Source organism: Strix aluco, chromosome 3, assembly GCF_031877795.1.
Source record: "Strix aluco isolate bStrAlu1 chromosome 3, bStrAlu1.hap1, whole genome shotgun sequence".
NCBI classification, from domain to species: domain Eukaryota; kingdom Metazoa; phylum Chordata; class Aves; order Strigiformes; family Strigidae; genus Strix; species Strix aluco.
Window position 1 is genome coordinate 14187512 of NC_133933.1, and position 69814 is coordinate 14257325.

The window sequence follows — 69814 nt, forward strand, 5'->3', positions numbered from 1 at the left end:
TGCTTCGCAGAATCGCTTTTGTGCAGAAAACAGTAACACTTGTTCAGAACGAAAGAAAGCACAGAGCCCCAGATTTGCTGTTGTCCTGGAGAGCTTGCAGAGCACTGGGGAAAGGCAGGCAGAGAATTCCCTGCTAGCACCTTCTCTGTGCCTGGGAAACAGAACTGTTCCCATTGCTTCGCAGAATCGCTTTTGTGCAGAAAACAGTAACACTTGTTCAGAACGAAAGAAAGCACAGAGCCCCACATTTTATGTTGTCCTGGAGAACTTGCAGAGCACTGGGGAAATGCAGGTAGAGAATTCCCTGCTAGCACCTTCTCTGTGCCTGGGAAACAGAAGTGTTCTCATTGCTTCGCAGAATCGCTTTTGTGCAGAAAACAGTAACACTTGTTCAGAACGAAAGAAAGCACAGAGCCCCACATTTTATGTTGTCCTGGAGAGCTTGCAGAGCACTGGGGAAAGGCAGGTAGAGAATTCCCTGCTAGCACCTTCTCTGTGCCTGGGAAACAGAAGTGTTCCCATTGCTTCGCAGAATCGGTTTTGTGCAGAAAACAGTAACACCTGTTCAGAACGAAAGAAAGCACAGAGCCCCACATTTTATGTTGTCCTGGAGAGCTTGCAGAGCACTGGCGAAATGCAGGTAGAGAATTCCCTGCTAGCACCTTCTCTGTGCCTGGGAAACAGAAGTGTTCTCATTGCTTCGCAAGAATCGCTTTTGTGCAGAAAACAGTAACACTTGTTCAGAACGAAAGAAAGCACAGAGCCCCACATTTTATGTTGTCCTGGAGAGCTTGCAGAGCACTGGGGAAAGGCAGGCAGAGAATTCCCTGCTAGCACCTTCTCTGTGCCTGGGAAGCAGAAGTGTTCCCATTGCTTCGCAGAATCGCTTTTGTGCAGAAAACAGTAACACTTGTTCAGAACGAAAGAAAGCACAGAGCCCCAGATTTACTGTTGTCCTGGAGAGCTTGCAGAGCACTGGGGAAATGCAGGTAGAGAATTCCCTGCTAGCACCTTCTCTGTGCCTGGGAAGCAGAAGTGTTCCCATTGCTTCGCAGAATCGCTTTTGTGCAGAAAACAGTAACACTTGTTCAGAACGAAAGAAAGCACAGAGCCCCACATTTTATGTTGTCCTGGAGAGCTTGCGGAGCACTTGGGAAAGGCAGGCAGAGAATTCCCTGCTAGCACCTTCTCTGTGCCTGGGAAACAGAAGTGTTCCCATTGCTTCGCAGAATCGCTTTTGTGCAGAAAACAGTAACACTTGTTCAGAACGAAAGAAAGCACAGAGCCCCAGATTTGCTGTTGTCCTGGACAGCTTGCAGAGCACTGGGGAAAGGCAGGTAGAGAATTCCCTGCTAGCACCTTCTCTGTGCCTGGGAAACAGAAGTGTTCCCATTGCTTCGCAGAATCGCTTTTGTGCAGAAAACAGTAACACTTGTTCAGAACGAAAGAAAGCACAGAGCCCCACATTTTATGTTGTCCTGGAGAGCTTGCAGAGCACTGGCGAAATGCAGGTAGAGAATTCCCTGCTAGCACCTTCTCTGTGCCTGGGAAACAGAAGTGTTCTCATTGCTTCGCAAGAATCGCTTTTGTGCAGAAAACAGTAACACTTGTTCAGAACGAAAGAAAGCACAGAGCCCCAGCTTTTATGTTGTCCTGGAGAGCTTGCAGAGCACTGGGGAAAGGCAGGCAGAGAATTCCCTGCTAGCACCTTCTCTGTGCCTGGGAAGCAGAAGTGTTCCCATTGCTTCGCAGAATCGCTTTTGTGCAGAAAACAGTAACACTTGTTCAGAACGAAAGAAAGCACAGAGCCCCAGATTTACTGTTGTCCTGGAGAGCTTGCAGAGCACTGGGGAAATGCAGGTAGAGAATTCCCTGCTAGCACCTTCTCTGTGCCTGGGAAACAGAAGTGTTCCCATTGCTTCGCAGAATCGCTTTTGTGCAGAAAACAGTAACACTTGTTCAGAACGAAAGAAAGCACAGAGCCCCACATTTTATGTTGTCCTGCAGAGCTTGCAGAGCACTGGGGAAATGCAGGTAGAGAATTCCCTGCTAGCACCTTCTCTGTGCCTGGGAAGCAGAAGTGTTCCCATTGCTTCGCAGAATCGCTTTTGTGCAGAAAACAGTAACACTTGTTCAGAACGAAAGAAAGCACAGAGCCCCACATTTTATGTTGTCCTGGAGAGCTTGCAGAGCACTGGGGAAATGCAGGTAGAGAATTCCCTGCTAGCACCTTCTCTGTGCCTGGGAAACAGAAGTGTTCCCATTGCTTCGCAGAATCGCTTTTGTGCAGAAAACAGTAATATTTGTCAGAACGAAAGAAAGCACAGAGCCCCACATTTTATGTTGTCCTGGAGAGCTTGCAGAGCACTGGGGAAAGGCAGGCAGAGAGTTCCCTGCTAGCACCTTCTCTGTGCCTGGGAAGCAGAAGTGTTCTCATTGCTTCACAGAATCGCTTTTGTGCAGAAAACAGTAACACTTGTTCAGAACGAAAGAAAGCACAGAGCCCCAGATTTGCTGTTGTCCTGGAGAGCTTGCAGAGCACTGGGGAAAGGCAGGTAGAGAATTCCCTGCTAGCACCTTCTCTGTGCCTGGGAAACAGAACTGTTCCCATTGCTTCGCAGAATCGCTTTTGTGCAGAAAACAGTAACACTTGTTCAGAACGAAAGAAAGCACAGAGCCCCACATTTTATGTTGTCCTGGAGAGCTTGCAGAGCACTGGCGAAAGGCAGGTAGAGAATTCCCTGCTAGCACCTTCTCTGTGCCTGGGAAACTGAAGTGTTCTCATTGCTTCGCAGAATCGCTTTTGTGCAGAAAACAGTAACACTTGTTCAGAACGAAAGAAAGCACAGAGCCCCAGATTTTATGTTGTCCTGGAGAGCTTGCAGAGCACTGGGGAAAGGCAGGCAGAGATTTCCTCCTAGCACCTTCTCTGTGCCTGGGAAGCAGAAGTGTTCCCATTGCTTCGCAGAATCGGTTTTGTGCAGAAAACAGTAACACTTGTTCAGAACGAAAGAAAGCACAGAGCCCCACATTTTATGTTGTCCTGGAGAGCTTGCAGACCACTGGGGAAAGGCAGGCAGAGAATTCCCTGCTAGCACCTTCTCTGTGCCTGGGAAGCAGAAGTGTTCCCATTGCTTCGCAGAATCGGTTTTGTGCAGAAAACAGTAACACTTGTTCAGAACGAAAGAAAGCACAGAGCCCCACATTTTATGTTGTCCTGGAGAGCTTGCAGAGCACTGCGGAAATGCAGGTAGAGAATTCCCTGCTAGCACCTTCTCTGTGCCTGGGAAGCAGAAGTGTTCCCATTGCTTCGCAGAATCGCTTTTGTGCAGAAAACAGTAACACTTGTTCAGAACGAAAGAAAGCACAGAGCCCCACATTTTATGTTGTCCTGGAGAGCTTGCAGACCACTGGGGAAAGGCAGGCAGAGAATTCCCTGCTAGCACCTTCTCTGTGCCTGGGAAGCAGAAGTGTTCCCATTGCTTCGCAGAACCGCTTTTGTGCAGAAAACTGTAACACTTGTTCAGAACAAAAGAAAGCACAGAGCCCCAGATTTTATGTTGTCCTGGAGAGCTTGCAGAGCACTGGGGAAATGCAGGTAGAGAATTCCCTGCTAGCACCTTCTCTGTGCCTGGGAAGCAGAAGTGTTCCCATTGCTTCGCAGAATCGCTTTTGTGCAGAAAACAGTAACACTTGTTCAGAACGAAAGAAAGCACAGAGCCCCACATTTTATGTTGTCCTGGAGAGCTTGCGGAGCACTTGGGAAAGGCAGGCAGAGAATTCCCTGCTAGCACCTTCTCTGTGCCTGGGAAACAGAAGTGTTCCCATTGCTTCGCAGAATCGCTTTTGTGCAGAAAACAGTAACACTTGTTCAGAACGAAAGAAAGCACAGAGCCCCAGATTTGCTGTTGTCCTGGAGAGCTTGCAGAGCACTGGGGAAAGGCAGGCAGAGAATTCCCTGCTAGCACCTTCTCTGTGCCTGGGAAACAGAAGTGTTCCCATTGCTTCGCAGAATCGCTTTTGTGCAGAAAACAGTAACACTTGTTCAGAACGAAAGAAAGCACAGAGCCCCACATTTTATGTTGTCCTGGAGAGCTTGCAGAGCACTGGCGAAATGCAGGTAGAGAATTCCCTGCTAGCACCTTCTCTGTGCCTGGGAAACAGAAGTGTTCTCATTGCTTCGCAAGAATCGCTTTTGTGCAGAAAACAGTAACACTTGTTCAGAACGAAAGAAAGCACAGAGCCCCAGCTTTTATGTTGTCCTGGAGAGCTTGCAGAGCACTGGGGAAAGGCAGGCAGAGAATTCCCTGCTAGCACCTTCTCTGTGCCTGGGAAGCAGAAGTGTTCCCATTGCTTCGCAGAATCGCTTTTGTGCAGAAAACAGTAACACTTGTTCAGAACGAAAGAAAGCACAGAGTCCCAGATTTGCTGTTGTTCTGGAGAGCTTGCAGAGCACTGGGGAAAGGCAGGCAGAGATTTCCTCCTAGCACCTTCTCTGTGCCTGGGAAGCAGAAGTGTTCCCATTGCTTCGCAGAATCGGTTTTGTGCAGAAAACAGTAACACTTGTTCAGAACGAAAGAAAGCACAGAGCCCCAGATTTTATGTTGTCCTGGAGAGCTTGCAGAGTACTGGGGAAATGCAGGTAGAGAATTCCCTGCTAGCACCTTCTCTGTGCCTGGGAAGCAGAAGTGTTCCCATTGCTTCGCAGAATCGCTTTTGTGCAGAAAACAGTAACACTTGTTCAGAACGAAAGAAAGCACAGAGCCCCAGATTTTATGTTGTCCTGGAGAGCTTGCAGAGCACTGGCGAAAGGCAGGCAGAGAATTCCCTGCTAGCACCTTCTCTGTGCCTGGGAAACAGAAGTGTTCCCATTGCTTCGCAGAATCGCTTTTGTGCAGAAAGCAGTAACACTTGTTCAGAACGAAAGAAAGCACAGTGCCCCAGATTTGCTGTTGTCCTGGAGAGCTTGCAGAGCACTGGGGAAAGGCAGGCAGAGAATTCCCTGCTAGCACCTTCTCTGTGCCTGGGAAACAGAAGTGTTCCCATTGCTTCGCAGAATCGCTTTTGTGCAGAAAACAGTAACACTTGTTCAGAACGAAAGAAAGCACAGAGCCCCACATTTTATGTTGTCCTGGAGAGCTTGCAGAGCACTGGGGAAATGCAGGTAGAGAATTCCCTGCTAGTACCTTCTCTGTGCCTGGGAAACAGAAGTGTTCTCATTGCTTCGCAGAATCGCTTTTGTGCAGAAAACAGTAACACTTGTTCAGAACGAAAGAAAGCACAGAGCCCCACATTTTATGTTGTCCTGGAGAGCTTGCAGAGCACTGGGGAAAGGCAGGCAGAGAATTCCCTGCTAGCACCTTCTCTGTGCCTGGGAAGCAGAAGTGTTCCCATTGCTTCGCAGAATCGCTTTTGTGCAGAAAACAGTAACACTTGTTCAGAACGAAAGAAAGCACAGAGCCCCAGATTTACTGTTGTCCTGGAGAGCTTGCAGAGCACTGGGGAAATGCAGGTAGAGAATTCCCTGCTAGCACCTTCTCTGTGCCTGGGAAGCAGAAGTGTTCCCATTGCTTCGCAGAATCGCTTTTGTGCAGAAAACAGTAACACTTGTTCAGAACGAAAGAAAGCACAGAGCCCCACATTTTATGTTGTCCTGCAGAGCTTGCAGAGCACTGGCGAAATGCAGGTAGAGAATTCCCTGCTAGCACCTTCTCTGTGCCTGGGAAGCAGAAGTGTTCCCATTGCTTCGCAGAATCGCTTTTGTGCAGAAAACAGTAACACTTGTTCAGAACGAAAGAAAGCACAGAGCCCCACATTTTATGTTGTCCTGGAGAGCTTGCAGAGCACTGGGGAAATGCAGGTAGAGAATTCCCTGCTAGCACCTTCTCTGTGCCTGGGAAACAGAAGTGTTCCCATTGCTTCGCAGAATCGCTTTTGTGCAGAAAACAGTAATATTTGTCAGAACGAAAGAAAGCACAGAGCCCCACATTTTATGTTGTCCTGGAGAGCTTGCAGAGCACTTGGGAAAGGCAGGCAGAGAATTCCCTGCTAGCACCTTCTCTGTGCCTGGGAAACAGAAGTGTTCCCATTGCTTCGCAGAATCGCTTTTGTGCAGAAAACAGTAATATTTGTCAGAACGAAAGAAAGCACAGAGCCCCAGATTTGCTGTTGTCCTGGAGAGCTTGCAGAGCACTGGGGAAAGGCAGGCAGAGAGTTCCCTGCTAGCACCTTCTCTGTGCCTGGGAAGCAGAAGTGTTCTCATTGCTTCGCAGAATCGCTTTTGTGCAGAAAACTGTAACACTTGTTCAGAACGAAAGAAAGCACAGAGCCCCACATTTTATGTTGTCCTGGAGAGCTTGCAGAGCACTGGGGAAAGGCAGGCAGAGAATTCCCTGCTAGCACCTTCTCTGTGCCTGGGAAACAGAAGTGTTCCCATTGCTTCGCAGAATCGCTTTTGTGCAGAAAACAGTAACACTTGTTCAGAACGAAAGAAAGCACAGAGCCCCACATTTTATGTTGTCCTGGAGAGCTTGCAGAGCACTGGGGAAAGGCAGGCAGAGAGTTCCCTGCTAGCACCTTCTCTGTGCCTGGGAAGCAGAAGTGTTCCCATTGCTTCGCAGAACCGCTTTTGTGCAGAAAACTGTAACACTTGTTCAGAACAAAAGAAAGCACAGAGCCCCAGATTTTATGTTGTCCTGGAGAGCTTGCAGAGCACTGGGGAAATGCAGGTAGAGAATTCCCTGCTAGCACCTTCTCTGTGCCTGGGAAGCAGAAGTGTTCCCATTGCTTCGCAGAATCGCTTTTGTGCAGAAAACAGTAACACTTGTTCAGAACGAAAGAAAGCACAGAGCCCCAGATTTGCTGTTGTCCTGGAGAGCTTGCAGAGCACTGGGGAAAGGCAGGTAGAGAATTCCCTGCTAGCACCTTCTCTGTGCCTGGGAAGCAGAAGTGTTCCCATTGCTTCGCAGAATCGCTTTTGTGCAGAAAACAGTAACACTTGTTCAGAACGAAAGAAAGCACAGAGCCCCACATTTTATGTTGTCCTGGAGAGCTTGCAGAGCACTGGCGAAATGCAGGTAGAGAATTCCCTGCTAGCACCTTCTCTGTGCCTGGGAAACAGAAGTGTTCTCATTGCTTCGCAAGAATCGCTTTTGTGCAGAAAACAGTAACACTTGTTCAGAACGAAAGAAAGCACAGAGCCCCACATTTTATGTTGTCCTGGAGAGCTTGCAGAGCACTGGGGAAAGGCAGGCAGAGAATTCCCTGCTAGCACCTTCTCTGTGCCTGGGAAACAGAAGTGTTCCCATTGCTTCGCAGAATCGCTTTTGTGCAGAAAACAGTAACACTTGTTCAGAACGAAAGAAAGCACAGAGCCCCAGATTTACTGTTGTCCTGGAGAGCTTGCAGAGCACTGGGGAAATGCAGGTAGAGAATTCCCTGCTAGCACCTTCTCTGTGCCTGGGAAGCAGAAGTGTTCCCATTGCTTCGCAGAATCGCTTTTGTGCAGAAAACAGTAACACTTGTTCAGAACGAAAGAAAGCACAGAGCCCCACATTTTATGTTGTCCTGGAGAGCTTGCAGAGCACTGGGGAAAGGCAGGCAGAGAGTTCCCTGCTAGCACCTTCTCTGTGCCTGGGAAGCAGAAGTGTTCCCATTGCTTCGCAGAACCGCTTTTGTGCAGAAAACTGTAACACTTGTTCAGAACAAAAGAAAGCACAGAGCCCCAGATTTTATGTTGTCCTGGAGAGCTTGCAGAGCACTGGGGAAATGCAGGTAGAGAATTCCCTGCTAGCACCTTCTCTGTGCCTGGGAAGCAGAAGTGTTCCCATTGCTTCGCAGAATCGCTTTTGTGCAGAAAACAGTAACACTTGTTCAGAACGAAAGAAAGCACAGAGCCCCACATTTTATGTTGTCCTGGAGAGCTTGCGGAGCACTTGGGAAAGGCAGGCAGAGAATTCCCTGCTAGCACCTTCTCTGTGCCTGGGAAACAGAAGTGTTCCCATTGCTTCGCAGAATCGCTTTTGTGCAGAAAACAGTAACACTTGTTCAGAACGAAAGAAAGCACAGAGCCCCAGATTTGCTGTTGTCCTGGAGAGCTTGCAGAGCACTGGGGAAAGGCAGGTAGAGAATTCCCTGCTAGCACCTTCTCTGTGCCTGGGAAACAGAAGTGTTCCCATTGCTTCGCAGAATCGCTTTTGTGCAGAAAACAGTAACACTTGTTCAGAACGAAAGAAAGCACAGAGCCCCACATTTTATGTTGTCCTGGAGAGCTTGCAGAGCACTGGCGAAATGCAGGTAGAGAATTCCCTGCTAGCACCTTCTCTGTGCCTGGGAAACAGAAGTGTTCTCATTGCTTCGCAAGAATCGCTTTTGTGCAGAAAACAGTAACACTTGTTCAGAACGAAAGAAAGCACAGAGCCCCACATTTTATGTTGTCCTGGAGAGCTTGCAGAGCACTGGGGAAAGGCAGGCAGAGAATTCCCTGCTAGCACCTTCTCTGTGCCTGGGAAGCAGAAGTGTTCCCATTGCTTCGCAGAATCGCTTTTGTGCAGAAAACAGTAACACTTGTTCAGAACGAAAGAAAGCACAGAGCCCCACATTTTATGCTGTCCTGGAGAGCTTGCAGAGCACTGGGGAAATGCAGGTAGAGAATTCCCTGCTAGCACCTTCTCTGTGCCTGGGAAACAGAAGTGTTCCCATTGCTTCGCAGAATCGCTTTTGTGCAGAAAACAGTAACACTTGTTCAGAACGAAAGAAAGCACAGAGCCCCACATTTTATGTTGTCCTGCAGAGCTTGCAGAGCACTGGGGAAATGCAGGTAGAGAATTCCCTGCTAGCACCTTCTCTGTGCCTGGGAAGCAGAAGTGTTCCCATTGCTTCGCAGAATCGCTTTTGTGCAGAAAACAGTAACACTTGTTCAGAACGAAAGAAAGCACAGAGCCCCACATTTTATGTTGTCCTGGAGAGCTTGCAGAGCACTGGGGAAATGCAGGTAGAGAATTCCCTGCTAGCACCTTCTCTGTGCCTGGGAAACAGAAGTGTTCCCATTGCTTCGCAGAATCGCTTTTGTGCAGAAAACAGTAATATTTGTCAGAACGAAAGAAAGCACAGAGCCCCACATTTTATGTTGTCCTGGAGAGCTTGCAGAGCACTGGGGAAAGGCAGGCAGAGAGTTCCCTGCTAGCACCTTCTCTGTGCCTGGGAAGCAGAAGTGTTCTCATTGCTTCACAGAATCGCTTTTGTGCAGAAAACAGTAACACTTGTTCAGAACGAAAGAAAGCACAGAGCCCCAGATTTGCTGTTGTCCTGGAGAGCTTGCAGAGCACTGGGGAAAGGCAGGTAGAGAATTCCCTGCTAGCACCTTCTCTGTGCCTGGGAAACAGAACTGTTCCCATTGCTTCGCAGAATCGCTTTTGTGCAGAAAACAGTAACACTTGTTCAGAACGAAAGAAAGCACAGAGCCCCACATTTTATGTTGTCCTGGAGAGCTTGCAGAGCACTGGCGAAAGGCAGGTAGAGAATTCCCTGCTAGCACCTTCTCTGTGCCTGGGAAACTGAAGTGTTCTCATTGCTTCGCAGAATCGCTTTTGTGCAGAAAACAGTAACACTTGTTCAGAACGAAAGAAAGCACAGAGCCCCAGATTTTATGTTGTCCTGGAGAGCTTGCAGAGCACTGGGGAAAGGCAGGCAGAGATTTCCTCCTAGCACCTTCTCTGTGCCTGGGAAGCAGAAGTGTTCCCATTGCTTCGCAGAATCGGTTTTGTGCAGAAAACAGTAACACTTGTTCAGAACGAAAGAAAGCACAGAGCCCCACATTTTATGTTGTCCTGGAGAGCTTGCAGACCACTGGGGAAAGGCAGGCAGAGAATTCCCTGCTAGCACCTTCTCTGTGCCTGGGAAGCAGAAGTGTTCCCATTGCTTCGCAGAATCGGTTTTGTGCAGAAAACAGTAACACTTGTTCAGAACGAAAGAAAGCACAGAGCCCCACATTTTATGTTGTCCTGGAGAGCTTGCAGAGCACTGCGGAAATGCAGGTAGAGAATTCCCTGCTAGCACCTTCTCTGTGCCTGGGAAGCAGAAGTGTTCCCATTGCTTCGCAGAATCGGTTTTGTGCAGAAAACAGTAACACTTGTTCAGAACGAAAGAAAGCACAGAGCCCCACATTTTATGTTGTCCTGGAGAGCTTGCAGAGCACTGGCGAAAGGCAGGTAGAGAATTCCCTGCTAGCACCTTCTCTGTGCCTGGGAAACTGAAGTGTTCTCATTGCTTCGCAGAATCGCTTTTGTGCAGAAAACAGTAACACTTGTTCAGAACGAAAGAAAGCACAGAGCCCCAGATTTTATGTTGTCCTGGAGAGCTTGCAGAGCACTGGGGAAAGGCAGGCAGAGATTTCCTCCTAGCACCTTCTCTGTGCCTGGGAAGCAGAAGTGTTCCCATTGCTTCGCAGAATCGGTTTTGTGCAGAAAACAGTAACACTTGTTCAGAACGAAAGAAAGCACAGAGCCCCAGATTTTATGTTGTCCTGGAGAGCTTGCAGACCACTGGGGAAAGGCAGGCAGAGAATTCCCTGCTAGCACCTTCTCTGTGCCTGGGAAGCAGAAGTGTTCCCATTGCTTCGCAGAATCGCTTTTGTGCAGAAAACAGTAACACTTGTTCAGAACGAAAGAAAGCACAGAGCCCCACATTTTATGTTGTCCTGGAGAGCTTGCAGAGCACTGCGGAAATGCAGGTAGAGAATTCCCTGCTAGCACCTTCTCTGTGCCTGGGAAACAGAAGTGTTCACATTGCTTCGCAGAATCGCTTTTGTGCAAAAAACACTAAAACTTGTTCAGAACGAAAGAAAGCACAGAGCCCCACATTTTATGTTGTCCTGGAGAGCTTGCAGATCACTGCGGAAATGCAGGTAGACAATTCCCTGCTAGCACCTTCTCTGTGCCTGGGAAACAGAAGTGTTCCCATTGCTTCGCAGAATCGCTTTTGTGCAGAAAACAGTAACACTTGTTTAGAACGAAAGAAAGCACAGAGTCCCAGATTTGCTGTTGTTCTGGAGAGCTTGCAGAGCACTGGGGAAAGGCAGGCAGAGATTTCCTCCTAGCACCTTCTCTGTGCCTGGGAAGCAGAAGTGTTCCCATTGCTTCGCAGAATCGGTTTTGTGCAGAAAACAGTAACACTTGTTCAGAACGAAAGAAAGCACAGAGCCCCAGATTTTATGTTGTCCTGGAGAGCTTGCAGAGTACTGGGGAAATGCAGGTAGAGAATTCCCTGCTAGCACCTTCTCTGTGCCTGGGAAGCAGAAGTGTTCCCATTGCTTCGCAGAATCGCTTTTGTGCAGAAAACAGTAACACTTGTTCAGAACGAAAGAAAGCACAGAGCCCCACATTTTATGTTGTCCTGGAGAGCTTGCAGAGCACTGGCGAAAGGCAGGCAGAGAATTCCCTGCTAGCACCTTCTCTGTGCCTGGGAAACAGAAGTGTTCCCATTGCTTCGCAGAATCGCTTTTGTGCAGAAAACAGTAACACTTGTTCAGAACGAAAGAAAGCACAGAGCCCCAGATTTGCTGTTGTCCTGGAGAGCTTGCAGAGCACTGGGGAAAGGCAGGCAGAGAATTCCCTGCTAGCACCTTCTCTGTGCCTGGGAAACAGAAGTGTTCCCATTGCTTCGCAGAATCGCTTTTGTGCAGAAAACAGTAACACTTGTTCAGAACGAAAGAAAGCACAGAGCCCCACATTTTATGTTGTCCTGGAGAGCTTGCAGAGCACTGGGGAAATGCAGGTAGAGAATTCCCTGCTAGCACCTTCTCTGTGCCTGGGAAACAGAAGTGTTCTCATTGCTTCGCAGAATCGCTTTTGTGCAGAAAACAGTAACACTTGTTCAGAACGAAAGAAAGCACAGAGCCCCAGATTTGCTGTTGTCCTGGAGAGCTTGCAGAGCACTGGGGAAAGGCAGGTAGAGAATTCCCTGCTAGCACCTTCTCTGTGCCTGGGAAACAGAAGTGTTCCCATTGCTTCGCAGAATCGCTTTTGTGCAGAAAACAGTAACACTTGTTCAGAACGAAAGAAAGCACAGAGCCCCACATTTTATGTTGTCCTGGAGAGCTTGCAGAGCACTGGCGAAATGCAGGTAGAGAATTCCCTGCTAGCACCTTCTCTGTGCCTGGGAAACAGAAGTGTTCTCATTGCTTCGCAAGAATCGCTTTTGTGCAGAAAACAGTAACACTTGTTCAGAACGAAAGAAAGCACAGAGCCCCACATTTTATGTTGTCCTGGAGAGCTTGCAGAGCACTGGGGAAAGGCAGGCAGAGAATTCCCTGCTAGCACCTTCTCTGTGCCTGGGAAGCAGAAGTGTTCCCATTGCTTCGCAGAATCGCTTTTGTGCAGAAAACAGTAACACTTGTTCAGAACGAAAGAAAGCACAGAGCCCCAGATTTACTGTTGTCCTGGAGAGCTTGCAGAGCACTGGGGAAATGCAGGTAGAGAATTCCCTGCTAGCACCTTCTCTGTGCCTGGGAAGCAGAAGTGTTCCCATTGCTTCGCAGAATCGCTTTTGTGCAGAAAACAGTAACACTTGTTCAGAACGAAAGAAAGCACAGAGCCCCACATTTTATGTTGTCCTGCAGAGCTTGCAGAGCACTGGGGAAAGGCAGGCAGAGAGTTCCCTGCTAGCACCTTCTCTGTGCCTGGGAAGCAGAAGTGTTCCCATTGCTTCGCAGAACCGCTTTTGTGCAGAAAACTGTAACACGTGTTCAGAACAAAAGAAAGCACAGAGCCCCAGATTTTATGTTGTCCTGGAGAGCTTGCAGAGCACTGGGGAAATGCAGGTAGAGAATTCCCTGCTAGCACCTTCTCTGTGCCTGGGAAGCAGAAGTGTTCCCATTGCTTCGCAGAATCGCTTTTGTGCAGAAAACAGTAACACTTGTTCAGAACGAAAGAAAGCACAGAGCCCCACATTTTATGTTGTCCTGGAGAGCTTGCGGAGCACTTGGGAAAGGCAGGCAGAGAATTCCCTGCTAGCACCTTCTCTGTGCCTGGGAAACAGAAGTGTTCCCATTGCTTCGCAGAATCGCTTTTGTGCAGAAAACAGTAACACTTGTTCAGAACGAAAGAAAGCACAGAGCCCCAGATTTGCTGTTGTCCTGGAGAGCTTGCAGAGCACTGGCGAAAGGCAGGTAGAGAATTCCCTGCTAGCACCTTCTCTGTGCCTGGGAAGCAGAAGTGTTCCCATTGCTTCGCAGAATCGGTTTTGTGCAGAAAACAGTAACACTTGTTCAGAACGAAAGAAAGCACAGAGCCCCACATTTTATGTTGTCCTGGAGAGCTTGCAGAGCACTGCGGAAATGCAGGTAGAGAATTCCCTGCTAGCACCTTCTCTGTGCCTGGGAAGCAGAAGTGTTCCCATTGCTTCGCAGAATCGGTTTTGTGCAGAAAACAGTAACACTTGTTCAGAACGAAAGAAAGCACAGAGCCCCACATTTTATGTTGTCCTGGAGAGCTTGCAGAGCACTGGCGAAAGGCAGGTAGAGAATTCCCTGCTAGCACCTTCTCTGTGCCTGGGAAACTGAAGTGTTCTCATTGCTTCGCAGAATCGCTTTTGTGCAGAAAACAGTAACACTTGTTCAGAACGAAAGAAAGCACAGAGCCCCAGATTTTATGTTGTCCTGGAGAGCTTGCAGAGCACTGGGGAAAGGCAGGCAGAGATTTCCTCCTAGCACCTTCTCTGTGCCTGGGAAGCAGAAGTGTTCCCATTGCTTCGCAGAATCGGTTTTGTGCAGAAAACAGTAACACTTGTTCAGAACGAAAGAAAGCACAGAGCCCCAGATTTTATGTTGTCCTGGAGAGCTTGCAGACCACTGGGGAAAGGCAGGCAGAGAATTCCCTGCTAGCACCTTCTCTGTGCCTGGGAAGCAGAAGTGTTCCCATTGCTTCGCAGAATCGCTTTTGTGCAGAAAACAGTAACACTTGTTCAGAACGAAAGAAAGCACAGAGCCCCACATTTTATGTTGTCCTGGAGAGCTTGCAGAGCACTGCGGAAATGCAGGTAGAGAATTCCCTGCTAGCACCTTCTCTGTGCCTGGGAAGCAGAAGTGTTCACATTGCTTCGCAGAATCGCTTTTGTGCAAAAAACACTAAAACTTGTTCAGAACGAAAGAAAGCACAGAGCCCCACATTTTATGTTGTCCTGGAGAGCTTGCAGATCACTGCGGAAATGCAGGTAGACAATTCCCTGCTAGCACCTTCTCTGTGCCTGGGAAACAGAAGTGTTCCCATTGCTTCGCAGAATCGCTTTTGTGCAGAAAACAGTAACACTTGTTTAGAACGAAAGAAAGCACAGAGTCCCAGATTTGCTGTTGTTCTGGAGAGCTTGCAGAGCACTGGGGAAAGGCAGGCAGAGATTTCCTCCTAGCACCTTCTCTGTGCCTGGGAAGCAGAAGTGTTCCCATTGCTTCGCAGAATCGCTTTTGTGCAGAAAACAGTAACACTTGTTTAGAACGAAAGAAAGCACAGAGCCCCAGATTTGCTGTTGTCCTGGAGAGCTTGCAGAGCACTGGGGAAAGGCAGGTAGAGAATTCCCTGCTAGCACCTTCTCTGTGCCTGGGAAACAGAAGTGTTCCCATTGCTTCGCAGAATCGCTTTTGTGCAGAAAACAGTAACACTTGTTCAGAACGAAAGAAAGCACAGAGCCCCACATTTTATGTTGTCCTGGAGAGCTTGCAGAGCACTGGCGAAATGCAGGTAGAGAATTCCCTGCTAGCACCTTCTCTGTGCCTGGGAAACAGAAGTGTTCTCATTGCTTCGCAAGAATCGCTTTTGTGCAGAAAACAGTAACACTTGTTCAGAACGAAAGAAAGCACAGAGCACCACATTTTATGTTGTCCTGGAGAGCTTGCAGAGCACTGGGGAAAGGCAGGCAGAGAATTCCCTGCTAGCACCTTCTCTGTGCCTGGGAAGCAGAAGTGTTCCCATTGCTTCGCAGAATCGCTTTTGTGCAGAAAACAGTAACACTTGTTCAGAATGAAAGAAAGCACAGAGCCCCAGATTTACTGTTGTCCTGGAGAGCTTGCAGAGCACTGGGGAAATGCAGGTAGAGAATTCCCTGCTAGCACCTTCTCTGTGCCTGGGAAGCAGAAGTGTTCCCATTGCTTCGCAGAATCGCTTTTGTGCAGAAAACAGTAACACTTGTTCAGAACGAAAGAAAGCACAGAGCCCCACATTTTATGTTGTCCTGCAGAGCTTGCAGAGCACTGGGGAAAGGCAGGCAGAGAGTTCCCTGCTAGCACCTTCTCTGTGCCTGGGAAGCAGAAGTGTTCCCATTGCTTCGCAGAACCGCTTTTGTGCAGAAAACTGTAACACTTGTTCAGAACAAAAGAAAGCACAGAGCCCCAGATTTTATGTTGTCCTGGAGAGCTTGCAGAGCACTGGGGAAATGCAGGTAGAGAATTCCCTGCTAGCACCTTCTCTGTGCCTGGGAAGCAGAAGTGTTCCCATTGCTTCGCAGAATCGCTTTTGTGCAGAAAACAGTAACACTTGTTCAGAACGAAAGAAAGCACAGAGCCCCACATTTTATGTTGTCCTGGAGAGCTTGCGGAGCACTTGGGAAAGGCAGGCAGAGAATTCCCTGCTAGCACCTTCTCTGTGCCTGGGAAACAGAAGTGTTCCCATTGCTTCGCAGAATCGCTTTTGTGCAGAAAACAGTAACACTTGTTCAGAACGAAAGAAAGCACAGAGCCCCAGATTTGCTGTTGTCCTGGAGAGCTTGCAGAGCACTGGGGAAAGGCAGGTAGAGAATTCCCTGCTAGCACCTTCTCTGTGCCTGGGAAGCAGAAGTGTTCCCATTGCTTCGCAGAATCGGTTTTGTGCAGAAAACAGTAACACTTGTTCAGAACGAAAGAAAGCACAGAGCCCCAGATTTTATGTTGTCCTGGAGAGCTTGCAGAGCACTGGGGAAATGCAGGTAGAGAATTCCCTGCTAGCACCTTCTCTGTGCCTGGGAAGCAGAAGTGTTCCCATTGCTTCGCAGAATCGGTTTTGTGCAGAAAACAGTAACACTTGTTCAGAACGAAAGAAAGCACAGAGCCCCACATTTTATGTTGTCCTGGAGAGCTTGCAGAGCACTGGCGAAAGGCAGGTAGAGAATTCCCTGCTAGCACCTTCTCTGTGCCTGGGAAACTGAAGTGTTCTCATTGCTTCGCAGAATCGCTTTTGTGCAGAAAACAGTAACACTTGTTCAGAACGAAAGAAAGCACAGAGCCCCAGATTTTATGTTGTCCTGGAGAGCTTGCAGAGCACTGGGGAAAGGCAGGCAGAGATTTCCTCCTAGCACCTTCTCTGTGCCTGGGAAGCAGAAGTGTTCCCATTGCTTCGCAGAATCGGTTTTGTGCAGAAAACAGTAACACTTGTTCAGAACGAAAGAAAGCACAGAGCCCCAGATTTTATGTTGTCCTGGAGAGCTTGCAGACCACTGGGGAAAGGCAGGCAGAGAATTCCCTGCTAGCACCTTCTCTGTGCCTGGGAAGCAGAAGTGTTCCCATTGCTTCGCAGAATCGGTTTTGTGCAGAAAACAGTAACACTTGTTCAGAACGAAAGAAAGCACAGAGCCCCACATTTTATGTTGTCCTGGAGAGCTTGCAGAGCACTGCGGAAATGCAGGTAGAGAATTCCCTGCTAGCACCTTCTCTGTGCCTGGGAAGCAGAAGTGTTCACATTGCTTCGCAGAATCGCTTTTGTGCAGAAAACACTAAAACTTGTTCAGAACGAAAGAAAGCACAGAGCCCCACATTTTATGTTGTCCTGGAGAGCTTGCAGATCACTGCGGAAATGCAGGTAGACAATTCCCTGCTAGCACCTTCTCTGTGCCTGGGAAACAGAAGTGTTCCCATTGCTTCGCAGAATCGCTTTTGTGCAGAAAACAGTAACACTTGTTTAGAACGAAAGAAAGCACAGAGTCCCAGATTTGCTGTTGTTCTGGAGAGCTTGCAGAGCACTGGGGAAAGGCAGGCAGAGATTTCCTCCTAGCACCTTCTCTGTGCCTGGGAAGCAGAAGTGTTCCCATTGCTTCGCAGAATCGGTTTTGTGCAGAAAACAGTAACACTTGTTCAGAACGAAAGAAAGCACAGAGCCCCAGATTTTATGTTGTCCTGGAGAGCTTGCAGAGTACTGGGGAAATGCAGGTAGAGAATTCCCTGCTAGCACCTTCTCTGTGCCTGGGAAGCAGAAGTGTTCCCATTGCTTCGCAGAATCGCTTTTGTGCAGAAAACAGTAACACTTGTTCAGAACGAAAGAAAGCACAGAGCCCCACATTTTATGTTGTCCTGGAGAGCTTGCAGAGCACTGGCGAAAGGCAGGCAGAGAATTCCCTGCTAGCACCTTCTCTGTGCCTGGGAAACAGAAGTGTTCCCATTGCTTCGCAGAATCGCTTTTGTGCAGAAAACAGTAACACTTGTTCAGAACGAAAGAAAGCACAGAGCCCCAGATTTGCTGTTGTCCTGGAGAGCTTGCAGAGCACTGGGGAAAGGCAGGCAGAGAATTCCCTGCTAGCACCTTCTCTGTGCCTGGGAAACAGAAGTGTTCCCATTGCTTCGCAGAATCGCTTTTGTGCAGAAAACAGTAACACTTGTTCAGAACGAAAGAAAGCACAGAGCCCCACATTTTATGTTGTCCTGGAGAGCTTGCAGAGCACTGGGGAAATGCAGGTAGAGAATTCCCTGCTAGCACCTTCTCTGTGCCTGGGAAACAGAAGTGTTCTCATTGCTTCGCAGAATCGCTTTTGTGCAGAAAACAGTAACACTTGTTCAGAACGAAAGAAAGCACAGAGCCCCAGATTTGCTGTTGTCCTGGAGAGCTTGCAGAGCACTGGGGAAAGGCAGGTAGAGAATTCCCTGCTAGCACCTTCTCTGTGCCTGGGAAACAGAAGTGTTCCCATTGCTTCGCAGAATCGCTTTTGTGCAGAAAACAGTAACACTTGTTCAGAACGAAAGAAAGCACAGAGCCCCACATTTTATGTTGTCCTGGAGAGCTTGCAGAGCACTGGCGAAATGCAGGTAGAGAATTCCCTGCTAGCACCTTCTCTGTGCCTGGGAAACAGAAGTGTTCTCATTGCTTCGCAAGAATCGCTTTTGTGCAGAAAACAGTAACACTTGTTCAGAACGAAAGAAAGCACAGAGCACCACATTTTATGTTGTCCTGGAGAGCTTGCAGAGCACTGGGGAAAGGCAGGCAGAGAATTCCCTGCTAGCACCTTCTCTGTGCCTGGGAAGCAGAAGTGTTCCCATTGCTTCGCAGAATCGCTTTTGTGCAGAAAACAGTAACACTTGTTCAGAACGAAAGAAAGCACAGAGCCCCAGATTTACTGTTGTCCTGGAGAGCTTGCAGAGCACTGGGGAAATGCAGGTAGAGAATTCCCTGCTAGCACCTTCTCTGTGCCTGGGAAGCAGAAGTGTTCCCATTGCTTCGCAGAATCGCTTTTGTGCAGAAAACAGTAACACTTGTTCAGAACGAAAGAAAGCACAGAGCCCCACATTTTATGTTGTCCTGCAGAGCTTGCAGAGCACTGGGGAAAGGCAGGCAGAGAGTTCCCTGCTAGCACCTTCTCTGTGCCTGGGAAGCAGAAGTGTTCCCATTGCTTCGCAGAACCGCTTTTGTGCAGAAAACTGTAACACTTGTTCAGAACAAAAGAAAGCACAGAGCCCCAGATTTTATGTTGTCCTGGAGAGCTTGCAGAGCACTGGGGAAATGCAGGTAGAGAATTCCCTGCTAGCACCTTCTCTGTGCCTGGGAAGCAGAAGTGTTCCCATTGCTTCGCAGAATCGCTTTTGTGCAGAAAACAGTAACACTTGTTCAGAACGAAAGAAAGCACAGAGCCCCACATTTTATGTTGTCCTGGAGAGCTTGCGGAGCACTTGGGAAAGGCAGGCAGAGAATTCCCTGCTAGCACCTTCTCTGTGCCTGGGAAACAGAAGTGTTCCCATTGCTTCGCAGAATCGCTTTTGTGCAGAAAACAGTAACACTTGTTCAGAACGAAAGAAAGCACAGAGCCCCAGATTTGCTGTTGTCCTGGAGAGCTTGCAGAGCACTGGGGAAAGGCAGGTAGAGAATTCCCTGCTAGCACCTTCTCTGTGCCTGGGAAACAGAAGTGTTCCCATTGCTTCGCAGAATCGCTTTTGTGCAGAAAACAGTAACACTTGTTCAGAACGAAAGAAAGCACAGAGCCCCACATTTTATGTTGTCCTGGAGAGCTTGCAGAGCACTGGCGAAATGCAGGTAGAGAATTCCCTGCTAGCACCTTCTCTGTGCCTGGGAAACAGAAGTGTTCTCATTGCTTCGCAAGAATCGCTTTTGTGCAGAAAACAGTAACACTTGTTCAGAACGAAAGAAAGCACAGAGCCCCAGCTTTTATGTTGTCCTGGAGAGCTTGCAGAGCACTGGGGAAAGGCAGGCAGAGAATTCCCTGCTAGCACCTTCTCTGTGCCTGGGAAGCAGAAGTGTTCCCATTGCTTCGCAGAATCGCTTTTGTGCAGAAAACAGTAACACTTGTTCAGAACGAAAGAAAGCACAGAGCCCCAGATTTACTGTTGTCCTGGAGAGCTTGCAGAGCACTGGGGAAATGCAGGTAGAGAATTCCCTGCTAGCACCTTCTCTGTGCCTGGGAAACAGAAGTGTTCCCATTGCTTCGCAGAATCGCTTTTGTGCAGAAAACAGTAACACTTGTTCAGAACGAAAGAAAGCACAGAGCCCCACATTTTATGTTGTCCTGGAGAGCTTGCAGAGCACTGGGGAAAGGCAGGCAGAGAGTTCCCTGCTAGCACCTTCTCTGTGCCTGGGAAGCAGAAGTGTTCTCATTGCTTCACAGAATCGCTTTTGTGCAGAAAACAGTAACACTTGTTCAGAACGAAAGAAAGCACAGAGCCCCACATTTTATGTTGTCCTGGAGAGCTTGCAGAGCACTGGGGAAAGGCAGGTAGAGAATTCCCTGCTAGCACCTTCTCTGTGCCTGGGAAACAGAACTGTTCCCATTGCTTCGCAGAATCGCTTTTGTGCAGAAAACAGTAACACTTGTTCAGAACGAAAGAAAGCACAGAGCCCCACATTTTATGTTGTCCTGGAGAGCTTGCAGAGCACTGGCGAAAGGCAGGTAGAGAATTCCCTGCTAGCACCTTCTCTGTGCCTGGGAAACTGAAGTGTTCTCATTGCTTCGCAGAATCGCTTTTGTGCAGAAAACAGTAACACTTGTTCAGAACGAAAGAAAGCACAGAGCCCCAGATTTTATGTTGTCCTGGAGAGCTTGCAGAGCACTGGGGAAAGGCAGGCAGAGATTTCCTCCTAGCACCTTCTCTGTGCCTGGGAAGCAGAAGTGTTCCCATTGCTTCGCAGAATCGCTTTTGTGCAGAAAACAGTAACACTTGTTCAGAACGAAAGAAAGCACAGAGCCCCACATTTTATGTTGTCCTGGAGAGCTTGCAGAGCACTGGCGAAAGGCAGGCAGAGAATTCCCTGCTAGCACCTTCTCTGTGCCTGGGAAACAGAAGTGTTCCCATTGCTTCGCAGAATCGCTTTTGTGCAGAAAACAGTAACACTTGTTCAGAACGAAAGAAAGCACAGAGCCCCAGATTTGCTGTTGTCCTGGAGAGCTTGCAGAGCACTGGGGAAAGGCAGGCAGAGAATTCCCTGCTAGCACCTTCTCTGTGCCTGGGAAACAGAAGTGTTCCCATTGCTTCGCAGAATCGCTTTTGTGCAGAAAACAGTAACACTTGTTCAGAACGAAAGAAAGCACAGAGCCCCACATTTTATGTTGTCCTGGAGAGCTTGCAGAGCACTGGGGAAATGCAGGTAGAGAATTCCCTGCTAGCACCTTCTCTGTGCCTGGGAAACAGAAGTGTTCCCATTGCTTCGCAGAATCGCTTTTGTGCAGAAAACAGTAACACTTGTTCAGAACGAAAGAAAGCACAGAGCCCCAGATTTGCTGTTGTCCTGGAGAGCTTGCAGAGCACTGGGGAAAGGCAGGTAGAGAATTCCCTGCTAGCACCTTCTCTGTGCCTGGGAAACAGAAGTGTTCCCATTGCTTCGCAGAATCGCTTTTGTGCAGAAAACAGTAACACTTGTTCAGAACGAAAGAAAGCACAGAGCCCCACATTTTATGTTGTCCTGGAGAGCTTGCAGAGCACTGGCGAAATGCAGGTAGAGAATTCCCTGCTAGCACCTTCTCTGTGCCTGGGAAACAGAAGTGTTCTCATTGCTTCGCAAGAATCGCTTTTGTGCAGAAAACAGTAACACTTGTTCAGAACGAAAGAAAGCACAGAGCCCCACATTTTATGTTGTCCTGGAGAGCTTGCAGAGCACTGGGGAAAGGCAGGCAGAGAATTCCCTGCTAGCACCTTCTCTGTGCCTGGGAAGCAGAAGTGTTCCCATTGCTTCGCAGAATCGCTTTTGTGCAGAAAACAGTAACACTTGTTCAGAACGAAAGAAAGCACAGAGCCCCAGATTTACTGTTGTCCTGGAGAGCTTGCAGAGCACTGGGGAAATGCAGGTAGAGAATTCCCTGCTAGCACCTTCTCTGTGCCTGGGAAGCAGAAGTGTTCCCATTGCTTCGCAGAATCGCTTTTGTGCAGAAAACAGTAACACTTGTTCAGAACGAAAGAAAGCACAGAGCCCCACATTTTATGTTGTCCTGCAGAGCTTGCAGAGCACTGGGGAAAGGCAGGCAGAGAGTTCCCTGCTAGCACCTTCTCTGTGCCTGGGAAGCAGAAGTGTTCCCATTGCTTCGCAGAACCGCTTTTGTGCAGAAAACTGTAACACTTGTTCAGAACAAAAGAAAGCACAGAGCCCCAGATTTTATGTTGTCCTGGAGAGCTTGCAGAGCACTGGGGAAATGCAGGTAGAGAATTCCCTGCTAGCACCTTCTCTGTGCCTGGGAAGCAGAAGTGTTCCCATTGCTTCGCAGAATCGCTTTTGTGCAGAAAACAGTAACACTTGTTCAGAACGAAAGAAAGCACAGAGCCCCACATTTTATGTTGTCCTGGAGAGCTTGCGGAGCACTTGGGAAAGGCAGGCAGAGAATTCCCTGCTAGCACCTTCTCTGTGCCTGGGAAACAGAAGTGTTCCCATTGCTTCGCAGAATCGCTTTTGTGCAGAAAACAGTAACACTTGTTCAGAACGAAAGAAAGCACAGAGCCCCAGATTTGCTGTTGTCCTGGAGAGCTTGCAGAGCACTGGGGAAAGGCAGGTAGAGAATTCCCTGCTAGCACCTTCTCTGTGCCTGGGAAACAGAAGTGTTCCCATTGCTTCGCAGAATCGCTTTTGTGCAGAAAACAGTAACACTTGTTCAGAACGAAAGAAAGCACAGAGCCCCACATTTTATGTTGTCCTGGAGAGCTTGCAGAGCACTGGGGAAATGCAGGTAGAGAATTCCCTGCTAGCACCTTCTCTGTGCCTGGGAAACAGAAGTGTTCTCATTGCTTCGCAAGAATCGCTTTTGTGCAGAAAACAGTAACACTTGTTCAGAACGAAAGAAAGCACAGAGCCCCAGCTTTTATGTTGTCCTGGAGAGCTTGCAGAGCACTGGGGAAAGGCAGGCAGAGAATTCCCTGCTAGCACCTTCTCTGTGCCTGGGAAGCAGAAGTGTTCCCATTGCTTCGCAGAATCGCTTTTGTGCAGAAAACAGTAACACTTGTTCAGAACGAAAGAAAGCACAGAGCCCCAGATTTACTGTTGTCCTGGAGAGCTTGCAGAGCACTGGGGAAATGCAGGTAGAGAATTCCCTGCTAGCACCTTCTCTGTGCCTGGGAAACAGAAGTGTTCCCATTGCTTCGCAGAATCGCTTTTGTGCAGAAAACAGTAACACTTGTTCAGAACGAAAGAAAGCACAGAGCCCCACATTTTATGTTGTCCTGCAGAGCTTGCAGAGCACTGGGGAAATGCAGGTAGAGAATTCCCTGCTAGCACCTTCTCTGTGCCTGGGAAGCAGAAGTGTTCCCATTGCTTCGCAGAATCGCTTTTGTGCAGAAAACAGTAACACTTGTTCAGAACGAAAGAAAGCACAGAGCCCCACATTTTATGTTGTCCTGGAGAGCTTGCAGAGCACTGGGGAAATGCAGGTAGAGAATTCCCTGCTAGCACCTTCTCTGTGCCTGGGAAACAGAAGTGTTCCCATTGCTTCGCAGAATCGCTTTTGTGCAGAAAACAGTAATATTTGTCAGAACGAAAGAAAGCACAGAGCCCCACATTTTATGTTGTCCTGGAGAGCTTGCAGAGCACTGGGGAAAGGCAGGCAGAGAGTTCCCTGCTAGCACCTTCTCTGTGCCTGGGAAGCAGAAGTGTTCTCATTGCTTCACAGAATCGCTTTTGTGCAGAAAACAGTAACACTTGTTCAGAACGAAAGAAAGCACAGAGCCCCAGATTTGCTGTTGTCCTGGAGAGCTTGCAGAGCACTGGGGAAAGGCAGGTAGAGAATTCCCTGCTAGCACCTTCTCTGTGCCTGGGAAACAGAACTGTTCCCATTGCTTCGCAGAATCGCTTTTGTGCAGAAAACAGTAACACTTGTTCAGAACGAAAGAAAGCACAGAGCCCCAGATTTTATGTTGTCCTGGAGAGCTTGCAGAGCACTGGGGAAAGGCAGGCAGAGATTTCCTCCTAGCACCTTCTCTGTGCCTGGGAAGCAGAAGTGTTCCCATTGCTTCGCAGAATCGGTTTTGTGCAGAAAACAGTAACACTTGTTCAGAACGAAAGAAAGCACAGAGCCCCACATTTTATGTTGTCCTGGAGAGCTTGCAGACCACTGGGGAAAGGCAGGCAGAGAATTCCCTGCTAGCACCTTCTCTGTGCCTGGGAAGCAGAAGTGTTCCCATTGCTTCGCAGAATCGGTTTTGTGCAGAAAACAGTAACACTTGTTCAGAACGAAAGAAAGCACAGAGCCCCACATTTTATGTTGTCCTGGAGAGCTTGCAGAGCACTGCGGAAATGCAGGTAGAGAATTCCCTGCTAGCACCTTCTCTGTGCCTGGGAAGCAGAAGTGTTCCCATTGCTTCGCAGAATCGGTTTTGTGCAGAAAACAGTAACACTTGTTCAGAACGAAAGAAAGCACAGAGCCCCACATTTTATGTTGTCCTGGAGAGCTTGCAGACCACTGGGGAAAGGCAGGCAGAGAATTCCCTGCTAGCACCTTCTCTGTGCCTGGGAAACTGAAGTGTTCTCATTGCTTCGCAGAATCGCTTTTGTGCAGAAAACAGTAACACTTGTTCAGAACGAAAGAAAGCACAGAGCCCCAGATTTTATGTTGTCCTGGAGAGCTTGCAGAGCACTGGGGAAAGGCAGGCAGAGATTTCCTCCTAGCACCTTCTCTGTGCCTGGGAAGCAGAAGTGTTCCCATTGCTTCGCAGAATCGGTTTTGTGCAGAAAACAGTAACACTTGTTCAGAACGAAAGAAAGCACAGAGCCCCAGATTTTATGTTGTCCTGGAGAGCTTGCAGAGCACTGCGGAAATGCAGGTAGAGAATTCCCTGCTAGCACCTTCTCTGTGCCTGGGAAGCAGAAGTGTTCACATTGCTTCGCAGAATCGCTTTTGTGCAAAAAACACTAAAACTTGTTCAGAACGAAAGAAAGCACAGAGCCCCACATTTTATGTTGTCCTGGAGAGCTTGCAGATCACTGCGGAAATGCAGGTAGAGAATTCCCTGCTAGCACCTTCTCTGTGCCTGGGAAACAGAAGTGTTCCCATTGCTTCGCAGAATCGCTTTTGTGCAGAAAACAGTAACACTTGTTTAGAACGAAAGAAAGCACAGAGTCCCAGATTTGCTGTTGTTCTGGAGAGCTTGCAGAGCACTGGGGAAAGGCAGGCAGAGAGTTCCCTGCTAGCACCTTCTCTGTGCCTGGGAAGCAGAAGTGTTCCCATTGCTTCGCAGAATCGCTTTTGTGCAGAAAACAGTAACACTTGTTCAGAACGAAAGAAAGCACAGAGCCCCACATTTTATGTTGTCCTGGAGAGCTTGCGGAGCACTTGGGAAAGGCAGGCAGAGAATTCCCTGCTAGCACCTTCTCTGTGCCTGGGAAACAGAAGTGTTCCCATTGCTTCGCAGAATCGCTTTTGTGCAGAAAACAGTAACACTTGTTCAGAACGAAAGAAAGCACAGAGCCCCAGATTTGCTGTTGTCCTGGACAGCTTGCAGAGCACTGCGGAAATGCAGGTAGAGAATTCCCTGCTAGCACCTTCTCTGTGCCTGGGAAACAGAAGTGTTCCCATTGCTTCGCAGAATCGGTTTTGTGCAGAAAACAGTAACACTTGTTCAGAACGAAAGAAAGCACAGAGCCCCAGCTTTTATGTTGTCCTGGAGAGCTTGCAGAGCACTGGCGAAATGCAGGTAGAGAATTCCCTGCTAGCACCTTCTCTGTGCCTGGGAAGCAGAAGTGTTCTCATTGCTTCGCAAGAATCGCTTTTGTGCAGAAAACAGTAACACTTGTTCAGAACGAAAGAAAGCACAGAGCCCCACATTTTATGTTGTCCTGGAGAGCTTGCAGAGCACTGGGGAAATGCAGGTAGAGAATTCCCTGCTAGCACCTTCTCTGTGCCTGGGAAACAGAAGTGTTCCCATTGCTTCGCAGAATCGCTTTTGTGCAGAAAACAGTAATATTTGTCAGAACGAAAGAAAGCACAGAGCCCCACATTTTATGTTGTCCTGGAGAGCTTGCAGAGCACTGGGGAAAGGCAGGCAGAGAGTTCCCTGCTAGCACCTTCTCTGTGCCTGGGAAGCAGAAGTGTTCTCATTGCTTCACAGAATCGCTTTTGTGCAGAAAACAGTAACACTTGTTCAGAACGAAAGAAAGCACAGAGCCCCAGATTTGCTGTTGTCCTGGAGAGCTTGCAGAGCACTGGGGAAAGGCAGGTAGAGAATTCCCTGCTAGCACCTTCTCTGTGCCTGGGAAACAGAACTGTTCCCATTGCTTCGCAGAATCGCTTTTGTGCAGAAAACAGTAACACTTGTTCAGAACGAAAGAAAGCACAGAGCCCCACATTTTATGTTGTCCTGGAGAGCTTGCAGAGCACTGGCGAAAGGCAGGTAGAGAATTCCCTGCTAGCACCTTCTCTGTGCCTGGGAAGCAGAAGTGTTCCCATTGCTTCGCAGAATCGCTTTTGTGCAGAAAACAGTAACACTTGTTCAGAACGAAAGAAAGCACAGAGCCCCAGATTTTATGTTGTCCTGGAGAGCTTGCAGAGCACTGGGGAAAGGCAGGCAGAGATTTCCTCCTAGCACCTTCTCTGTGCCTGGGAAGCAGAAGTGTTCCCATTGCTTCGCAGAATCGGTTTTGTGCAGAAAACAGTAACACTTGTTCAGAACGAAAGAAAGCACAGAGCCCCACATTTTATGTTGTCCTGGAGAGCTTGCAGACCACTGGGGAAAGGCAGGCAGAGAATTCCCTGCTAGCACCTTCTCTGTGCCTGGGAAGCAGAAGTGTTCCCATTGCTTCGCAGAATCGCTTTTGTGCAGAAAACAGTAACACTTGTTCAGAACGAAAGAAAGCACAGAGCCCCACATTTTATGTTGTCCTGGAGAGCTTGCAGAACACTGCGGAAATGCAGGTAGAGAATTCCCTGCTAGCACCTTCTCTGTGCCTGGGAAGCAGAAGTGTTCCCATTGCTTCGCAGAATCGGTTTTGTGCAGAAAACAGTAACACTTGTTCAGAACGAAAGAAAGCACAGAGCCCCACATTTTATGTTGTCCTGGAGAGCTTGCAGACCACTGGGGAAAGGCAGGCAGAGAATTCCCTGCTAGCACCTTCTCTGTGCCTGGGAAGCAGAAGTGTTCCCATTGCTTCGCAGAACCGCTTTTGTGCAGAAAACTGTAACACTTGTTCAGAACAAAAGAAAGCACAGAGCCCCAGATTTTATGTTGTCCTGGAGAGCTTGCAGAGCACTGGGGAAATGCAGGTAGAGAATTCCCTGCTAGCACCTTCTCTGTGCCTGGGAAGCAGAAGTGTTCCCATTGCTTCGCAGAATCGCTTTTGTGCAGAAAACAGTAACACTTGTTCAGAACGAAAGAAAGCACAGAGCCCCACATTTTATGTTGTCCTGGAGAGCTTGCGGAGCACTTGGGAAAGGCAGGCAGAGAATTCCCTGCTAGCACCTTCTCTGTGCCTGGGAAACAGAAGTGTTCCCATTGCTTCGCAGAATCGGTTTTGTGCAGAAAACAGTAACACTTGTTCAGAACGAAAGAAAGCACAGAGCCCCAGATTTGCTGTTGTCCTGGAGAGCTTGCAGAGCACTGGGGAAAGGCAGGTAGAGAATTCCCTGCTAGCACCTTCTCTGTGCCTGGGAAACAGAAGTGTTCCCATTGCTTCGCAGAATCGCTTTTGTGCAGAAAACAGTAACACTTGTTCAGAACGAAAGAAAGCACAGAGCCCCACATTTTATGTTGTCCTGGAGAGCTTGCAGAGCACTGGCGAAATGCAGGTAGAGAATTCCCTGCTAGCACCTTCTCTGTGCCTGGGAAACAGAAGTGTTCTCATTGCTTCGCAAGAATCGCTTTTGTGCAGAAAACAGTAACACTTGTTCAGAACGAAAGAAAGCACAGAGCCCCAGCTTTTATGTTGTCCTGGAGAGCTTGCAGAGCACTGGGGAAAGGCAGGCAGAGAATTCCCTGCTAGCACCTTCTCTGTGCCTGGGAAGCAGAAGTGTTCCCATTGCTTCGCAGAATCGCTTTTGTGCAGAAAACAGTAACACTTGTTCAGAACGAAAGAAAGCACAGAGCCCCAGATTTACTGTTGTCCTGGAGAGCTTGCAGAGCACTGGGGAAATGCAGGTAGAGAATTCCCTGCTAGCACCTTCTCTGTGCCTGGGAAACAGAAGTGTTCCCATTGCTTCGCAGAATCGCTTTTGTGCAGAAAACAGTAACACTTGTTCAGAACGAAAGAAAGCACAGAGCCCCACATTTTATGTTGTCCTGCAGAGCTTGCAGAGCACTGGGGAAATGCAGGCAGAGAATTCCCTGCTAGCACCTTCTCTGTGCCTGGGAAGCAGAAGTGTTCCCATTGCTTCGCAGAATCGCTTTTGTGCAGAAAACAGTAACACTTGTTCAGAACGAAAGAAAGCACAGAGCCCCACATTTTATGTTGTCCTGGAGAGCTTGCAGAGCACTGGGGAAATGCAGGTAGAGAATTCCCTGCTAGCACCTTCTCTGTGCCTGGGAAACAGAAGTGTTCCCGTTGCTTCGCAGAATCGCTTTTGTGCAGAAAACAGTAATATTTGTCAGAACGAAAGAAAGCACAGAGCCCCACATTTTATGTTGTCCTGGAGAGCTTGCAGAGCACTGGGGAAAGGCAGGCAGAGAGTTCCCTGCTAGCACCTTCTCTGTGCCTGGGAAGCAGAAGTGTTCTCATTGCTTCACAGAATCGCTTTTGTGCAGAAAACAGTAACACTTGTTCAGAACGAAAGAAAGCACAGAGCCCCAGATTTGCTGTTGTCCTGGAGAGCTTGCAGAGCACTGGGGAAAGGCAGGTAGAGAATTCCCTGCTAGCACCTTCTCTGTGCCTGGGAAACAGAACTGTTCCCATTGCTTCGCAGAATCGCTTTTGTGCAGAAAACAGTAACACTTGTTCAGAACGAAAGAAAGCACAGAGCCCCACATTTTATGTTGTCCTGGAGAGCTTGCAGAGCACTGGCGAAAGGCAGGTAGAGAATTCCCTGCTAGCACCTTCTCTGTGCCTGGGAAACTGAAGTGTTCTCATTGCTTCGCAGAATCGCTTTTGTGCAGAAAACAGTAACACTTGTTCAGAACGAAAGAAAGCACAGAGCCCCAGATTTTATGTTGTCCTGGAGAGCTTGCAGAGCACTGGGGAAAGGCAGGCAGAGATTTCCTCCTAGCACCTTCTCTGTGCCTGGGAAGCAGAAGTGTTCCCATTGCTTCGCAGAATCGGTTTTGTGCAGAAAACAGTAACACTTGTTCAGAACGAAAGAAAGCACAGAGCCCCACATTTTATGTTGTCCTGGAGAGCTTGCAGACCACTGGGGAAAGGCAGGCAGAGAATTCCCTGCTAGCACCTTCTCTGTGCCTGGGAAGCAGAAGTGTTCCCATTGCTTCGCAGAATCGGTTTTGTGCAGAAAACAGTAACACTTGTTCAGAACGAAAGAAAGCACAGAGCCCCACATTTTATGTTGTCCTGGAGAGCTTGCAGAGCACTGCGGAAATGCAGGTAGAGAATTCCCTGCTAGCACCTTCTCTGTGCCTGGGAAGCAGAAGTGTTCCCATTGCTTCGCAGAATCGGTTTTGTGCAGAAAACAGTAACACTTGTTCAGAACGAAAGAAAGCACAGAGCCCCACATTTTATGTTGTCCTGGAGAGCTTGCAGACCACTGGGGAAAGGCAGGCAGAGAATTCCCTGCTAGCACCTTCTCTGTGCCTGGGAAACTGAAGTGTTCTCATTGCTTCGCAGAATCGCTTTTGTGCAGAAAACAGTAACACTTGTTCAGAACGAAAGAAAGCACAGAGCCCCAGATTTTATGTTGTCCTGGAGAGCTTGCAGAGCACTGGGGAAAGGCAGGCAGAGATTTCCTCCTAGCACCTTCTCTGTGCCTGGGAAGCAGAAGTGTTCCCATTGCTTCGCAGAATCGGTTTTGTGCAGAAAACAGTAACACTTGTTCAGAACGAAAGAAAGCACAGAGCCCCAGATTTTATGTTGTCCTGGAGAGCTTGCAGAGCACTGCGGAAATGCAGGTAGAGAATTCCCTGCTAGCACCTTCTCTGTGCCTGGGAAGCAGAAGTGTTCACATTGCTTCGCAGAATCGCTTTTGTGCAAAAAACACTAAAACTTGTTCAGAACGAAAGAAAGCACAGAGCCCCACATTTTATGTTGTCCTGGAGAGCTTGCAGATCACTGCGGAAATGCAGGTAGAGAATTCCCTGCTAGCACCTTCTCTGTGCCTGGGAAACAGAAGTGTTCCCATTGCTTCGCAGAATCGCTTTTGTGCAGAAAACAGTAACACTTGTTTAGAACGAAAGAAAGCACAGAGTCCCAGATTTGCTGTTGTTCTGGAGAGCTTGCAGAGCACTGGGGAAAGGCAGGCAGAGATTTCCTCCTAGCACCTTCTCTGTGCCTGGGAAGCAGAAGTGTTCCCATTGCTTCGCAGAATCGGTTTTGTGAATAAAACAGTAACACTTGTTCAGAACGAAAGAAAGCACAGAGCCCCAGATTTTATGTTGTCCTGGAGAGCTTGCAGAGTACTGGGGAAATGCAGGTAGAGAATTCCCTGCTAGCACCTTCTCTGTGCCTGGGAAGCAGAAGTGTTCCCATTGCTTCGCAGAATCGGTTTTGTGCAGAAAACAGTAACACTTGTTCAGAACGAAAGAAAGCACAGAGCCCCACATTTTATGTTGTCCTGGAGAGCTTGCAGACCACTGGGGAAAGGCAGGCAGAGAATTCCCTGCTAGCACCTTCTCTGTGCCTGGGAAACTGAAGTGTTCTCATTGCTTCGCAGAATCGCTTTTGTGCAGAAAACAGTAACACTTGTTCAGAACGAAAGAAAGCACAGAGCCCCAGATTTTATGTTGTCCTGGAGAGCTTGCAGAGCACTGGGGAAAGGCAGGCAGAGATTTCCTCCTAGCACCTTCTCTGTGCCTGGGAAGCAGAAGTGTTCCCATTGCTTCGCAGAATCGGTTTTTGCAGAAAACAGTAACACTTGTTCAGAACGAAAGAAAGCACAGAGCCCCAGATTTTATGTTGTCCTGGAGAGCTTGCAGAGCACTGCGGAAATGCAGGTAGAGAATTCCCTGCTAGCACCTTCTCTGTGCCTGGGAAGCAGAAGTGTTCACATTGCTTCGCAGAATCGCTTTTGTGCAAAAAACACTAAAACTTGTTCAGAACGAAAGAAAGCACAGAGCCCCACATTTTATGTTGTCCTGGAGAGCTTGCAGATCACTGCGGAAATGCAGGTAGAGAATTCCCTTCTAGCACCTTCTCTGTGCCTGGGAAACAGAAGTGTTCCCATTGCTTCGCAGAATCGCTTTTGTGCAGAAAACAGTAACACTTGTTTAGAACGAAAGAAAGCACAGAGTCCCAGATTTGCTGTTGTTCTGGAGAGCTTGCACAGCACTGGGGAAAGGCAGGCAGAGATTTCCTCCTAGCACCTTCTCTGTGCCTGGGAAGCAGAAGTGTTCCCATTGCTTCGCAGAATCGGTTTTGTGCAGAAAACAGTAACACTTGTTCAGAACGAAAGAAAGCACAGAGCCCCAGATTTTATGTTGTCCTGGAGAGCTTGCAGAGTACTGGGGAAATGCAGGTAGAGAATTCCCTGCTAGCACCTTCTCTGTGCCTGGGAAGCAGAAGTGTTCCCATTGCTTCGCAGAATCGCTTTTGTGCAGAAAACAGTAACACTTGTTCAGAACGAAAGAAAGCACAGAGCCCCACATTTTATGTTGTCCTGGAGAGCTTGCAGAGCACTGGGGAAAGGCAGGCAGAGAATTCCCTGCTATCACCTTCTCTGTGCCTGGGAAACAGAAGTGTTCCCATTGCTTCGCAGAATCGCTTTTGTGCAGAAAACAGTAACACTTGTTCAGAACGAAAGAAAGCACAGAGCCCCAGATTTGCTGTTGTCCTGGAGAGCTTGCAGAGCACTGGGGAAAGGCAGGCAGAGAATTCCCTGCTAGCACCTTCTCTGTGCCTGGGAAACAGAAGTGTTCCCATTGCTTCGCAGAATCGCTTTTGTGCAGAAAACAGTAACACTTGTTCAGAACGAAAGAAAGCACAGAGCCCCACATTTTATGTTGTCCTGGAGAGCTTGCAGAGCACTGGGGAAATGCAGGTAGAGAATTCCCTGCTAGCACCTTCTCTGTGCCTGGGAAACAGAAGTGTTCTCATTGCTTCGCAGAATCGCTTTTGTGCAGAAAACAGTAACACTTGTTCAGAACGAAAGAAAGCACAGAGCCCCACATTTTATGTTGTCCTGGAGAGCTTGCAGAGCACTGGGGAAAGGCAGGCAGAGAATTCCCTGCTAGCACCTTCTCTGTGCCTGGGAAGCAGAAGTGTTCACATTGCCTCACAGAATCGCTTTTGTGCAGAAAACACTAACACTTGTTCAGAACGAAAGAAAGCACAGAGCCCCAGATTTACTGTTGTCCTGGAGAGCTTGCAGAGCACTGGGGAAATGCAGGTAGAGAATTCCCTGCTAGCACCTTCTCTGTGCCTGGGAAGCAGAAGTGTTCCCATTGCTTCGCAGAATCGCTTTTGTGCAGAAAACAGTAACACTTGTTCAGAACGAAAGAAAGCACAGAGCCCCACATTTTATGTTGTCCTGCAGAGCTTGCAGAGCACTGGCGAAATGCAGGTAGAGAATTCCCTGCTAGCACCTTCTCTGTGCCTGGGAAGCAGAAGTGTTCCCATTGCTTCGCAGAATCGCTTTTGTGCAGAAAACAGTAACACTTGTTCAGAACGAAAGAAAGCACAGAGCCCCAGATTTGCTGTTGTCCTGGAGAGCTTGCAGAGCACTGGGGAAAGGCAGGCAGAGAATTCCCTGCTAGCACCTTCTCTGTGCCTGGGAAACAGAACTGTTCCCATTGCTTCGCAGAATCGCTTTTGTGCAGAAAACAGTAACACTTGTTCAGAACGAAAGAAAGCACAGAGCCCCACATTTTATGTTGTCCTGGAGAGCTTGCAGAGCACTGGGGAAATGCAGGTAGAGAATTCCCTGCTAGCACCTTCTCTGTGCCTGGGAAACAGAAGTGTTCTCATTGCTTCGCAGAATCGCTTTTGTGCAGAAAACAGTAACACTTGTTCAGAACGAAAGAAAGCACAGAGCCCCACATTTTATGTTGTCCTGGAGAGCTTGCAGAGCACTGGGGAAAGGCAGGTAGAGAATTCCCTGCTAGCACCTTCTCTGTGCCTGGGAAACAGAAGTGTTCCCATTGCTTCGCAGAATCGGTTTTGTGCAGAAAACAGTAACACCTGTTCAGAACGAAAGAAAGCACAGAGCCCCACATTTTATGTTGTCCTGGAGAGCTTGCAGAGCACTGGCGAAATGCAGGTAGAGAATTCCCTGCTAGCACCTTCTCTGTGCCTGGGAAACAGAAGTGTTCTCATTGCTTCGCAAGAATCGCTTTTGTGCAGAAAACAGTAACACTTGTTCAGAACGAAAGAAAGCACAGAGCCCCACATTTTATGTTGTCCTGGAGAGCTTGCAGACCACTGGGGAAAGGCAGGCAGAGAATTCCCTGCTAGCACCTTCTCTGTGCCTGGGAAGCAGAAGTGTTCCCATTGCTTCGCAGAATCGCTTTTGTGCAGAAAACAGTAACACTTGTTCAGAACGAAAGAAAGCACAGAGCCCCAGATTTACTGTTGTCCTGGAGAGCTTGCAGAGCACTGGGGAAATGCAGGTAGAGAATTCCCTGCTAGCACCTTCTCTGTGCCTGGGAAGCAGAAGTGTTCCCATTGCTTCGCAGAATCGCTTTTGTGCAGAAAACAGTAACACTTGTTCAGAACGAAAGAAAGCACAGAGCCCCACATTTTATGTTGTCCTGGAGAGCTTGCGGAGCACTTGGGAAAGGCAGGCAGAGAATTCCCTGCTAGCACCTTCTCTGTGCCTGGGAAACAGAAGTGTTCCCATTGCTTCGCAGAATCGCTTTTGTGCAGAAAACAGTAACACTTGTTCAGAACGAAAGAAAGCACAGAGCCCCAGATTTGCTGTTGTCCTGGACAGCTTGCAGAGCACTGGGGAAAGGCAGGTAGAGAATTCCCTGCTAGCACCTTCTCTGTGCCTGGGAAACAGAAGTGTTCCCATTGCTTCGCAGAATCGGTTTTGTGCAGAAAACAGTAACACTTGTTCAGAACGAAAGAAAGCACAGAGCCCCACATTTTATGTTGTCCTGGAGAGCTTGCAGAGCACTGGCGAAATGCAGGTAGAGAATTCCCTGCTAGCACCTTCTCTGTGCCTGGGAAACAGAAGTGTTCTCATTGCTTCGCAAGAATCGCTTTTGTGCAGAAAACAGTAACACTTGTTCAGAACGAAAGAAAGCACAGAGCCCCAGCTTTTATGTTGTCCTGGAGAGCTTGCAGAGCACTGGGGAAAGGCAGGCAGAGAATTCCCTGCTAGCACCTTCTCTGTGCCTGGGAAGCAGAAGTGTTCCCATTGCTTCGCAGAATCGCTTTTGTGCAGAAAACAGTAACACTTGTTCAGAACGAAAGAAAGCACAGAGCCCCAGATTTACTGTTGTCCTGGAGAGCTTGCAGAGCACTGGGGAAATGCAGGTAGAGAATTCCCTGCTAGCACCTTCTCTGTGCCTGGGAAACAGAAGTGTTCCCATTGCTTCGCAGAATCGCTTTTGTGCAGAAAACAGTAACACTTGTTCAGAACGAAAGAAAGCACAGAGCCCCACATTTTATGTTGTCCTGCAGAGCTTGCAGAGCACTGGGGAAATGCAGGTAGAGAATTCCCTGCTAGCACCTTCTCTGTGCCTGGGAAGCAGAAGTGTTCCCATTGCTTCGCAGAATCGCTTTTGTGCAGAAAACAGTAACACTTGTTCAGAACGAAAGAAAGCACAGAGCCCCACATTTTATGTTGTCCTGGAGAGCTTGCAGAGCACTGGGGAAATGCAGGTAGAGAATTCCCTGCTAGCACCTTCTCTGTGCCTGGGAAACAGAAGTGTTCCCATTGCTTCGCAGAATCGCTTTTGTGCAGAAAACAGTAATATTTGTCAGAACGAAAGAAAGCACAGAGCCCCACATTTTATGTTGTCCTGGAGAGCTTGCAGAGCACTGGGGAAAGGCAGGCAGAGAGTTCCCTGCTAGCACCTTCTCTGTGCCTGGGAAGCAGAAGTGTTCTCATTGCTTCACAGAATCGCTTTTGTGCAGAAAACAGTAACACTTGTTCAGAACGAAAGAAAGCACAGAGCCCCAGATTTGCTGTTGTCCTGGAGAGCTTGCAGAGCACTGGGGAAAGGCAGGTAGAGAATTCCCTGCTAGCACCTTCTCTGTGCCTGGGAAACAGAACTGTTCCCATTGCTTCGCAGAATCGCTTTTGTGCAGAAAACAGTAACACTTGTTCAGAACGAAAGAAAGCACAGAGCCCCACATTTTATGTTGTCCTGGAGAGCTTGCAGAGCACTGGCGAAAGGCAGGTAGAGAATTCCCTGCTAGCACCTTCTCTGTGCCTGGGAAACTGAAGTGTTCTCATTGCTTCGCAGAATCGCTTTTGTGCAGAAAACAGTAACACTTGTTCAGAACGAAAGAAAGCACAGAGCCCCAGATTTTATGTTGTCCTGGAGAGCTTGCAGAGCACTGGGGAAAGGCAGGCAGAGATTTCCTCCTAGCACCTTCTCTGTGCCTGGGAAGCAGAAGTGTTCCCATTGCTTCGCAGAATCGGTTTTGTGCAGAAAACAGTAACACTTGTTCAGAACGAAAGAAAGCACAGAGCCCCACATTTTATGTTGTCCTGGAGAGCTTGCATACCACTGGGGAAAGGCAGGCAGAGAATTCCCTGCTAGCACCTTCTCTGTGCCTGGGAAGCAGAAGTGTTCCCATTGCTTCGCAGAATCGGTTTTGTGCAGAAAACAGTAACACTTGTTCAGAACGAAAGAAAGCACAGAGCCCCACATTTTATGTTGTCCTGGAGAGCTTGCAGAGCACTGCGGAAATGCAGGTAGAGAATTCCCTGCTAGCACCTTCTCTGTGCCTGGGAAGCAGAAGTGTTCCCATTGCTTCGCAGAATCGCTTTTGTGCAGAAAACAGTAACACTTGTTCAGAACGAAAGAAAGCACAGAGCCCCACATTTTATGTTGTCCTGGAGAGCTTGCAGACCACTGGGGAAAGGCAGGCAGAGAATTCCCTGCTAGCACCTTCTCTGTGCCTGGGAAGCAGAAGTGTTCCCATTGCTTCGCAGAACCGCTTTTGTGCAGAAAACTGTAACACTTGTTCAGAACAAAAGAAAGCACAGAGCCCCAGATTTTATGTTGTCCTGGAGAGCTTGCAGAGCACTGGGGAAATGCAGGTAGAGAATTCCCTGCTAGCACCTTCTCTGTGCCTGGGAAGCAGAAGTGTTCCCATTGCTTCGCAGAATCGCTTTTGTGCAGAAAACAGTAACACTTGTTCAGAACGAAAGAAAGCACAGAGCCCCACATTTTATGTTGTCCTGGAGAGCTTGCGGAGCACTTGGGAAAGGCAGGCAGAGAATTCCCTGCTAGCACCTTCTCTGTGCCTGGGAAACAGAAGTGTTCCCATTGCTTCGCAGAATCGCTTTTGTGCAGAAAACAGTAACACTTGTTCAGAACGAAAGAAAGCACAGAGCCCCAGATTTGCTGTTGTCCTGGAGAGCTTGCAGAGCACTGGGGAAAGGCAGGCAGAGAATTCCCTGCTAGCACCTTCTCTGTGCCTGGGAAACAGAAGTGTTCCCATTGCTTCGCAGAATCGCTTTTGTGCAGAAAACAGTAACACTTGTTCAGAACGAAAGAAAGCACAGAGCCCCACATTTTATGTTGTCCTGGAGAGCTTGCAGAGCACTGGCGAAATGCAGGTAGAGAATTCCCTGCTAGCACCTTCTCTGTGCCTGGGAAACAGAAGTGTTCTCATTGCTTCGCAAGAATCGCTTTTGTGCAGAAAACAGTAACACTTGTTCAGAACGAAAGAAAGCACAGAGCCCCAGCTTTTATGTTGTCCTGGAGAGCTTGCAGAGCACTGGGGAAAGGCAGGCAGAGAATTCCCTGCTAGCACCTTCTCTGTGCCTGGGAAGCAGAAGTGTTCCCATTGCTTCGCAGAATCGCTTTTGTGCAGAAAACAGTAACACTTGTTCAGAACGAAAGAAAGCACAGAGCCCCAGATTTACTGTTGTCCTGGAGAGCTTGCAGAGCACTGGGGAAATGCAGGTAGAGAATTCCCTGCTAGCACCTTCTCTGTGCCTGGGAAACAGAAGTGTTCCCATTGCTTCGCAGAATCGCTTTTGTGCAGAAAACAGTAACACTTGTTCAGAACGAAAGAAAGCACAGAGCCCCACATTTTATGTTGTCCTGGAGAGCTTGCAGAGCACTGGGGAAATGCAGGTAGAGAATTCCCTGCTAGCACCTTCTCTGTGCCTGGGAAGCAGAAGTGTTCCCATTGCTTCGCAGAATCGCTTTTGTGCAGAAAACAGTAACACTTGTTCAGAACGAAAGAAAGCACAGAGCCCCACATTTTATGTTGTCCTGGAGAGCTTGCAGAGCACTGGGGAAATGCAGGTAGAGAATTCCCTGCTAGCACCTTCTCTGTGCCTGGGAAACAGAAGTGTTCCCATTGCTTCGCAGAATCGCTTTTGTGCAGAAAACAGTAATATTTGTCAGAACGAAAGAAAGCACAGAGCCCCACATTTTATGTTGTCCTGGAGAGCTTGCAGAGCACTGGGGAAAGGCAGGCAGAGAGTTCCCTGCTAGCACCTTCTCTGTGCCTGGGAAGCAGAAGTGTTCTCATTGCTTCACAGAATCGCTTTTGTGCAGAAAACAGTAACACTTGTTCAGAACGAAAGAAAGCACAGAGCCCCAGATTTGCTGTTGTCCTGGAGAGCTTGCAGAGCACTGGGGAAAGGCAGGTAGAGAATTCCCTGCTAGCACCTTCTCTGTGCCTGGGAAACAGAACTGTTCCCATTGCTTCGCAGAATCGCTTTTGTGCAGAAAACAGTAACACTTGTTCAGAACGAAAGAAAGCACAGAGCCCCACATTTTATGTTGTCCTGGAGAGCTTGCAGAGCACTGGCGAAAGGCAGGTAGAGAATTCCCTGCTAGCACCTTCTCTGTGCCTGGGAAACTGAAGTGTTCTCATTGCTTCGCAGAATCGCTTTTGTGCAGAAAACAGTAACACTTGTTCAGAACGAAAGAAAGCACAGAGCCCCAGATTTTATGTTGCCCTGGAGAGCTTGCAGAGCACTGGGGAAAGGCAGGCAGAGATTTCCTCCTAGCACCTTCTCTGTGCCTGGGAAGCAGAAGTGTTCCCATTGCTTCGCAGAATCGGTTTTGTGCAGAAAACAGTAACACTTGTTCAGAACGAAAGAAAGCACAGAGCCCCACATTTTATGTTGTCCTGGAGAGCTTGCAGACCACTGGGGAAAGGCAGGCAGAGAATTCCCTGCTAGCACCTTCTCTGTGCCTGGGAAGCAGAAGTGTTCCCATTGCTTCGCAGAATCGGTTTTGTGCAGAAAACAGTAACACTTGTTCAGAACGAAAGAAAGCACAGAGCCCCACATTTTATGTTGTCCTGGAGAGCTTGCAGAGCACTGCGGAAATGCAGGTAGAGAATTCCCTGCTAGCACCTTCTCTGTGCCTGGGAAGCAGAAGTGTTCCCATTGCTTCGCAGAATCGGTTTTGTGCAGAAAACAGTAACACTTGTTCAGAACGAAAGAAAGCACAGAGCCCCACATTTTATGTTGTCCTGGAGAGCTTGCAGACCACTGGGGAAAGGCAGGCAGAGAATTCCCTGCTAGCACCTTCTCTGTGCCTGGGAAACTGAAGTGTTCTCATTGCTTCGCAGAATCGCTTTTGTGCAGAAAACAGTAACACTTGTTCAGAACGAAAGAAAGCACAGAGCCCCAGATTTTATGTTGTCCTGGAGAGCTTGCAGAGCACTGGGGAAAGGCAGGCAGAGATTTCCTCCTAGCACCTTCTCTGTGCCTGGGAAGCAGAAGTGTTCCCATTGCTTCGCAGAATCGCTTTTGTGCAGAAAACAGTAACACTTGTTCAGAACGAAAGAAAGCACAGAGCCCCAGATTTTATGTTGTCCTGGAGAGCTTGCAGAGCACTGCGGAAATGCAGGTAGAGAATTCCCTGCTAGCACCTTCTCTGTGCCTGGGAAGCAGAAGTGTTCACATTGCTTCGCAGAATCGCTTTTGTGCAAAAAACACTAAAACTTGTTCAGAACGAAAGAAAGCACAGAGCCCCACATTTTATGTTGTCCTGGAGAGCTTGCAGATCACTGCGGAAATGCAGGTAGAGAATTCCCTGCTAGCACCTTCTCTGTGCCTGGGAAACAGAAGTGTTCCCATTGCTTCGCAGAATCGCTTTTGTGCAGAAAACAGTAACACTTGTTTAGAACGAAAGAAAGCACAGAGTCCCAGATTTGCTGTTGTTCTGGAGAGCTTGCAGAGCACTGGGGAAAGGCAGGCAGAGATTTCCTCCTAGCACCTTCTCTGTGCCTGGGAAGCAGAAGTGTTCCCATTGCTTCGCAGAATCGGTTTTGTGCAGAAAACAGTAACACTTGTTCAGAACGAAAGAAAGCACAGAGCCCCAGATTTTATGTTGTCCTGGAGAGCTTGCAGAGTACTGGGGAAATGCAGGTAGAGAATTCCCTGCTAGCACCTTCTCTGTGCCTGGGAAGCAGAAGTGTTCCCATTGCTTCGCAGAATCGCTTTTGTGCAGAAAACAGTAACACTTGTTCAGAACGAAAGAAAGCACAGAGCCCCACATTTTATGTTGTCCTGGAGAGCTTGCAGAGCACTGGGGAAAGGCAGGCAGAGAATTCCCTGCTATCACCTTCTCTGTGCCTGGGAAACAGAAGTGTTCCCATTGCTTCGCAGAATCGCTTTTGTGCAGAAAACAGTAACACTTGTTCAGAACGAAAGAAAGCACAGAGCCCCAGATTTGCTGTTGTCCTGGAGAGCTTGCAGAGCACTGGGGAAAGGCAGGCAGAGAATTCCCTGCTAGCACCTTCTCTGTGCCTGGGAAACAGAAGTGTTCCCATTGCTTCGCAGAATCGCTTTTGTGCAGAAAACAGTAACACTTGTTCAGAACGAAAGAAAGCACAGAGCCCCACATTTTATGTTGTCCTGGAGAGCTTGCAGAGCACTGGGGAAATGCAGGTAGAGAATTCCCTGCTAGCACCTTCTCTGTGCCTGGGAAACAGAAGTGTTCTCATTGCTTCGCAGAATCGCTTTTGTGCAGAAAACAGTAACACTTGTTCAGAACGAAAGAAAGCACAGAGCCCCACATTTTATGTTGTCCTGGAGAGCTTGCAGAGCACTGGGGAAAGGCAGGCAGAGAATTCCCTGCTAGCACCTTCTCTGTGCCTGGGAAGCAGAAGTGTTCCCATTGCTTCGCAGAATCGGTTTTGTGCAGAAAACAGTAACACTTGTTCAGAACGAAAGAAAGCACAGAGCCCCAGATTTGCTGTTGTCCTGGAGAGCTTGCAGAGCACTGGGGAAATGCAGGTAGAGAATTCCCTGCTAGCACCTTCTCTGTGCCTGGGAAGCAGAAGTGTTCCCATTGCTTCGCAGAATCGCTTTTGTGCAGAAAACAGTAACACTTGTTCAGAACGAAAGAAAGCACAGAGCCCCACATTTTATGTTGTCCTGCAGAGCTTGCAGAGCACTGGGGAAAGGCAGGCAGAGAGTTCCCTGCTAGCACCTTCTCTGTGCCTGGGAAGCAGAACTGTTCCCATTGCTTCGCAGAACCGCTTTTGTGCAGAAAACTGTAACACTTGTTCAGAACAAAAGAAAGCACAGAGCCCCAGATTTTATGTTGTCCTGGAGAGCTTGCAGAGCACTGGGGAAATGCAGGTAGAGAATTCCCTGCTAGCACCTTCTCTGTGCCTGGGAAGCAGAAGTGTTCCCATTGCTTCGCAGAATCGCTTTTGTGCAGAAAACAGTAACACTTGTTCAGAACGAAAGAAAGCACAGAGCCCCACATTTTATGTTGTCCTGGAGAGCTTGCGGAGCACTTGGGAAAGGCAGGCAGAGAATTCCCTGCTAGCACCTTCTCTGTGCCTGGGAAACAGAAGTGTTCCCATTGCTTCGCAGAATCGCTTTTGTGCAGAAAACAGTAACACTTGTTCAGAACGAAAGAAAGCACAGAGCCCCAGATTTGCTGTTGTCCTGGAGAGCTTGCAGAGCACTGGGGAAAGGCAGGTAGAGAATTCCCTGCTAGCACCTTCTCTGTGCCTGGGAAACAGAAGTGTTCCCATTGCTTCGCAGAATCGGTTTTGTGCAGAAAACAGTAACACTTGTTCAGAACGAAAGAAAGCACAGAGCCCCACTTTTTATGTTGTCCTGGAGAGCTTGCAGAGCACTGGCGAAATGCAGGTAGAGAATTCCCTGCTAGCACCTTCTCTGTGCCTGGGAAACAGAAGTGTTCTCATTGCTTCGCAAGAATCGCTTTTGTGCAGAAAACAGTAACACTTGTTCAGAACGAAAGAAAGCACAGAGCCCCAGCTTTTATGTTGTCCTGGAGAGCTTGCAGAGCACTGGGGAAAGGCAGGCAGAGAATTCCCTGCTAGCACCTTCTCTGTGCCTGGGAAGCAGAAGTGTTCCCATTGCTTCGCAGAATCGCTTTTGTGCAGAAAACAGTAACACTTGTTCAGAACGAAAGAAAGCACAGAGCCCCAGATTTACTGTTGTCCTGGAGAGCTTGCAGAGCACTGGGGAAATGCAGGTAGAGAATTCCCTGCTAGCACCTTCTCTGTGCCTGGGAAACAGAAGTGTTCCCATTGCTTCGCAGAATCGCTTTTGTGCAGAAAACAGTAACACTTGTTCAGAACGAAAGAAAGCACAGAGCCCCACATTTTATGTTGTCCTGCAGAGCTTGCAGAGCACTGGGGAAATGCAGGTAGAGAATTCCCTGCTAGCACCTTCTCTGTGCCTGGGAAGCAGAAGTGTTCCCATTGCTTCGCAGAATCGCTTTTGTGCAGAAAACAGTAACACTTGTTCAGAACGAAAGAAAGCACAGAGCCCCACATTTTATGTTGTCCTGGAGAGCTTGCAGAGCACTGGGGAAATGCAGGTAGAGAATTCCCTGCTAGCACCTTCTCTGTGCCTGGGAAACAGAAGTGTTCCCATTGCTTCGCAGAATCGCTTTTGTGCAGAAAACAGTAATATTTGTCAGAACGAAAGAAAGCACAGAGCCCCACATTTTATGTTGTCCTGGAGAGCTTGCAGAGCACTGGGGAAAGGCAGGCAGAGAGTTCCCTGCTAGCACCTTCTCTGTGCCTGGGAAGCAGAAGTGTTCTCATTGCTTCACAGAATCGCTTTTGTGCAGAAAACAGTAACACTTGTTCAGAACGAAAGAAAGCACAGAGCCCCAGATTTGCTGTTGTCCTGGAGAGCTTGCAGAGCACTGGGGAAAGGCAGGTAGAGAATTCCCTGCTAGCACCTTCTCTGTGCCTGGGAAACAGAACTGTTCCCATTGCTTCGCAGAATCGCTTTTGTGCAGAAAACAGTAACACTTGTTCAGAACGAAAGAAAGCACAGAGCCCCACATTTTATGTTGTCCTGGAGAGCTTGCAGAGCACTGGCGAAAGGCAGGTAGAGAATTCCCTGCTAGCACCTTCTCTGTGCCTGCGAAACTGAAGTGTTCTCATTGCTTCGCAGAATCGCTTTTGTGCAGAAAACAGTAACACTTGTTCAGAACGAAAGAAAGCACAGAGCCCCAGATTTTATGTTGTCCTGGAGAGCTTGCAGAGCACTGGGGAAAGGCAGGCAGAGATTTCCTCCTAGCACCTTCTCTGTGCCTGGGAAGCAGAAGTGTTCCCATTGCTTCGCAGAATCGGTTTTGTGCAGAAAACAGTAACACTTGTTCAGAACGAAAGAAAGCACAGAGCCCCACATTTTATGTTGTCCTGGAGAGCTTGCAGACCACTGGGGAAAGGCAGGCAGAGAATTCCCTGCTAGCACCTTCTCTGTGCCTGGGAAGCAGAAGTGTTCCCATTGCTTCGCAGAATCGGTTTTGTGCAGAAAACAGTAACACTTGTTCAGAACGAAAGAAAGCACAGAGCCCCACATTTTATGTTGTCCTGGAGAGCTTGCAGAGCACTGCGGAAATGCAGGTAGAGAATTCCCTGCTAGCACCTTCTCTGTGCCTGGGAAGCAGAAGTGTTCCCATTGCTTCGCAGAATCGGTTTTGTGCAGAAAACAGTAACACTTGTTCAGAACGAAAGAAAGCACAGAGCCCCACATTTTATGTTGTCCTGGAGAGCTTGCAGACCACTGGGGAAAGGCAGGCAGAGAATTCCCTGCTAGCACCTTCTCTGTGCCTGGGAAACTGAAGTGTTCTCATTGCTTCGCAGAATCGCTTTTGTGCAGAAAACAGTAACACTTGTTCAGAACGAAAGAAAGCACAGAGCCCCAGATTTTATGTTGTCCTGGAGAGCTTGCAGAGCACTGGGGAAAGGCAGGCAGAGATTTCCTCCTAGCACCTTCTCTGTGCCTGGGAAGCAGAAGTGTTCCCATTGCTTCGCAGAATCGGTTTTGTGCAGAAAACAGTAACACTTGTTCAGAACGAAAGAAAGCACAGAGCCCCAGATTTTATGTTGTCCTGGAGAGCTTGCAGAGCACTGCGGAAATGCAGGTAGAGAATTCCCTGCTAGCACCTTCTCTGTGCCTGGGAAGCAGAAGTGTTCACATTGCTTCGCAGAATCGCTTTTGTGCAAAAAACACTAAAACTTGTTCAGAACGAAAGAAAGCACAGAGCCCCACATTTTATGTTGTCCTGGAGAGCTTGCAGATCACTGCGGAAATGCAGGTAGAGAATTCCCTGCTAGCACCTTCTCTGTGCCTGGGAAACAGAAGTGTTCCCATTGCTTCGCAGAATCGCTTTTGTGCAGAAAACAGTAACACTTGTTTAGAACGAAAGAAAGCACAGAGTCCCAGATTTGCTGTTGTTCTGGAGAGCTTGCAGAGCACTGGGGAAAGGCAGGCAGAGATTTCCTCCTAGCACCTTCTCTGTGCCTGGGAAGCAGAAGTGTTCCCATTGCTTCGCAGAACCGCTTTTGTGCAGAAAACTGTAACACTTGTTCAGAACGAAAGAAAGCACAGAGCCCCAGATTTTATGTTGTCCTGGAGAGCTTGCAGAGTACTGGGGAAATGCAGGTAGAGAATTCCCTGCTAGCACCTTCTCTGTGCCTGGGAAGCAGAAGTGTTCCCATTGCTTCGCAGAATCGCTTTTGTGCAGAAAACAGTAACACTTGTTCAGAACGAAAGAAAGCACAGAGCCCCACATTTTATGTTGTCCTGGAGAGCTTGCAGAGCACTGGCGAAAGGCAGGCAGAGAATTCCCTGCTAGCACCTTCTCTGTGCCTGGGAAACAGAAGTGTTCCCATTGCTTCGCAGAATCGCTTTTGTGCAGAAAACAGTAACACTTGTTCAGAACGAAAGAAAGCACAGAGCCCCAGATTTGCTGTTGTCCTGGAGAGCTTGCAGAGCACTGGGGAAAGGCAGGCAGAGAATTCCCTGCTAGCACCTTCTCTGTGCCTGGGAAACAGAAGTGTTCCCATTGCTTCGCAGAATCGCTTTTGTGCAGAAAACAGTAACACTTGTTCAGAACGAAAGAAAGCACAGAGCCCCACATTTTATGTTGTCCTGGAGAGCTTGCAGAGCACTGGGGAAATGCAGGTAGAGAATTCCCTGCTAGCACCTTCTCTGTGCCTGGGAAACAGAAGTGTTCTCATTGCTTCGCAGAATCGCTTTTGTGCAGAAAACAGTAACACTTGTTCAGAACGAAAGAAAGCACAGAGCCCCACATTTTATGTTGTCCTGGAGAGCTTGCAGAGCACTGGGGAAAGGCAGGCAGAGAATTCCCTGCTAGCACCTTCTCTGTGCCTGGGAAGCAGAAGTGTTCCCATTGCTTCGCAGAATCGGTTTTGTGCAGAAAACAGTAACACTTGTTCAGAACGAAAGAAAGCACAGAGCCCCAGATTTACTGTTGTCCTGGAGAGCTTGCAGAGCACTGGGGAAATGCAGGTAGAGAATTCCCTGCTAGCACCTTCTCTGTGCCTGGGAAGCAGAAGTGTTCCCATTGCTTCGCAGAATCGCTTTTGTGCAGAAAACAGTAACACTTGTTCAGAACGAAAGAAAGCACAGAGCCCCACATTTTATGTTGTCCTGCAGAGCTTGCAGAGCACTGGGGAAATGCAGGTAGAGAATTCCCTGCTAGCACCTTCTCTGTGCCTGGGAAACAGAAGTGTTCCCATTGCTTCGCAGAATCGCTTTTGTGCAGAAAACAGTAATATTTGTCAGAACGAAAGAAAGCACAGAGCCCCAGATTTGCTGTTGTCCTGGAGAGCTTGCAGAGCACTGGGGAAAGGCAGGCAGAGAGTTCCCTGCTAGCACCTTCTCTGTGCCTGGGAAGCAGAAGTGTTCTCATTGCTTCGCAGAATCGCTTTTGTGCAGAAAACTGTAACACTTGTTCAGAACGAAAGAAAGCACAGAGCCCCACATTTTATGTTGTCCTGGAGAGCTTGCAGAGCACTGGGGAAAGGCAGGCAGAGAATTCCCTGCTAGCACCTTCTCTGTGCCTGGGAAACAGAAGTGTTCCAATTGCTTCGCAGAATCGCTTTTGTGCAGAAAACAGTAACACTTGTTCAGAACGAAAGAAAGCACAGAGCCCCACATTTTATGTTGTCCTGGAGAGCTTGCAGAGCACTGGGGAAAGGCAGGCAGAGAGTTCCCTGCTAGCACCTTCTCTGTGCCTGGGAAGCAGAAGTGTTCCCATTGCTTCGCAGAACCGCTTTTGTGCAGAAAACTGTAACACTTGTTCAGAACGAAAGAAAGCACAGAGCCCCAGATTTTATGTTGTCCTGGAGAGCTTGCAGAGCACTGGGGAAATGCAGGTAGAGAATTCCCTGCTAGCACCTTCTCTGTGCCTGGGAAGCAGAAGTGTTCCCATTGCTTCGCAGAATCGCTTTTGTGCAGAAAACAGTAACACTTGTTCAGAACGAAAGAAAGCACAGAGCCCCACATTTTATGTTGTCCTGGAGAGCTTGCGGAGCACTTGGGAAAGGCAGGCAGAGAATTCCCTGCTAGCACCTTCTCTGTGCCTGGGAAACAGAAGTGTTCCCATTGCTTCGCAGAATCGCTTTTGTGCAGAAAACAGTAACACTTGTTCAGAACGAAAGAAAGCACAGAGCCCCAGATTTGCTGTTGTCCTGGAGAGCTTGCAGAGCACTGGGGAAAGGCAGGTAGAGAATTCCCTGCTAGCACCTTCTCTGTGCCTGGGAAACAGAAGTGTTCCCATTGCTTCGCAGAATCGCTTTTGTGCAGAAAACAGTAACACTTGTTCAGAACGAAAGAAAGCACAGAGCCCCACATTTTATGTTGTCCTGGAGAGCTTGCAGAGCACTGGCGAAATGCAGGTAGAGAATTCCCTGCTAGCACCTTCTCTGTGCCTGGGAAGCAGAAGTGTTCCCATTGCTTCGCAGAATCGCTTTTGTGCAGAAAACAGTAACACTTGTTCAGAACGAAAGAAAGCACAGAGCCCCACATTTTATGTTGTCCTGCAGAGCTTGCAGAGCACTGGGGAAATGCAGGTAGAGAATTCCCTGCTAGCACCTTCTCTGTGCCTGGGAAGCAGAAGTGTTCCCATTGCTTCGCAGAATCGCTTTTGTGCAGAAAACAGTAACACTTGTTCAGAACGAAAGAAAGCACAGAGCCCCACATTTTATGTTGTCCTGGAGAGCTTGCAGAGCACTGGGGAAATGCAGGTAGAGAATTCCCTGCTAGCACCTTCTCTGTGCCTGGGAAACAGAAGTGTTCCCATTGCTTCGCAGAATCGCTTTTGTGCAGAAAACAGTAATATTTGTCAGAACGAAAGAAAGCACAGAGTCCCAGATTTGCTGTTGTTCTGGAGAGCTTGCAGAGCACTGGGGAAAGGCAGGCAGAGAGTTCCTCCTAGCACCTTCTCTGTGCCTGGGAAGCAGAAGTGTTCCCATTGCTTCGCAGAATCGGTTTTGTGCAGAAAACAGTAACACTTGTTCAGAACGAAAGAAAGCACAGAGCCCCAGATTTTATGTTGTCCTGGAGAGCTTGCAGAGTACTGGGGAAATGCAGGTAGAGAATTCCCTGCTAGCACCTTCTCTGTGCCTGGGAAGCAGAAGTGTTCCCATTGCTTCGCAGAATCGCTTTTGTGCAGAAAACAGTAACACTTGTTCAGAACGAAAGAAAGCACAGAGCCCCACATTTTATGTTGTCCTGGAGAGCTTGCAGAGCACTGGCGAAAGGCAGGCAGAGAATTCCCTGCTAGCACCTTCTCTGTGCCTGGGAAACAGAAGTGTTCCCATTGCTTCGCAGAATCGCTTTTGTGCAGAAAACAGTAACACTTGTTCAGAACGAAAGAAAGCACAGAGCCCCAGATTTGCTGTTGTCCTGGAGAGCTTGCAGAGCACTGGGGAAAGGCAGGCAGAGAATTCCCTGCTAGCACCTTCTCTGTGCCTGGGAAACAGAAGTGTTCCCATTGCTTCGCAGAATCGCTTTTGTGCAGAAAACAGTAACACTTGTTCAGAACGAAAGAAAGCACAGAGCCCCACATTTTATGTTGTCCTGGAGAGCTTGCAGAGCACTGGGGAAATGCAGGTAGAGAATTCCCTGCTAGCACCTTCTCTGTGCCTGGGAAACAGAAGTGTTCTCATTGCTTCGCAGAATCGCTTTTGTGCAGAAAACAGTAACACTTGTTCAGAACGAAAGAAAGCACAGAGCCCCACATTTTATGTTGTCCTGGAGAGCTTGCAGAGCACTGGGGAAAGGCAGGCAGAGAATTCCCTGCTAGCACCTTCTCTGTGCCTGGGAAGCAGAAGTGTTCCCATTGCTTCGCAGAATCGGTTTTGTGCAGAAAACAGTAACACTTGTTCAGAACGAAAGAAAGCACAGAGCCCCACATTTTATGTTGTCCTGGAGAGCTTGCAGAGCACTGCGGAAATGCAGGTAGAGAATTCCCTGCTAGCACCTTCTCTGTGCCTGGGAAGCAGAAGTGTTCCCATTGCTTCGCAGAATCGCTTTTGTGCAGAAAACAGTAACACTTGTTCAGAACGAAAGAAAGCACAGAGCCCCACATTTTATGTTGTCCTGCAGAGCTTGCAGAGCACTGGGGAAATGCAGGTAGAGAATTCCCTGCTAGCACCTTCTCTGTGCCTGGGAAGCAGAAGTGTTCCCATTGCTTCGCAGAATCGCTTTTGTGCAGAAAACAGTAACACTTGTTCAGAACGAAAGAAAGCACAGAGCCCCACATTTTATGTTGTCCTGGAGAGCTTGCAGAGCACTGGGGAAATGCAGGTAGAGAATTCCCTGCTAGCACCTTCTCTGTGCCTGGGAAACAGAAGTGTTCCCATTGCTTCGCAGAATCGCTTTTGTGCAGAAAACAGTAATATTTGTCAGAACGAAAGAAAGCACAGAGCCCCAGATTTGCTGTTGTCCTGGAGAGCTTGCAGAGCACTGGGGAAAGGCAGGCAGAGAGTTCCCTGCTAGCACCTTCTCTGTGCCTGGGAAGCAGAAGTGTTCTCATTGCTTCGCAGAATCGCTTTTGTGCAGAAAACTGTAACACTTGTTCAGAACGAAAGAAAGCACAGAGCCCCACATTTTATGTTGTCCTGGAGAGCTTGCAGAGCACTGGGGAAAGGCAGGCAGAGAATTCCCTGCTAGCACCTTCTCTGTGCCTGGGAAACAGAAGTGTTCCAATTGCTTCGCAGAATCGCTTTTGTGCAGAAAACAGTAACACTTGTTCAGAACGAAAGAAAGCACAGAGCCCCACATTTTATGTTGTCCTGGAGAGCTTGCAGAGCACTGGGGAAAGGCAGGCAGAGAGTTCCCTGCTAGCACCTTCTCTGTGCCTGGGAAGCAGAAGTGTTCCCATTGCTTCGCAGAACCGCTTTTGTGCAGAAAACTGTAACACTTGTTCAGAACAAAAGAAAGCACAGAGCCCCAGATTTTATGTTGTCCTGGAGAGCTTGCAGAGCACTGGGGAAATGCAGGTAGAGAATTCCCTGCTAGCACCTTCTCTGTGCCTGGGAAGCAGAAGTGTTCCCATTGCTTCGCAGAATCGCTTTTGTGCAGAAAACAGTAACACTTGTTCAGAACGAAAGAAAGCACAGAGCCCCAGATTTACTGTTGTCCTGGAGAGCTTGCAGAGCACTGGGGAAATGCAGGTAGAGAATTCCCTGCTAGCACCTTCTCTGTGCCTGGGAAGCAGAAGTGTTCCCATTGCTTCGCAGAATCGCTTTTGTGCAGAAAACAGTAACACTTGTTCAGAACGAAAGAAAGCACAGAGCCCCACATTTTATGTTGTCCTGGAGAGCTTGCGGAGCACTTGGGAAAGGCAGGCAGAGAATTCCCTGCTAGCACCTTCTCTGTGCCTGGGAAACAGAAGTGTTCCCATTGCTTCGCAGAATCGCTTTTGTGCAGAAAACAGTAACACTTGTTCAGAACGAAAGAAAGCACAGAGCCCCAGATTTGCTGTTGTCCTGGAGAGCTTGCAGAGCACTGGGGAAAGGCAGGTAGAGAATTCCCTGCTAGCACCTTCTCTGTGCCTGGGAAACAGAAGTGTTCCCATTGCTTCGCAGAATCGCTTTTGTGCAGAAAACAGTAACACTTGTTCAGAACGAAAGAAAGCACAGAGCCCCACATTTTATGTTGTCCTGGAGAGCTTGCAGAGCACTGGCGAAATGCAGGTAGAGAATTCCCTGCTAGCACCTTCTCTGTGCCTGGGAAGCAGAAGTGTTCCCATTGCTTCGCAGAATCGCTTTTGTGCAGAAAACAGTAACACTTGTTCAGAACGAAAGAAAGCACAGAGCCCCACATTTTATGTTGTCCTGCAGAGCTTGCAGAGCACTGGGGAAATGCAGGTAGAGAATTCCCTGCTAGCACCTTCTCTGTGCCTGGGAAGCAGAAGTGTTCCCATTGCTTCGCAGAATCGCTTTTGTGCAGAAAACAGTAACACTTGTTCAGAACGAAAGAAAGCACAGAGCCCCACATTTTATGTTGTCCTGCAGAGCTTGCAGAGCACTGGGGAAATGCAGGTAGAGAATTCCCTGCTAGCACCTTCTCTGTGCCTGGGAAACAGAAGTGTTCCCATTGCTTCGCAGAATCGCTTTTGTGCAGAAAACAGTAATATTTGTCAGAACGAAAGAAAGCACAGAGCCCCAGATTTGCTGTTGTCCTGGAGAGCTTGCAGAGCACTGGGGAAAGGCAGGCAGAGAGTTCCCTGCTAGCACCTTCTCTGTGCCTGGGAAGCAGAAGTGTTCTCATTGCTTCGCAGAATCGCTTTTGTGCAGAAAACTGTAACACTTGTTCAGAACGAAAGAAAGCACAGAGCCCCACATTTTATGTTGTCCTGGAGAGCTTGCAGAGCACTGGGGAAAGGCAGGCAGAGAATTCCCTGCTAGCACCTTCTCTGTGCCTGGGAAACAGAAGTGTTCCAATTGCTTCGCAGAATCGCTTTTGTGCAGAAAACAGTAACACTTGTTCAGAACGAAAGAAAGCACAGAGCCCCACATTTTATGTTGTCCTGGAGAGCTTGCAGAGCACTGGGGAAAGGCAGGCAGAGAGTTCCCTGCTAGCACCTTCTCTGTGCCTGGGAAGCAGAAGTGTTCCCATTGCTTCGCAGAACCGCTTTTGTGCAGAAAACTGTAACACTTGTTCAGAACAAAAGAAAGCACAGAGCCCCAGATTTTATGTTGTCCTGGAGAGCTTGCAGAGCACTGGGGAAATGCAGGTAGAGAATTCCCTGCTAGCACCTTCTCTGTGCCTGGGAAGCAGAAGTGTTCCCATTGCTTCGCAGAATCGCTTTTGTGCAGAAAACAGTAACACTTGTTCAGAACGAAAGAAAGCACAGAGCCCCAGATTTACTGTTGTCCTGGAGAGCTTGCAGAGCACTGGGGAAATGCAGGTAGAGAATTCCCTGCTAGCACCTTCTCTGTTCCTGGGAAGCAGAAGTGTTCCCATTGCTTCGCAGAATCGCTTTTGTGCAGAAAACAGTAACACTTGTTCAGAACGAAAGAAAGCACAGAGCCCCACATTTTATGTTGTCCTGCAGAGCTTGCAGAGCACTGGGGAAATGCAGGTAGAGAATTCCCTGCTAGCACCTTCTCTGTGCCTGGGAAGCAGAAGTGTTCCCATTGCTTCGCAGAATCGCTTTTGTGCAGAAAACAGTAATATTTGTCAGAACGAAAGAAAGCACAGAGCCCCAGATTTGCTGTTGTCCTGGAGAGCTTGCAGAGCACTGGGGAAAGGCAGGCAGAGAGTTCCCTGCTAGCACCTTCTCTGTGCCTGGGAAGCAGAAGTGTTCTCATTGCTTCGCAGAATCGCTTTTGTGCAGAAAACTGTAACACTTGTTCAGAACGAAAGAAAGCACAGAGCCCCACATTTTATGTTGTCCTGGAGAGCTTGCAGAGCACTGGGGAAAGGCAGGCAGAGAATTCCCTGCTAGCACCTTCTCTGTGCCTGGGAAGCAGAAGTGTTCCCATTGCTTCGCAGAACCGCTTTTGTGCAGAAAACTGTAACACTTGTTCAGAACGAAAGAAAGCACAGAGCCCCAGATTTTATGTTGTCCTGGAGAGCTTGCAGAGCACTGGGGAAATGCAGGTAGAGAATTCCCTGCTAGCACCTTCTCTGTGCCTGGGAAGCAGAAGTGTTCCCATTGCTTCGCAGAATCGCTTTTGTGCAGAAAACAGTAACACTTGTTCAGAACGAAAGAAAGCACAGAGCCCCACATTTTATGTTGTCCTGGAGAGCTTGCGGAGCACTTGGGAAAGGCAGGCAGAGAATTCCCTGCTAGCACCTTCTCTGTGCCTGGGAAACAGAAGTGTTCCCATTGCTTCGCAGAATCGCTTTTGTGCAGAAAACAGTAACACTTGTTCAGAACGAAAGAAAGCACAGAGCCCCAGATTTGCTGTTGTCCTGGAGAGCTTGCAGAGCACTGGGGAAAGGCAGGTAGAGAATTCCCTGCTAGCACCTTCTCTGTGCCTGGGAAGCAGAAGTGTTCCCATTGCTTCGCAGAATCGCTTTTGTGCAGAAAACAGTAACACTTGTTCAGAACGAAAGAAAGCACAGAGCCCCACATTTTATGTTGTCCTGGAGAGCTTGCGGAGCACTTGGGAAAGGCAGGCAGAGAATTCCCTGCTAGCACCTTCTCTGTGCCTGGGAAACAGAAGTGTTCCCATTGCTTCGCAGAATCGCTTTTGTGCAGAAAACAGTAACACTTGTTCAGAACGAAAGAAAGCACAGAGCCCCAGATTTGCTGTTGTCCTGGAGAGCTTGCAGAGCACTGGGGAAAGGCAGGTAGAGAATTCCCTGCTAGCACCTTCTCTGTGCCTGGGAAACAGAAGTGTTCCCATTGCTTCGCAGAATCGCTTTTGTGCAGAAAACAGTAACACTTGTTCAGAACGAAAGAAAGCACAGAGCCCCACATTTTATGTTGTCCTGGAGAGCTTGCAGAGCACTGGCGAAATGCAGGTAGAGAATTCCCTGCTAGCACCTTCTCTGTGCCTGGGAAGCAGAAGTGTTCCCATTGCTTCGCAGAATCGCTTTTGTGCAGAAAACAGTAACACTTGTTCAGAACGAAAGAAAGCACAGAGCCCCACATTTTATGTTGTCCTGCAGAGCTTGCAGAGCACTGGGGAAATGCAGGTAGAGAATTCCCTGCTAGCACCTTCTCTGTGCCTGGGAAGCAGAAGTGTTCCCATTGCTTCGCAGAATCGCTTTTGTGCAGAAAACAGTAACACTTGTTCAGAACGAAAGAAAGCACAGAGCCCCACATTTTATGTTGTCCTGCAGAGCTTGCAGAGCACTGGGGAAATGCAGGTAGAGAATTCCCTGCTAGCACCTTCTCTGTGCCTGGGAAACAGAAGTGTTCCCATTGCTTCGCAGAATCGCTTTTGTGCAGAAAACAGTAATATTTGTCAGAACGAAAGAAAGCACAGAGCCCCAGATTTGCTGTTGTCCTGGAGAGCTTGCAGAGCACTGGGGAAAGGCAGGCAGAGAGTTCCCTGCTAGCACCTTCTCTGTGCCTGGGAAGCAGAAGTGTTCTCATTGCTTCGCAGAATCGCTTTTGTGCAGAAAACTGTAACACTTGTTCAGAACGAAAGAAAGCACAGAGCCCCACATTTTATGTTGTCCTGGAGAGCTTGCAGAGCACTGGGGAAAGGCAGGCAGAGAATTCCCTGCTAGCACCTTCTCTGTGCCTGGGAAACAGAAGTGTTCCAATTGCTTCGCAGAATCGCTTTTGTGCAGAAAACAGTAACACTTGTTCAGAACGAAAGAAAGCACAGAGCCCCACATTTTATGTTGTCCTGGAGAGCTTGCAGAGCACTGGGGAAAGGCAGGCAGAGAGTTCCCTGCTAGCACCTTCTCTGTGCCTGGGAAGCAGAAGTGTTCCCATTGCTTCGCAGAACCGCTTTTGTGCAGAAAACTGTAACACTTGTTCAGAACAAAAGAAAGCACAGAGCCCCAGATTTTATGTTGTCCTGGAGAGCTTGCAGAGCACTGGGGAAATGCAGGTAGAGAATTCCCTGCTAGCACCTTCTCTGTGCCTGGGAAGCAGAAGTGTTCCCATTGCTTCGCAGAATCGCTTTTGTGCAGAAAACAGTAACACTTGTTCAGAACGAAAGAAAGCACAGAGCCCCAGATTTACTGTTGTCCTGGAGAGCTTGCAGAGCACTGGGGAAATGCAGGTAGAGAATTCCCTGCTAGCACCTTCTCTGTTCCTGGGAAGCAGAAGTGTTCCCATTGCTTCGCAGAATCGCTTTTGTGCAGAAAACAGTAACACTTGTTCAGAACGAAAGAAAGCACAGAGCCCCACATTTTATGTTGTCCTGCAGAGCTTGCAGAGCACTGGGGAAATGCAGGTAGAGAATTCCCTGCTAGCACCTTCTCTGTGCCTGGGAAGCAGAAGTGTTCCCATTGCTTCGCAGAATCGCTTTTGTGCAGAAAACAGTAACACTTGTTCAGAACGAAAGAAAGCACAGAGCCCCACATTTTATGTTGTCCTGGAGAGCTTGCAGAGCACTGGGGAAATGCAGGTAGAGAATTCCCTGCTAGCACCTTCTCTGTGCCTGGGAAACAGAAGTGTTCCCATTGCTTCGCAGAATCGCTTTTGTGCAGAAAACAGTAATATTTGTCAGAACGAAAGAAAGCACAGAGCCCCAGATTTGCTGTTGTCCTGGAGAGCTTGCAGAGCACTGGGGAAAGGCAGGCAGAGAGTTCCCTGCTAGCACCTTCTCTGTGCCTGGGAAGCAGAAGTGTTCTCATTGCTTCGCAGAATCGCTTTTGTGCAGAAAACTGTAACACTTGTTCAGAACGAAAGAAAGCACAGAGCCCCACATTTTATGTTGTCCTGGAGAGCTTGCAGAGCACTGGGGAAAGGCAGGCAGAGAATTCCCTGCTAGCACCTTCTCTGTGCCTGGGAAACAGAAGTGTTCCAATTGCTTCGCAGAATCGCTTTTGTGCAGAAAACAGTAACACTTGTTCAGAACGAAAGAAAGCACAGAGCCCCACATTTTATGTTGTCCTGGAGAGCTTGCAGAGCACTGGGGAAAGGCAGGCAGAGAGTTCCCTGCTAGCACCTTCTCTGTGCCTGGGAAGCAGAAGTGTTCCCATTGCTTCGCAGAACCGCTTTTGTGCAGAAAACTGTAACACTTGTTCAGAACAAAAGAAAGCACAGAGCCCCAGATTTTATGTTGTCCTGGAGAGCTTGCAGAGCACTGGGGAAATGCAGGTAGAGAATTCCCTGCTAGCACCTTCTCTGTGCCTGGGAAGCAGAAGTGTTCCCATTGCTTCGCAGAATCGCTTTTGTGCAGAAAACAGTAACACTTGTTCAGAACGAAAGAAAGCACAGAGCCCCACATTTTATGTTGTCCTGGAGAGCTTGCGGAGCACTTGGGAAAGGCAGGCAGAGAATTCCCTGCTAGCACCTTCTCTGTGCCTGGGAAACAGAAGTGTTCCCATTGCTTCGCAGAATCGCTTTTGTGCAGAAAACAGTAATATTTGTCAGAACGAAAGAAAGCACAGAGCCCCAGATTTGCTGTTGTCCTGGAGAGCTTGCAGAGCACTGGGGAAAGGCAGGCAGAGAGTTCCCTGCTAGCACCTTCTCTGTGCCTGGGAAGCAGAAGTGTTCTCATTGCTTCGCAGAATCGCTTTTGTGCAGAAAACTGTAACACTTGTTCAGAACGAAAGAAAGCACAGAGCCCCACATTTTATGTTGTCCTGGAGAGCTTGCAGAGCACTGGGGAAAGGCAGGCAGAGAATTCCCTGCTAGCACCTTCTCTGTGCCTGGGAAGCAGAAGTGTTCCCATTGCTTCGCAGAACCGCTTTTGTGCAGAAAACTGTAACACTTGTTCAGAACGAAAGAAAGCACAGAGCCCCAGATTTTATGTTGTCCTGGAGAGCTTGCAGAGCACTGGGGAAATGCAGGTAGAGAATTCCCTGCTAGCACCTTCTCTGTGCCTGGGAAGCAGAAGTGTTCCCATTGCTTCGCAGAATCGCTTTTGTGCAGAAAACAGTAACACTTGTTCAGAACGAAAGAAAGCACAGAGCCCCACATTTTATGTTGTCCTGGAGAGCTTGCGGAGCACTTGGGAAAGGCAGGCAGAGAATTCCCTGCTAGCACCTTCTCTGTGCCTGGGAAACAGAAGTGTTCCCATTGCTTCGCAGAATCGCTTTTGTGCAGAAAACAGTAACACTTGTTCAGAACGAAAGAAAGCACAGAGCCCCAGATTTGCTGTTGTCCTGGAGAGCTTGCAGAGCACTGGGGAAAGGCAGGTAGAGAATTCCCTGCTAGCACCTTCTCTGTGCCTGGGAAGCAGAAGTGTTCCCATTGCTTCGCAGAATCGCTTTTGTGCAGAAAACAGTAACACTTGTTCAGAACGAAAGAAAGCACAGAGCCCCACATTTTATGTTGTCCTGGAGAGCTTGCGGAGCACTTGGGAAAGGCAGGCAGAGAATTCCCTGCTAGCACCTTCTCTGTGCCTGGGAAACAGAAGTGTTCCCATTGCTTCGCAGAATCGCTTTTGTGCAGAAAACAGTAACACTTGTTCAGAACGAAAGAAAGCACAGAGCCCCAGATTTGCTGTTGTCCTGGAGAGCTTGCAGAGCACTGGGGAAAGGCAGGTAGAGAATTCCCTGCTAGCACCTTCTCTGTGCCTGGGAAACAGAAGTGTTCCCATTGCTTCGCAGAATCGCTTTTGTGCAGAAAACAGTAACACTTGTTCAGAACGAAAGAAAGCACAGAGCCCCACATTTTATGTTGTCCTGGAGAGCTTGCAGAGCACTGGCGAAATGCAGGTAGAGAATTCCCTGCTAGCACCTTCTCTGTGCCTGGGAAGCAGAAGTGTTCCCATTGCTTCGCAGAATCGCTTTTGTGCAGAAAACAGTAACACTTGTTCAGAACGAAAGAAAGCACAGAGCCCCACATTTTATGTTGTCCTGCAGAGCTTGCAGAGCACTGGGGAAATGCAGGTAGAGAATTCCCTGCTAGCACCTTCTCTGTGCCTGGGAAGCAGAAGTGTTCCCATTGCTTCGCAGAATCGCTTTTGTGCAGAAAACAGTAACACTTGTTCAGAACGAAAGAAAGCACAGAGCCCCACATTTTATGTTGTCCTGCAGAGCTTGCAGAGCACTGGGGAAATGCAGGTAGAGAATTCCCTGCTAGCACCTTCTCTGTGCCTGGGAAACAGAAGTGTTCCCATTGCTTCGCAGAATCGCTTTTGTGCAGAAAACAGTAATATTTGTCAGAACGAAAGAAAGCACAGAGCCCCAGATTTGCTGTTGTCCTGGAGAGCTTGCAGAGCACTGGGGAAAGGCAGGCAGAGAGTTCCCTGCTAGCACCTTCTCTGTGCCTGGGAAGCAGAAGTGTTCTCATTGCTTCGCAGAATCGCTTTTGTGCAGAAAACTGTAACACTTGTTCAGAACGAAAGAAAGCACAGAGCCCCACATTTTATGTTGTCCTGGAGAGCTTGCAGAGCACTGGGGAAAGGCAGGCAGAGAATTCCCTGCTAGCACCTTCTCTGTGCCTGGGAAACAGAAGTGTTCCAATTGCTTCGCAGAATCGCTTTTGTGCAGAAAACAGTAACACTTGTTCAGAACGAAAGAAAGCACAGAGCCCCACATTTTATGTTGTCCTGGAGAGCTTGCAGAGCACTGGGGAAAGGCAGGCAGAGAGTTCCCTGCTAGCACCTTCTCTGTGCCTGGGAAGCAGAAGTGTTCCCATTGCTTCGCAGAACCGCTTTTGTGCAGAAAACTGTAACACTTGTTCAGAACAAAAGAAAGCACAGAGCCCCAGATTTTATGTTGTCCTGGAGAGCTTGCAGAGCACTGGGGAAATGCAGGTAGAGAATTCCCTGCTAGCACCTTCTCTGTGCCTGGGAAGCAGAAGTGTTCCCATTGCTTCGCAGAATCGCTTTTGTGCAGAAAACAGTAACACTTGTTCAGAACGAAAGAAAGCACAGAGCCCCAGATTTACTGTTGTCCTGGAGAGCTTGCAGAGCACTGGGGAAATGCAGGTAGAGAATTCCCTGCTAGCACCTTCTCTGTGCCTGGGAAGCAGAAGTGTTCCCATTGCTTCGCAGAATCGCTTTTGTGCAGAAAACAGTAACACTTGTTCAGAACGAAAGAAAGCACAGAGCCCCACATTTTATGTTGTCCTGGAGAGCTTGCGGAGCACTTGGGAAAGGCAGGCAGAGAATTCCCTGCTAGCACCTTCTCTGTGCCTGGGAAACAGAAGTGTTCCCATTGCTTCGCAGAATCGCTTTTGTGCAGAAAACAGTAACACTTGTTCAGAACGAAAGAAAGCACAGAGCCCCAGATTTGCTGTTGTCCTGGAGAGCTTGCAGAGCACTGGGGAAAGGCAGGTAGAGAATTCCCTGCTAGCACCTTCTCTGTGCCTGGGAAACAGAAGTGTTCCCATTGCTTCGCAGAATCGCTTTTGTGCAGAAAACAGTAACACTTGTTCAGAACGAAAGAAAGCACAGAGCCCCACATTTTATGTTGTCCTGGAGAGCTTGCAGAGCACTGGCGAAATGCAGGTAGAGAATTCCCTGCTAGCACCTTCTCTGTGCCTGGGAAGCAGAAGTGTTCCCATTGCTTCGCAGAATCGCTTTTGTGCAGAAAACAGTAACACTTGTTCAGAACGAAAGAAAGCACAGAGCCCCACATTTTATGTTGTCCTGCAGAGCTTGCAGAGCACTGGGGAAATGCAGGTAGAGAATTCCCTGCTAGCACCTTCTCTGTGCCTGGGAAGCAGAAGTGTTCCCATTGCTTCGCAGAATCGCTTTTGTGCAGAAAACAGTAACACTTGTTCAGAACGAAAGAAAGCACAGAGCCCCACATTTTATGTTGTCCTGCAGAGCTTGCAGAGCACTGGGGAAATGCAGGTAGAGAATTCCCTGCTAGCACCTTCTCTGTGCCTGGGAAACAGAAGTGTTCCCATTGCTTCGCAGAATCGCTTTTGTGCAGAAAACAGTAATATTTGTCAGAACGAAAGAAAGCACAGAGCCCCAGATTTGCTGTTGTCCTGGAGAGCTTGCAGAGCACTGGGGAAAGGCAGGCAGAGAGTTCCCTGCTAGCACCTTCTCTGTGCCTGGGAAGCAGAAGTGTTCTCATTGCTTCGCAGAATCGCTTTTGTGCAGAAAACTGTAACACTTGTTCAGAACGAAAGAAAGCACAGAGCCCCACATTTTATGTTGTCCTGGAGAGCTTGCAGAGCACTGGGGAAAGGCAGGCAGAGAATTCCCTGCTAGCACCTTCTCTGTGCCTGGGAAACAGAAGTGTTCCAATTGCTTCGCAGAATCGCTTTTGTGCAGAAAACAGTAACACTTGTTCAGAACGAAAGAAAGCACAGAGCCCCACATTTTATGTTGTCCTGGAGAGCTTGCAGAGCACTGGGGAAAGGCAGGCAGAGAGTTCCCTGCTAGCACCTTCTCTGTGCCTGGGAAGCAGAAGTGTTCCCATTGCTTCGCAGAACCGCTTTTGTGCAGAAAACTGTAACACTTGTTCAGAACAAAAGAAAGCACAGAGCCCCAGATTTTATGTTGTCCTGGAGAGCTTGCAGAGCACTGGGGAAATGCAGGTAGAGAATTCCCTGCTAGCACCTTCTCTGTGCCTGGGAAGCAGAAGTGTTCCCATTGCTTCGCAGAATCGCTTTTGTGCAGAAAACAGTAACACTTGTTCAGAACGAAAGAAAGCACAGAGCCCCAGATTTACTGTTGTCCTGGAGAGCTTGCAGAGCACTGGGGAAATGCAGGTAGAGAATTCCCTGCTAGCACCTTCTCTGTTCCTGGGAAGCAGAAGTGTTCCCATTGCTTCGCAGAATCGCTTTTGTGCAGAAAACAGTAACACTTGTTCAGAACGAAAGAAAGCACAGAGCCCCACATTTTATGTTGTCCTGCAGAGCTTGCAGAGCACTGGGGAAATGCAGGTAGAGAATTCCCTGCTAGCACCTTCTCTGTGCCTGGGAAGCAGAAGTGTTCCCATTGCTTCGCAGAATCGCTTTTGTGCAGAAAACAGTAACACTTGTTCAGAACGAAAGAAAGCACAGAGCCCCACATTTTATGTTGTCCTGGAGAGCTTGCAGAGCACTGGGGAAATGCAGGTAGAGAATTCCCTGCTAGCACCTTCTCTGTGCCTGGGAAACAGAAGTGTTCCCATTGCTTCGCAGAATCGCTTTTGTGCAGAAAACAGTAATATTTGTCAGAACGAAAGAAAGCACAGAGCCCCAGATTTGCTGTTGTCCTGGAGAGCTTGCAGAGCACTGGGGAAAGGCAGGCAGAGAGTTCCCTGCTAGCACCTTCTCTGTGCCTGGGAAGCAGAAGTGTTCTCATTGCTTCGCAGAATCGCTTTTGTGCAGAAAACTGTAACACTTGTTCAGAACGAAAGAAAGCACAGAGCCCCACATTTTATGTTGTCCTGGAGAGCTTGCAGAGCACTGGGGAAAGGCAGGCAGAGAATTCCCTGCTAGCACCTTCTCTGTGCCTGGGAAACAGAAGTGTTCCAATTGCTTCGCAGAATCGCTTTTGTGCAGAAAACAGTAACACTTGTTCAGAACGAAAGAAAGCACAGAGCCCCACATTTTATGTTGTCCTGGAGAGCTTGCAGAGCACTGGGGAAAGGCAGGCAGAGAGTTCCCTGCTAGCACCTTCTCTGTGCCTGGGAAGCAGAAGTGTTCCCATTGCTTCGCAGAACCGCTTTTGTGCAGAAAACTGTAACACTTGTTCAGAACAAAAGAAAGCACAGAGCCCCAGATTTTATGTTGTCCTGGAGAGCTTGCAGAGCACTGGGGAAATGCAGGTAGAGAATTCCCTGCTAGCACCTTCTCTGTGCCTGGGAAGCAGAAGTGTTCCCATTGCTTCGCAGAATCGCTTTTGTGCAGAAAACAGTAACACTTGTTCAGAACGAAAGAAAGCACAGAGCCCCACATTTTATGTTGTCCTGGAGAGCTTGCGGAGCACTTGGGAAAGGCAGGCAGAGAATTCCCTGCTAGCACCTTCTCTGTGCCTGGGAAACAGAAGTGTTCCCATTGCTTCGCAGAATCGCTTTTGTGCAGAAAACAGTAACACTTGTTCAGAACGAAAGAAAGCACAGAGCCCCAGATTTGCTGTTGTCCTGGAGAGCTTGCAGAGCACTGGGGAAAGGCAGGTAGAGAATTCCCTGCTAGCACCTTCTCTGTGCCTGGGAAACAGAAGTGTTCCCATTGCTTCGCAGAATCGCTTTTGTGCAGAAAACAGTAACACTTGTTCAGAACGAAAGAAAGCACAGAGCCCCACATTTTATGTTGTCCTGGAGAGCTTGCAGAGCACTGGCGAAATGCAGGTAGAGAATTCCCTGCTAGCACCTTCTCTGTGCCTGGGAAGCAGAAGTGTTCCCATTGCTTCGCAGAATCGCTTTTGTGCAGAAAACAGTAACACTTGTTCAGAACGAAAGAAAGCACAGAGCCCCACATTTTATGTTGTCCTGCAGAGCTTGCAGAGCACTGGGGAAATGCAGGTAGAGAATTCCCTGCTAGCACCTTCTCTGTGCCTGGGAAGCAGAAGTGTTCCCATTGCTTCGCAGAATCGCTTTTGTGCAGAAAACAGTAACACTTGTTCAGAACGAAAGAAAGCACAGAGCCCCACATTTTATGTTGTCCTGGAGAGCTTGCAGAGCACTGGGGAAATGCAGGTAGAGAATTCCCTGCTAGCACCTTGTCTGTGCCTGGGAAGCAGAAGTGTTCCCATTGCTTCGCAGAATCGCTTTTGTGCAGAAAACAGTAATATTTGTCAGAACGAAAGAAAGCACAGAGCCCCACATTTTATGTTGTCCTGGAGAGCTTGCAGAGCACTGGGGAAAGGCAGGCAGAGAGTTCCCTGCTAGCACCTTCTCTGTGCCTGGGAAGCAGAAGTGTTCTCATTGCTTCACAGAATCGCTTTTGTGCAGAAAACAGTAACACTTGTTCAGAACGAAAGAAAGCACAGAGCCCCACATTTTATGTTGTCCTGGAGAGCTTGCAGAGCACTGGGGAAAGGCAGGCAGAGAATTCCTCCTAGCACCTTCTCTGTGCCTGGGAAACAGAAGTGTTCCCATTGCTTCGCAGAATCGCTTTTGTGCAGAAAACAGTAACACTTGTTCAGAACGAAAGAAAGCACAGAGCCCCAGATTTGCTGTTGTCCTGGAGAGCTTGCAGAGCACTGGGGAAAGGCAGGCAGAGAATTCCCTGCTATCACCTTCTCTGTGCCTGGGAAGCAGAAGTGTTCACAGTGCTTCGCAGAATCGCTTTTGTGCAGAAAACAGTAACACTTGTTCAGAACGAAAGAAAGCACAGAGCCCCACATTTTATGTTGTCCTGGAGAGCTTGCAGAGCACTGGGGAAATGCAGGTAGAGAATTCCCTGCTAGCACCTTCTCTGTGCCTGGGAAGCAGAAGTGTTCCCATTGCTTCGCAGAATCGCTTTTGTGCAGAAAACAGTAACACTTGTTCAGAACGAAAGAAAGCACAGAGCCCCACATTTTATGTTGTCCTGGAGAGCTTGCGGAGCACTTGGGAAAGGCAGGCAGAGAATTCCTCCTAGCACCTTCTCTGTGCCTAGGAAGCAGAAGTGTTGCCATTGCTTCGCAGAATCGCTTTTGTGCAGAAAACAGTAACACTTGTTCAGAACGAAAGAAAGCACAGAGCCCCACATTTTATGTTGTCCTGGAGAGCTTGCAGAGCACTGGGGAAACGCAGGCAGAGAATTCCTCCTAGCACCTTCTCTGTGCCTGGGAAGCAGAAGTGTTCCCATTGCTTCGCAGAATCGCTTTTGTGCAGAAAACAGTAACACTTGTTCAGAACTAAAGAAAGCACAGAGCCCCACATTTTATGTTGTCCTGGAGAGCTTGCAGAGCACTGGGGAAAGGCAGGTAGAGAATTCCCTGCTAGAACCTTCTCTGTGCCTGGGAAGCAGAAGTGTTCCCATTGCTTCGCAGAATCGCTTTTGTGCAGAAAACAGTAACACTTGTTCAGAACGAAAGAAAGCACAGAGCCCCACATTTTATGTTGTCCTGGAGAGCTTGCAGAGCACTGGCGAAATGCAGGTAGAGAATTCCCTGCTAGCACCTTCTCTGTGCCTGGGAAACAGAAGTGTTCTCATTGCTTCGCAAGAATCGCTTTTGTGCAGAAAACAGTAACACTTGTTCAGAACGAAAGAAAGCACAGAGCCCCAGATTTTATGTTGTCCTGGAGAGCTTGCAGAGCACTGGGGAAAGGCAGGCAGAGAATTCCCTGCTAGCACCTTCTCTGTGCCTGGGAAGCAGAAGTGTTCCCATTGCTTCGCAGAATCGCTTTTGTGCAGAAAACAGTAACACTTGTTCAGAACGAAAGAAAGCACAGAGCCCCAGATTTACTGTTGTCCTGGAGAGCTTGCAGAGCACTGGGGAAATGCAGGTAGAGAATTCCCTGCTAGCACCTTCTCTGTGCCTGGGAAGCAGAAGTGTTCCCATTGCTTCGCAGAATCGCTTTTGTGCAGAAAACAGTAACACTTGTTCAGAACGAAAGAAAGCACAGAGCCCCACATTTTATGTTGTCCTGCAGAGCTTGCAGAGCACTGGGGAAATGCAGGTAGAGAATTCCCTGCTAGCACCTTCTCTGTGCCTGGGAAGCAGAAGTGTTCCCATTGCTTCGCAGAATCGCTTTTGTGCAGAAAACAGTAACACTTGTTCAGAACGAAAGAAAGCACAGAGCCCCACATTTTATGTTGTCCTGGAGAGCTTGCAGAGCACTGGGGAAATGCAGGTAGAGAATTCCCTGCTAGCACCTTCTCTGTGCCTGGGAAACAGAAGTGTTCCCATTGCTTCGCAGAATCGCTTTTGTGCAGAAAACAGTAACACTTGTTCAGAACGAAAGAAAGCACAGAGCCCCAGATTTTATGTTGTCCTGGAGAGCTTGCAGAGCACTGGGGAAAGGCAGGCAGAGAGTTCCCTGCTAGCACCTTCTCTGTGCCTGGGAAGCAGAAGTGTTCTCATTGCTTCGCAGAATCGCTTTTGTGCAGAAAACAGTAACACTTGTTCAGAACGAAAGAAAGCACAGAGCCCCACATTTTATGTTGTCCTGGAGAGCTTGCAGAGCACTGGGAAAAGGCAGGCAGAGAATTCCTCCTAGCACCTTCTCTGTGCCTGGGAAACAGAAGTGTTCCCATTGCTTCGCAGAATCGCTTTTGTGCAGAAAACAGTAACACTTGTTCAGAACGAAAGAAAGCACAGAGCCCCAGATTTGCTGTTGTCCTGGAGAGCTTGCAGAGCACTGGGGAAAGGCAGGCAGAGAATTCCCTGCTATCACCTTCTCTGTGCCTGGGAAACAGAAGTGTTCACACTGCTTCGCAGAATCGCTTTTGTGCAGAAAACAGTAACACTTGTTCAGAACGAAAGAAAGCACAGAGCCCCACAATTTATGTTGTCCTGGAGAGCTTGCAGAGCACTGGGGAAAGGCAGGCAGAGAGTTCCCTGCTAGCACCTTCTCTGTGCCTGGGAAGCAGAAGTGTTCCCATTGCTTCGCAGAACCGCTTTTGTGCAGAAAACTGTAACACTTGTTCAGAACAAAAGAAAGCACAGAGCCCCAGATTTTATGTTGTCCTGGAGAGCTTGCAGAGCACTGGGGAAATGCAGGTAGAGAATTCCCTGCTAGCACCTTCTCTGTGCCTGGGAAGCAGAAGTGTTCCCATTGCTTCGCAGAATCGCATTTGTGCAGAAAACAGTAACACTTGTTCAGAACGAAAGAAAGCACAGAGCCCCACATTTTATGTTGTCCTGGAGAGCTTGCGGAGCACTTGGGAAAGGCAGGCAGAGAATTCCTCCTAGCACCTTCTCTGTGCCTAGGAAGCAGAAGTGTTCCCATTGCTTCGCAGAATCGGTTTTGTGCAGAAAACAGTAACACTTGTTCAGAACGAAAGAAAGCACAGAGCCCCACATTTTATGTTGTCCTGCAGAGCTTGCAGAGCACTGGGAAAATGCAGGTAGAGAATTCCCTGCTAGCACCTTCTCTGTGCCTGGGAAGCAGAAGTGTTCCCATTGCTTCGCAGAATTGCTTTTGTGCAGAAAACAGTAACACTTGTTCAGAACGAAAGAAAGCACAGAGCCCCAGATTTGCTGTTGTCCTGGAGAGCTTGCAGAGCACTGGGGAAAGGCAGGCAGAGAATTCCCTGCTAGCACCTTCTCTGTGCCTGCGAAACAGAAGTGTTCCCATTGCTTCGCAGAATCGCTTTTGTGCAGAAAACAGTAACACTTGTTCAGAACGAAAGAAAGCACAGAGCCCCAGATTTGCTGTTGTCCTGGAGAGCTTGCAGAGCACTGGGGAAATGCAGGTAGAGAATTCCCTGCTAGCACCTTCTCTGTGCCTGGGAAGCAGAAGTGTTCCCATTGCTTCGCAGAATCACTTTTGTGCAGAAAACAGTAACACTTGTTCAGAACGAAAGAAAGCACAGAGCCCCACATTTTATGTTGTCCTGGAGAGCTTGCAGAGCACTGGGGAAAGGCAGGCAGAGAATTCCCTGCTAGCACCTTCTCTGTGCCTGGGAAACAGAAGTGTTCACAGTGCTTCGCAGAATCACTTTTGTGCAGAAAACAGTAACACTTGTTTAGAACGAAAGAAAGCACAGAGTCCCAGATTTGCTGTTGTTCTGGAGAGCTTGCAGAGCACTGGGGAAAGGCAGGCAGAGATTTCCTCCTAGCACCTTCTCTGTGCCTGGGAAGCAGAAGTGTTCCCATTGCTTCGCAGAATCGCTTTTGTGCAGAAAACAGTAACACTTGTTCAGAACGAAAGAAAGCACAGAGCCCCAGATTTACTGTTGTCCTGGAGAGCTTGCAGAGCACTGGGGAAATGCAGGTAGAGAATTCCCTGCTAGCACCTTCTCTGTGCCTGGGAAGCAGAAGTGTTCCCATTGCTTCGCAGAATCGCTTTTGTGCAGAAAACAGTAACACTTGTTCAGAACGAAAGAAAGCACAGAGCCCCACATTTTATGTTGTCCTGGAGAGCTTGCAGAGCACTGGCGAAAGGCAGGCAGAGAATTCCCTGCCAGCACCTTCTCTGTGCCTGGGAAACAGAAGTGTTCCCATTGCTTCGCAGAATCGCTTTTGTGCAGAAAACAGTAACACTTGTTCAGAACGAAAGAAAGCACAGAGCCCCAGATTTGCTGTTGTCCTGGAGAGCTTGCAGAGCACTGGGGAAAGGCAGGTAGAGAATTCCCTGCTAGCACCTTCTCTGTGCCTGGGAAACAGAACTGTTCCCATTGCTTCGCAGAATCGCTTTTGTGCAGAAAACAGTAACACTTGTTCAGAACGAAAGAAAGCACAGAGCCCCACATTTTATGTTGTCCTGGAGAGCTTGCAGAGCACTGGCGAAAGGCAGGTAGAGAATTCCCTGCTAGCACCTTCTCTGTGCCTGGGAAACTGAAGTGTTCTCATTGCTTCGCAGAATCGCTTTTGTGCAGAAAACAGTAACACTTGTTCAGAACGAAAGAAAGCACAGAGCCCCAGATTTTATGTTGTCCTGGAGAGCTTGCAGAGCACTGGGGAAAGGCAGGCAGAGATTTCCTCCTAGCACCTTCTCTGTGCCTGGGAAGCAGAAGTGTTCCCATTGCTTCGCAGAATCGGTTTTGTGCAGAAAACAGTAACACTTGTTCAGAACGAAAGAAAGCACAGAGCCCCAGATTTTATGTTGTCCTGGAGAGCTTGCAGACCACTGGGGAAAGGCAGGTAGAGAATTCCCTGCTAGCACCTTCTCTGTGCCTGGGAAGCAGAAGTGTTCCCATTGCTTCGCAGAATCGCTTTTGTGCAGAAAACAGTAATATTTGTCAGAACGAAAGAAAGCACAGAGCCGCACATTTTATGTTGTCCTGGAGAGCTTGCAGAGCACTGGGGAAAGGCAGGCAGAGAGTTCCCTGCTAGCACCTTCTCTGTGCCTGGGAAACAGAAGTGTTCCCATTGCTTCGCAGAATCGCTTTTGTGCAGAAAACAGTAACACTTGTTCAGAACGAAAGAAAGCACAGAGCCCCAGATTTACTGTTGTCCTGGAGAGCTTGCAGAGCACTGGGGAAATGCAGGTAGAGAATTCCCTGCTAGCACCTTCTCTGTGCCTGGGAAGCAGAAGTGTTCCCATTGCTTCGCAGAATCGCTTTTGTGCAGAAAACAGTAACACTTGTTCAGAACGAAAGAAAGCACAGAGCCCCACATTTTATGTTGTCCTGCAGAGCTTGCAGAGCACTGGGGAAAGGCAGGCAGAGAGTTCCCTGCTAGCACCTTCTCTGTGCCTGGGAAGCAGAAGTGTTCCCATTGCTTCGCAGAACCGCTTTTGTGCAGAAAACTGTAACACTTGTTCAGAACAAAAGAAAGCACAGAGCCCCAGATTTTATGTTGTCCTGGAGAGCTTGCAGAGCACTGGGGAAATGCAGGTAGAGAATTCCCTGCTAGCACCTTCTCTGTGCCTGGGAAGCAGAAGTGTTCCCATTGCTTCGCAGAATCGCTTTTGTGCAGAAAACAGTAACACTTGTTCAGAACGAAAGAAAGCACAGAGCCCCACATTTTATGTTGTCCTGGAGAGCTTGCGGAGCACTTGGGAAAGGCAGGCAGAGAATTCCCTGCTAGCACCTTCTCTGTGCCTGGGAAACAGAAGTGTTCCCATTGCTTCGCAGAATCGCTTTTGTGCAGAAAACAGTAACACTTGTTCAGAACGAAAGAAAGCACAGAGCCCCAGATTTGCTGTTGTCCTGGAGAGCTTGCAGAGCACTGGGGAAAGGCAGGTAGAGAATTCCCTGCTAGCACCTTCTCTGTGCCTGGGAAACAGAAGTGTTCCCATTGCTTCGCAGAATCGGTTTTGTGCAGAAAACAGTAACACTTGTTCAGAACGAAAGAAAGCACAGAGCCCCACATTTTATGTTGTCCTGGAGAGCTTGCAGAGCACTGGCGAAATGCAGGTAGAGAATTCCCTGCTAGCACCTTCTCTGTGCCTGGGAAACAGAAGTGTTCTCATTGCTTCGCAAGAATCGCTTTTGTGCAGAAAACAGTAACACTTGTTCAGAACGAAAGAAAGCACAGAGCCCCAGCTTTTATGTTGTCCTGGAGAGCTTGCAGAGCACTGGGGAAAGGCAGGCAGAGAATTCCCTGCTAGCACCTTCTCTGTGCCTGGGAAGCAGAAGTGTTCCCATTGCTTCGCAGAATCGCTTTTGTGCAGAAAACAGTAACACTTGTTCAGAACGAAAGAAAGCACAGAGCCCCAGATTTACTGTTGTCCTGGAGAGCTTGCAGAGCACTGGGGAAATGCAGGTAGAGAATTCCCTGCTAGCACCTTCTCTGTGCCTGGGAAACAGAAGTGTTCCCATTGCTTCGCAGAATCGCTTTTGTGCAGAAAACAGTAACACTTGTTCAGAACGAAAGAAAGCACAGAGCCCCACATTTTATGTTGTCCTGCAGAGCTTGCAGAGCACTGGGGAAATGCAGGTAGAGAATTCCCTGCTAGCACCTTCTCTGTGCCTGGGAAGCAGAAGTGTTCCCATTGCTTCGCAGAATCGCTTTTGTGCAGAAAACAGTAACACTTGTTCAGAACGAAAGAAAGCACAGAGCCCCACATTTTATGTTGTCCTGGAGAGCTTGCAGAGCACTGGGGAAATGCAGGTAGAGAATTCCCTGCTAGCACCTTCTCTGTGCCTGGGAAACAGAAGTGTTCCCATTGCTTCGCAGAATCGCTTTTGTGCAGAAAACAGTAATATTTGTCAGAACGAAAGAAAGCACAGAGCCCCACATTTTATGTTGTCCTGGAGAGCTTGCAGAGCACTGGGGAAAGGCAGGCAGAGAGTTCCCTGCTAGCACCTTCTCTGTGCCTGGGAAGCAGAAGTGTTCTCATTGCTTCACAGAATCGCTTTTGTGCAGAAAACTGTAACACTTGTTCAGAACGAAAGAAAGCACAGAGCCCCAGATTTTATGTTGTCCTGGAGAGCTTGCAGAGCACTGGGGAAAGGCAGGTAGAGAATTCCCTGCTAGCACCTTCTCTGTGCCTGGGAAACAGAACTGTTCCCATTGCTTCGCAGAATCGCTTTTGTGCAGAAAACAGTAACACTTGTTCAGAACGAAAGAAAGCACAGAGCCCCACATTTTATGTTGTCCTGGAGAGCTTGCAGAGCACTGGCGAAAGGCAGGTAGAGAATTCCCTGCTAGCACCTTCTCTGTGCCTGGGAAACTGAAGTGTTCTCATTGCTTCGCAGAATCGCTTTTGTGCAGAAAACAGTAACACTTGTTCAGAACGAAAGAAAGCACAGAGCCCCAGATTTTATGTTGTCCTGGAGAGCTTGCAGAGCACTGGGGAAAGGCAGGCAGAGATTTCCTCCTAGCACCTTCTCTGTGCCTGGGAAGCAGAAGTGTTCCCATTGCTTCGCAGAATCGGTTTTGTGCAGAAAACAGTAACACTTGTTCAGAACGAAAGAAAGCACAGAGCCCCACATTTTATGTTGTCCTGGAGAGCTTGCAGACCACTGGGGAAAGGCAGGCAGAGAATTCCCTGCTAGCACCTTCTCTGTGCCTGGGAAGCAGAAGTGTTCCCATTGCTTCGCAGAATCGGTTTTGTGCAGAAAACAGTAACACTTGTTCAGAACGAAAGAAAGCACAGAGCCCCACATTTTATGTTGTCCTGGAGAGCTTGCAGAGCACTGCGGAAATGCAGGTAGAGAATTCCCTGCTAGCACCTTCTCTGTGCCTGGGAAGCAGAAGTGTTCCCATTGCTTCGCAGAATCGGTTTTGTGCAGAAAACAGTAACACTTGTTCAGAACGAAAGAAAGCACAGAGCCCCACATTTTATGTTGTCCTGGAGAGCTTGCAGACCACTGGGGAAAGGCAGGCAGAGAATTCCCTGCTAGCACCTTCTCTGTGCCTGGGAAACTGAAGTGTTCTCATTGCTTCGCAGAATCGCTTTTGTGCAGAAAACAGTAACACTTGTTCAGAACGAAAGAAAGCACAGAGCCCCAGATTTTATGTTGTCCTGGAGAGCTTGCAGAGCACTGGGGAAAGGCAGGCAGAGATTTCCTCCTAGCACCTTCTCTGTGCCTGGGAAGCAGAAGTGTTCCCATTGCTTCGCAGAATCGGTTTTGTGCAGAAAACAGTAACACTTGTTCAGAACGAAAGAAAGCACAGAGCCCCAGATTTTATGTTGTCCTGGAGAGCTTGCAGAGCACTGCGGAAATGCAGGTAGAGAATTCCCTGCTAGCACCTTCTCTGTGCCTGGGAAGCAGAAGTGTTCACATTGCTTCGCAGAATCGCTTTTGTGCAAAAAACACTAAAACTTGTTCAGAACGAAAGAAAGCACAGAGCCCCACATTTTATGTTGTCCTGGAGAGCTTGCAGATCACTGCGGAAATGCAGGTAGAGAATTCCCTGCTAGCACCTTCTCTGTGCCTGGGAAACAGAAGTGTTCCCATTGCTTCGCAGAATCGCTTTTGTGCAGAAAACAGTAACACTTGTTTAGAACGAAAGAAAGCACAGAGTCCCAGATTTGCTGTTGTTCTGGAGAGCTTGCAGAGCACTGGGGAAAGGCAGGCAGAGATTTCCTCCTAGCACCTTCTCTGTGCCTGGGAAGCAGAAGTGTTCCCATTGCTTCGCAGAATCGGTTTTGTGCAGAAAACAGTAACACTTGTTCAGAACGAAAGAAAGCACAGAGCCCCAGATTTTATGTT